Here is a 72089-nt window from a genome sequence, read left to right as displayed (position 1 = left end):
CAGTGTTTTTAGATATTTTTCTCAGATGTTACTATGGTATACTGAAGTATAATTACAAGCATTCCATAAGTGTCAAAGGCTTTTATTGACAATTACATTAAGTTTATGCAATTAGTTAATATTTGCAGTGTTGACCCTTCTATTTCAAGACCTCTGCAATGGCATGCTGTCAATTAACTTCTGGGCCACATCCTGACTGATGGAAGCCCATTTTTGCCTAATCAATGCTTGGAATTTGTCAGAATTGGTGGGTTTTTGTTTGTCCACCCGCCTCTTGAGGATTGACCACAAGTTCTCAATGGGATTAAGGTCTGGGGAGTTTCCTGGCCCATGGACCCAACATTTCGATGTTTTGTTCCCCGAGCCACATAGTTATCACTTTTGCCTTATGGCAAGGTGCTCCATCATGCTGGAAAATGCATTGTTCGTCACCAAACTGTTCTTGGATGGTTGGGAGAAGTTGCTCTCTGAGGATGTGTTGGTACCATTCTTAATTCATGGCTGTGTTCTTAGGCAAAATTGTGAGTGAGCCCACTCCCTTGGCTGAGAAGCAACCCCACACATGAATGGTCTCAGGATGCTTTACTGTTGGCATGACACAGGACTGATGGTAGCGCTCACCTTGTCTTCTCCGGACAAGCTTTTTTCCAAACAATCGGAAAGGGGATTCATCAGAGAAAATGACTTTACCCCAGTCCTCAGCAGTTCAATCCCTGTACCTTTTGCAGAATATCAGTCTGTCCCTGATGTTTGTTTTTTGCACAATTGGTGGCTGACTAAATACTTTTTTTCCCCACTGTGCAAATTGCCATCATAAAAACTGAGGCAGCAGACTTTGTGAAAATGTATATTTGTGTAATTCTCAACTTTTGACCACGACTGTATATTAACAGCAGGGTTTTAAACACAGTCTGTGTGCTTACTAGTTATTACATGTCATATACAGTTGAAGTCGGAAGTTTACATACACTTAGGTTGGAGTCATTAAAAGTCGTTTTTTCAACCACTTTACAAATTTCTTGTTAACAAACTTTAGTTTTGGCAAGTCGGTTAGGACATCTACTTTGTGCATGACAACAATTCTTTAAAAACAGATTATTTCACTTATAATTCACTAAATCACAATTCCAGTGGGTCAGAAGTTTACATACACTTAGTTGACTGTGCCTTTAAACAGCTTGGAAAATTCCAGAAAATGATGTCATGGCTTTAGAAGCTTCTGATAGGCTAATGTACATAATTTGAGTCAATTGGAGGTGTACCTGTGGATGTATTTCCAGGCCTACCTTCAAACTCAGTGCCTCTTTGCTTGACATCATGAGAAAATGAAAATAAATCAGCCAAGACCTCAGAAAAAGAATTGTAGACCTCCACAAGTCTGGTTCATCCTTAGGAGCAATTTCCAAACACCTGAAAGTAGCACATTCATCTGTACAAACAATAGTACGCATGTATAAACACCATGGGACCACGCAGCTGTCATACCGCTCAGGAAGGAAACACGTTCTGTCTCCTAGAAATGAACGTACTTTGGTGCGAAAAGTGCAAATCAATCCCAGAAAAACAGCAAAGGACCTTGTGAAAATGCTGGACAGATACAAAAGTATCTATATCCACAGTAAAACGAGTCCTATATCAACATAACCTGAAAGGCCGCTCAGCAAGGAAGAAGCCACTGCTCCAAAACCGCCATGAAAAAGCCAGACTACGGTTTGTAACTGCACATGGGGACAAAGATCGTACTTTTTGGAGAAATGTCCTCTGCTCTGATGAAACAAAAATAGAACTGTTTGGCCTTAATGACCATCGTTATGTTTGGAGGAAAAGGGGGTAGGGGGGGGGTTGCTTGCAAGCCGAAGAACACCATCCCAACCGTGAAGCACGGCGATGGAAGCATCATGCTGTGGGGGTGATTTGCTGCAGGAGGGACTGGTGCACTTCACAAAATGGATGGCATCATGAGGAAGGAAAATTATGTGGATATATTGAAGCAACATCTCAAGACATCAGTCAGGAAGTTAAAGCTTGGTCGCAAATAGGTCTTCCAAATGGACAATGACCCCAAGCATACTACCAAAGTTGTGGTAAAATGGCTTAAGGACAACAAAGTCAAGGTATTGGAGTGGCCATCACAAAGCCCTGACCTCAATCCTATAGAACATTTGTGGGCAGAACTGAAAAAGCATTTTCGAGCAAGGAGGCCTACAAACCTAACTCAGTTACACCAGCTCTGTCAGGAGGATTGGGCCAAAATTCACCCAACTTATTGTGGGAAGCTTGTGGAAGGCTACACGTAAAGTTTGACCCAAGTTAAACAATTTAAAGGCAATGCTAGCAAATACTAATTGAGTGTATGTAAACTTCTGACCCACTGGGAATGTGATGAAAGAAATATAAGCTGAAATAAATCATTCTCTCTACTATTATTCTGACATTTCACATTCTTAAAATAAAGTGGTGATCCTAACTGATCTAAGACAGGGAATTTTTACTAGGATTAAATGTCAGGAATTGTGAAAAACTGAGTTTAAATACATTGGGCTAAGGTGTATTTAAACATCCGACTTAAACTGTATATTTTGTTAGTCAGCTAGCTTGTTACGATAGCATTAGCGTAGTGCTAAGCTAGTTTTAAACACAACAAACATACAAACCAAAACATTGGCGCTATTTTGACCATTTTGTGTATATTAACAGCAGAGTTATAAACACACAGTCTGTGTTCTTACTAGTCATATATATATGTTGTTATTCAGCTAGCTTGTTAAGATAGCCTAGCACTGCGCTAATGCTAATTAACTAGCTAGCCAACTAACGTCCACAACCATGAGCTCAATAAGCTACTCGCCCCGTACAAAAGAAGAGGTCTGCTGGTCGTAGAAAGAAGCTCTGGGGCTGAACATTGTCGGGAAAGAGGAAGAGGAGGATATCACAGTGAAAGGAGAGGAGGGGGAGATGACTGTCACAGTGAAAGGAGGAGGAGATGACTGTTACAGTGAAAGGGGAGGAGGGGGAGATGACTGTCACAGTGAAAGGAGAGAAGGAGGGTGAAGAGGGTGGATATCTGATTAACAGCAGTGAGTTTTAACTATCCCAAAGCCTAGGACCAAGAGGCATGGAGAGGCAGCCTTTAGTTACTATGCCTCCCAGCCTCTGGAATAGCCAGAGAACCTGAGGGGGAAGGAAACTGGCATTTTTAAAAATAGATCTTAAAACACACCTTTTTAGTGGTGCTTTTCCTCAGGATGCTTTTTAGTCGTGCATTTTTTATTGTAATTCTTTAGTTTTGTATCCTCTTATATTTGTGTAGTAAATATTTAGTTTTATTTTAATTGTTTTTATTAGTATTTTTTCCTGTGAAGCACATTGTGTTCCATTCCATGTCTGAAATGTGCTGTATAAACAAAGCTTGATTTGATTCTCTATGGTGTTATTAGAGCCCTAATATTTTAGTTAGGCCTGTAAGGTAAGATAGACTGATATGATTGAAATCTCTATGGTGTTATTGAATTTAAACAACAAGGCACTCAACCCCGTGGATTATTGTGATCAACTAAGAGCTGTTCTCTAACATGACGTGAAGAGCAAATAACACAACTAAGAGCTGTTTGTATTGGAGATTTTTAGTTAACTACTTAGACAACGTAATAAACCAATTATATGATTTATACAGTTTTGTAGAATGAAACGCTTTTATGCCCTATATGCCTATGGATTAAGAACCAATTAAAGGGTTTAAAAAGAGCCATGATGAAATGGCTCTATAGGTATTTTTCCATTACAGATATTATAATATGCTTAGCAATAGTAGAGACATTTCTTTAGTGCAAATGCTGTGCTTCTGATAAATGATGGTTCCCTCCTGCTCCCTGCATCTGGTCTGGGCCTGTAGTCAAGGACATGGGATGTAGATAAACTTCAGGAACAGATACACCTGTATTGTAGTAACGGAACTAACGTTATCACTTGTTTGTGCGCTATGACCCGATACACATAGACACAAGAAGAAACCATAGTGGCTCAAGGTCAAGGGAGGGTGGCTGTTTGGATAAAGAGGGGGTTCCGATATGATATGAAAAGGAGACCAAGCAGACATGGGGATAGACAGGAAAGAAGCTAGACAAAGAAACCATAGTTGCTCCGATATGATATGAAATGATGAAGCTGTATAAAAAGAGAGCTCCAAGTCTGGGACGGCAGTTGCTCTGCAGACCAGCTCGGCTCTATTGCTTGTGAAATAAAGTCTATCTTGATTCTACAAAAACTCTGAAAGTACTTTGTTTGTTTTAATAAGTATAGGGATAATTTAATACAACAATAGCAGCTAAATAGCCGCTAAATACTGTATATACAGTGCCTTCAGAAGTATTTATACCCCTTCCACTTTTTCAATTTTTGTTGTTACAACCCTGAATTTAAAATGGATTAAATTGAGATTCATTTAGTCACTTGTATGAACACAATACCCCAAAATATCAAAGTGGAATCATGTTTTTCGAAACAAATTAATTAAAAAAGAAAGGCTGAAATGTCTTGAGTTAATAAGAATTCAACCTATTTGTTATTACAAGCCTCAGAAAGTTCAGGAGTAACATTTTTCTCAACAAGTCACATAATAAGTTGCATGGACTCACTCTGTGTGCAATAATAGTGTTTAACATGATTTTTAAATGACTACCTCATCTCCGTAACCCAATTATCTGTAATGTCTCTCAGTCGAGCAGTGAATTTCAAACACAGATTCAACCACAAAGACCAGGGAAGTTTTCCAATGCCTCGCAAAGAAGGACACCTATGGGTAGACGACATTGAATATCCCTTCATTCATTACACTTTGGATGGTGTATCAATATACCCAGCCTCTACAAAGATAGAGACATCCTTCCTAACTCAGTTGCCGGAGAGGAAGGAAACCATTCAGGGATTTCACCATGAGGCTAATTTTGACTTTTAAACAGTTACAGAGTTTAATGGCTGTGATAGGAGAAAACTGAGAATGGATCAACAACATTGTAGTTAATCCACAATACTAACCTAAATGACAGAGTGAAAAGAAGGAAGCCTGTACAGAATAAAGTTATTCCAAAACATGCATCCTGTTTGCAACAAGGAACTAAAGTAATAATGCAAAAAAATTTGGCAAAGCAATTAAGTTTTTGTCCTGAATACAAAGTGTTATGTTAGGGACAAATCCAATCCAACACAGTACTGAGTACCACTCTTCAAATGTTCAAGCTTAGTGGTGGCTGCATCATGTTATGGGTATGCTTGTAATCGTTAAGGATATATTCACCTGTCACCAAATAATTGATTAAAACACACTGTTTTGCAATGAAGGTCTACAGTAGCCTCAACAGCACTGTACGATAGCACAACTCTCTTCCATAGACTACACAGTAATTATGACAACTTCCGGAGGAAGTCCTCCAAGCTATCAGAGCTCTTGCAGCATGAACTGACATGTTTTCCACCCAATCAAAGGATCAGATAATTCATCTAGTACTGAAAAAACAAGCTAAAGCTAGCTAGCTAGCACTGCAGTGCGTAAAATGTGGTGAGTAGTTGACTCAAAGAGAGAGAAAGACAATAGTTTAGCAGTTTTCAACAAACTAATTTATTCAAAAATGAAGGAGAAGGAAGAGAGAGAGAATTCATCATTTCTTTTCACTTTCAGTTTCACTTACTTAGCTAGCAAATGCAGCTGGCTAGTTTAGTTACTCAAACACCCTGCTCCAACAGAGGGATGCTATGTTAGCTAGCTGGCTAGTTTAGTTACTCAAACACCCGGCTCCAACAGAGGGATGCTATGTTAGCTAGCTGGCTAGTTTAATTACTCAAACACCCTGCTCCAACAGAGGGATGCTATGTTAGCTAGCTGGCTAGTTTAGTTACTCAAACACCCGGCTCCAACAGAGGGATGCTATGTTAGCTAGCTGGCTAGTTTAATTACTCAAACACCCTGCTCCAACAGAGGGATGCTATGTTAGCTAGCTGGCTAGTTTATTTACCCAAACACCCGGCTCAAACAGAGGGATGCTATGTTAGCTAGCTGGCTAGTTTAGTTACTCAAACACCCGGCTCAAACAGAGGGATGCTATGTTAGCTAGCTGGCTAGTTTAGTTACTCAAACACCCGGCTCCAACAGAGGGATGCTATGTTAGCTAGCTGGCTAGTTTAGTTACTCAAACACCCGGCTCAAACAGAGGGATGCAATGTTAGCTAGCTGGCTATGACTATCCAACACAACACTGGAACTCTTCCAAGTCAAGGTAAGCTTTTGGTTTTATTAATTTATTGCCACCAGGCCCACCGGTGTAAGTGCTAAACTGCTTACTGACTGTACACTGTAACGTTATTGCATGATTATAGCAGATATACTTTTTTATTGTAATTTTTTATTTAATCTTTATTTAACTAGGCAAGTCAGTTAAGAACAAATTCTTATTTACAATGACGGCCTACACCGGCCAAACCCGGACGACGCTGGGCCAATTGTGCGCCGCCCTATGGGACTTCCAATCACGGCCGGTTGTGATACAGCCTGGAATCGAACCAGGGGGTCTGTAGTGACTTTTCAAGCACTGAGATGCAGTGCCTTAGACCGCTGCGGCACTCTTGAGCCCATTATTATCTATGTTGACTATGACTTTACTTTAGCTAATATGGTGACAACGATGTAGGCTGTGTGTAGCAGTTATGATATGGTTTGGTTTGGAAAGGTTTTTTCGCATTGTCACATACAGCTGATGTGGTTTGCATTGAAGTCCAGAAGCGAAGGGAAAATGTGAGAGGAGGAGAGCGTATGGATGCGAGAAGGAATACAACGTGGCTGCTATGAAAGTGAACTGTGTGATCAGAGGTGTATTCATTCTGCCGATTCTGTTGAAAAACTTTTCTTAAACGGAACAAAACCGCGATAAACGTACCTGAATTTGTCCAATAGAAACTCTCTTGTCACTGTATGTCACCTCAAATGTTTATCTCGACCTGTGTTAAAAGGCACTGACAGCCGCTGTTTGGGTGGTGGACCATTCTTGGTACACATGGGAAACGGTTGAGCTGGAAAAACATAGCAGCGTTGCAGTTCTTGACACAAACCGGTGCGCCTGGCACCTACTACCATACCCCGTTCAAAGGCACTTAAATATTTTGTCTCCCCCATTCACCCTCTGAATGGCACACATACACAATCCATGTCTCATTTGTCTCAAGGCTTAAACATCCTTCTTTAACCGGTCTCCTCCCCTTCATTTACACTGATTGAAGTGGATTTAACAAGTGACATCAATAGTTGGATCATAGCTTTCACTTGGATTCACCTAGTCAGTCTATGTAATGGAAGGAGAAGGTATTCTTAATGTTTTGTATACTCAGTGTATATCACTACAGATAATCAAGTGCTATTTGCATGTGATGCATTTGCTCTATTGTTTACAGGATGATTTGTATCTTATAGAGTGTGGCTTTAAGGGAATATTATGGTCACTTCTAGATAAAAACGAATGTGAAAAATGAACAGAGAATGTGTATTAACACACTACCTATTCATAGAAGTATTTATTAATCAAATTCAATCAATCACATTTTATTTATAAAGCACTATTTACATCAGCAGATGTCACAAAGTGCTATACAGAAACCCAGCCTAAAACCCCAAACAGCAGCAATGCAGATGTAGAAGCACGTGGCTAGGAAACACTCCCTAGAAAGGCAGAAACCTACAGAGGAACCAGGCTCTGAGGGGTGGCCAGTCCCCTTCTGGCTGTGCCTGGTAGAGAGGAACCAGGCTCTGAGGGGTGGCCAGTCCCCTTCTGGCTCTGCCTGGTGGAGATTATAACAGTACATGGCCATTAAGGCCAGATTTTTCTCCAAGATGTTCAAACGTTCATAGATGACCAGCAGGGTCAAATAATAATCACAGTAGCTGTAGATGTTGCAACAGGTCAGTACATCAGGAGTAAACATCACTTGGCTTTTCATAGCCGGGCATTTAGAGGTTGAAATAGCAGGTGCGGTAGAGAGAGAGAGAGTTGAAAACAGCAGGTCTGGGACAAGGTAGCACGTCCGGTGAACAGGTCAGGGTTCCATAGCCGCAGGCAGAAGAGTGGAAACTGGAGCAGCAGCACGACCAGGTGGACTGGGGACAGCAAGGAGTCATCAGGCCAGGTAGTCCTGAGGCATGGTCCTAGGGCTCAGGTCCTCCGGGATGGGAGGGAGAGAGGGAGAGAGAGATAATTAGAGGGAGCATACTTCAATTCACACAGGACACTGGATAAGACAGGAGAATAACACCAGATATAAGAGACTGAACCTAGCCCCCCGGCACATAGACTATTGGAGCATAGATACTGGAGGCTGAGACAGGGAGGTTCGGGAGACACTGTGGCCCCATCCGATGATACCCCCAGACAGGGCCAACCAGGCAGGATATAACCCCACCCACTTTGCCAAAGCACAGCCCCCACACCACCAGAGGGATATCAACAGACCACCAACCTACTACCCTGAGACAAGGCTGAGTATAGCCCACAAAGATCTCCTCCACTGGACGAGCCCGAGGGAGCAACAAACCAGACAGGAAGATAATGTCAGTTACTCAACCCAATCAAGTGATGCACCCCTCTTAGGGACGGTGAGAGATAGGAACCTAAATCTAAATATTCATATTAAGCTTCTACGTCTGTGTACAGGAAAGTCTTATTTGTAAGACGTAAGAGAAAATATATCAGCTTATTGTTAAATTATTACGACATTCTTTGCCAATACGAACGATGTAGTCAATATTGTTTCCAAACTGCGTTACCCACTCCAGTCAGCAGATGGCGATGTGAGTCTTTCAGGTGATGATTCTTGCGTGACGTATAATGGACTGGACGGGACTCTTCTTCAGCAACAACCACACGGCTACTCTTTCAACCATCTCAGTAGCTTGCTAGCCAACATAAAACCGAAAGATTGAGGCTTTAGACCATGTTTATGTACATTAGCTAATCTCAGTGTTTTAAACACATTTCTTTTGACGTAACATTATCTACTGGTTAACTTTAACCTAATTTGCAAACTTGTTAAATATTGATACTGAGCCTAGCACTAGGCTAGTCGCTAATGCTAACTAGCTAGCTAACTAGCTAACATCCCTGACCATGAGCTCACTAAACTACTCCTCCCCTGCTAAAGAAGAGGAGGTCTGGTGTATGGAGAAAGGAGCTCTGGGGCTGAACATTGCCGTGAAACAAGAAGAGGAGGATGTTACAGTGAAAGGAGAGAAAGATCCGTTTGGAGTGAAAGAGGAAGAGGGGATAGAGGCTGTCACAGTGGAAGAGGAGGAGGTAGAAGCTTTCAGAATGATAAAGGAGGAAGAGGACGCTGGTGTATTGAAAGAAGAAGAGGAGGATGTTATAGTGAAAAAAGAGGAAGAACCTTTTAGAGAGGAAGAGGATGGTATCTCAATAAAGGTGAAGAAGGAAGACATTTTTGGAGTGAAAGAGCAGGAGGAGGAGACAGAAGATCAGATTAACACCAGTGAGTACTGTCTTAAAAACAGGGGCACAAACTATGCAGTTCTTGAACTAATGTGTGGTTTTTAAGGGGCATTCTACTGAAGTTATATACTTCAATATGTTGTTCAGTACTGTTTAAATTGTTAAAGGTTCAATGTGCAATTGGTACATATATTTTTTGGACTTTTAAATTAGCTTTAATTAATTCTCCATGTGGTCTACATTAAAGTGCACCTCATCTAATATAACAGGCTTTTAAAATTCAAAATTGGTGCTTAATTTCTACTTAAAATATCAAATGGACGCAAAAGGCACCCAATTTGTGGAACTACCTTTTCACATTTGCATCATAAACAATATTTTATGAAATCGTGATGAAAGTGGCCATTTTAGGCCCTGTTTAGATATATTAATGCCTATTGTAAGACCCTATGATTGCAATAGAAGATAATACGTTTACCATCTGTTTGATGTTCTCATTCACACAGGAGAGAGACATGACTATCATGGATCCACTGGGGAGCCTCAACAACATCCTGATGCTGACGAGGCAGAGAAGAGTCTCTCCAGATCAGAACACCAGATGGTACAGCTTGGTCTGGTCTAGCATACAGCTTGCTCTATCGGGGGCTGGGCTGGGTTTCTGTAAAGCACCTCATGACAACAGTGACATCAGCATCCATAATGATATGTGTCTGTGTCCCCTCTATATGGTTACCAGGACAACGCTAGCCCTTCCTCCCTCCCAGAGTCCCCGTGTCGTACCTCTCCCAGTAGCACCTTACTGCTGGGTCTGAAGAGGTTGTCTGTGCGGCTGGTGGACTGCAGGAAAACAACGGGGCTGAGTGGAACTGTGAGAGGAGGAGAAGAGAAGAAAGGAGCAGATTTTACTCATCAAAGTAAGTGCTGTAGTTTAGTTTGAACAAATAAAATAGATCTGCCCACTGGTATCTGTTACCAGGACAACCAGCAGAGTTCTGTTAGTTGACATGAAGATAGACTGGTATCTGTTACCAGGACAACCAGCAGAGTTCTGTTAGTTGACACGAAGATAGACTGGTGGATATGGTTGTTATGAATATCATAACACTGAAAAAGGATTCTGCCAATGAAAAGAGAGAAACCAATAGACTATATAAAACCTTGATGAAAGTTAGATTTAGAGAGAACGTTTCAAGATGATCCAATATAAGGTGCATGTTTTACAAAAACATTTCCTAAAAACATTAGCTAATTTTCCCCCAACATCGGACACCCCCTAACTTCGGACACTCTAGTGGTTGGAGGACTAAATCACCTCGAGTTCGACGTTTAAATGGACTGGAAAATAACTGTACGTTTTGCGACTAACGACACCCTTCTAGCTAGCTGACCACCGATTTTCATTGCTATTTTTGTAAGTTAAGTTCGGTTTGCATATTGTAAAATTTGACGGCGCGACAGACCACACATCATTTAATATCCAACTTTTTACCTCTGAAATATAGCTAACGCATTTTCTAATGTTACTAGCTTAGTTGCTAAATGTTGATAGAACTGCTAAGACAGCAAAAAGGAAAGAAATTGTAAGCGTTAGATAATACATATCACGAAAACAGCTGAATGTTGTCAAGCTTTACCTTTTCAGAATTGGAGTCCTCTGACGGAGGCGTTTTGCACAATCTGCAAAAATGTATTTGGAATTTTGAACCATTAACTTTTTGACACCTATCACTGTTGGCTATGTTTCATCTTACAACAGCTACATAGAGGCAGTATTTAGTCAAATTTTACAATGTATGCATCAATATGAAACTAATTGGGACACTCATTTTCATTACAGATAACATCAAACAAAAAACGTGGGTACATTTTCAGTTAATGTGAAAACTTTCATCACCTTTCAATGCCTTAGCTCTGAAATGTAAATGTTTATACATATTCAGATTGAGTTATCTGTCTAAAATGTGTATAGTATGCCAAGTTATTTAGCTACATGTATTTACCACCACAGCATGGAGAAAGTCAAGAGGAAGCAGTGGAGTGAGGTGGATATGTTCCATGCCATGGAGGACTGCGGGGCAGGGATGGCTATCCGCCATGCTGCCAAGGTTAGGCATCTTTTGTTTTTAGGAGATTACCATGTGTATGTGAATTTTATCTGCTAGTAACAGTTTTATTTTCTTATCTACCAAGGTACATGGTGTACCTCGGCAGACCCTGGCGTACAGGCTGAGCGGCCGGGGGACCCATGTTTGTCGCCGTGGACCACCCACATTGCTTGCACCAGAGGATGAAAATTCTCTGGTGCAGTACTGTATCTACTGCGCCAGCCATGGGTTCCCCTTCACCAGACAGAGGCTGATGAAATACGCCGACAAAATACGCAGGTATTTGGTGTTCTATGTATGTAGATTGGTGGACTGACTGTTCTCAATGTGTGTGATGTAAATGTGGATGTGTATGGTGATGCCAAAACAAACATTTTCATCCTGGATGGACAATTATACATTATATTCTATTGTAGGTTTCGGCACCCAGGGGAAACAATCCCACCACTGGGGAAGAGGTGGTGGGAATTGTTCAGGAAGAGGCACAAGAACCTGAGCATAAGGAGGCTGGACACCCTGGACAGGGGGAGAGCTGAGTGTGCATCACCACTGCCAGTGCCTCCCAGTGTGCAACACCTGTAGGAGCCGCCGGAGTCCCCAGCTGCAGAAGAAGGCCACGTGCCTACTCTCCCGGCCACACCATCGTTGGCCCCTCAACCCCACCATTACAAACACCAGCTCCTCCAAGCCATTGTCGGCGGTTTTGTCCACCACCACCACGATGCACCCCCGTCCCCCGTCTGTCACCACCAACACGGCCTCCTCTGGACCAACTGCCTCCTACGTCTCCCCTGGTCACACCACCATAGCAGCCTCGTATGGGAAGTGGAGTGGTCTGCTATTGGCCGGTTATAAAATGGCCCATAACTGTAACACTAGCAGAGATCCTGGACCTGATATATCCTTACAGTATATTATGTTCAACAATATATAGAAAAATAATCTAAAATGTTATATTTTCAATATTCATTTTTATGTTTTTCAATATTAATAAATTAATGTAATTCATTTTTTTACTAAATTAAAATACTGCTCATATTACAGGTCAAGTGGTAAAGATTAATATGACCCATTGTTGCTTTGTAGCCTGTAGCATCTAATGATGAAACATTATGGAGTCTTAAAGGAGGACTGTAGCATCTAATGATGAAACATTATGGAGTCTTAAAGGAGGACTGTAGCATCTAATGATGAAACATTATGGAGTATTAAAGGAGGACTGTAGCATCTAATGATGAAACATTATGGAGTCTTAAAGGAGGACTGGAGCATCTAATGATGAAACATTATGGAGTCTTAAAGGAGGACTGTAGCATCTAATGATGAAACATTATGGAGTCTTAAAGGAGGACTGTAGCATCTAATGATGAAACATTATGGAGTCTTAAAGGAGGACTGTAGCATCTAATGATGAAACATTATGGAGTCTTAAAGGAGGACTGTAGCATCTAATGATGAAACATTATGGAGTCTTAAAGGAGGACTGTAGCATCTAATGATGAAACATTATGGAGTCTTAAAGGAGGACTGTAGCATCTAATGATGCAACATTATGGAGTCTTAAAGGAGGCCTGTAGCATCTAATGATAAAACATTATGGAGTCTTAAAGGAGGACTGTAGCATCTAATGATGAAACATTATGGAGTCTTAAAGGAGGACTGTAGCATCTAATGATGAAACATTATGGAGTCTTAAAGGAGGACTGTAGCATCTAATGATGAAACATTATGGAGTCTTAAAGGAGGACTGTAGCATCTAATGATGAAACATTATGGAGTCTTAAAGGAGGACTGTAGCATCTAATGATGAAACATTATGGAGTCTTAAAGGAGGACTGTAGCATCTAATGATGAAACATTATGGAGTCTTAAAGGAGGACTGTAGCATCTAATGATGAAACATTATGGAGTCTTAAAGGAGGACTGTAGCATCTAATGATGAAACATTATGGAGTCTTAAAGGAGGCCTGTAGCATCTAATGATAAAACATTATGGAGTCTTAAAGGAGGACTGTAGCATCTAATGATGAAACATTATGGAGTCTTAAAGGAGGACTGTAGCATCTAATGATGAAACATTATGGAGTCTTAAAGGAGGACTGTAGCATCTACTGATGAAACATTATGGAGTCTTAAAGGAGGACTGTAGCATCTAATGATGAAACATTATGGAGTCTTAAAGGAGGCCTGTAGCATCTAATGATGAAACATTATGGAGTCTTAAAGGAGGACTGTAGCATCTAATGATGAAACATTATGGAGTCTTAAAGGAGGACTGTAGCATCTAATGATGAAACATTATGGAGTCTTAAAGGAGGCCTGGAGCATCTAATGATGAAACATTATGGAGTCTTAAAGGAGGACTGTAGCATCTAATGATGAAACATTATGGAGTCTTAAAGGAGGACTGTAGCATCTAATGATGAAACATTATGGAGTCTTAAAGGAGGCCTGTAGCATCTAATGATGAAACATTATGGAGTCTTAAAGGAGGACTGTAGCATCTAATGATGAAACATTATGGAGTCTTAAAGGAGGACTGTAGCATCTAATGATGAAACATTATGGAGTCTTAAAGGAGGACTGTAGCATCTAATGATGAAACATTATGGAGTCTTAAAGGAGGACTGTAGCATCTAATGATGAAACATTATGGAGTCTTAATGGAGGACTGTAGCATCTAATGATGAAACATTATGGAGTCTTAAAGGAGGCCTGTAGCATCTAATGATGAAACATTATGGAGTCTTAAAGGAGGACTGTAGCATCTAATGATGAAACATTATGGAGTCTTAAAGGAGGACTGTAGCATCTAATGATGAAACATTATGGAGTCTTAAAGGAGGACTGTAGCATCTAATGATGAAACATTATGGAGTCTTAAAGGAGGACTGTAGCATCTAATGATGAAACATTATGGAGTCTTAAAGGAGGACTGTAGCATCTAATGATGAAACATTATGGAGTATTAAAGGAGGCTTCACCTACAGATGAAACATTATGGAGTCTTAAAGGAGGCCTGTAGCATCTAATGATAAAACATTATGGAGTCTTAAAGGAGGACTGTAGCATCTAATGATGAAACATTATGGAGTCTTAAAGGAGGACTGTAGCATCTAATGATGAAACATTATGGAGTCTTAAAGGAGGACTGTAGCATCTAATGATGAAACATTATGGAGTCTTAAAGGAGGACTGTAGCATCTAATGATGAAACATTATGGAGTCTTAAAGGAGGACTGTAGCATCTAATGATGAAACATTATGGAGTCTTAAAGGAGGACTGTAGCATCTAATGATTAAACATTATGGAGTCTTAAAGGAGGACTGTAGCATCTAATGATTAAACATTATGGAGTCTTAAAGGAGGACTGTAGCATCTAATGATGAAACATTATGGAGTCTTAAAGGAGGACTGTAGCATCTAATGATGAAACATTATGGAGTCTTAAAGGAGGCCTGTAGCATCTAATGATAAAACATTATGGAGTCTTAAAGGAGGACTGTAGCATCTAATGATGAAACATTATGGAGTCTTAAAGGAGGACTGTAGCATGTAATGATAAAACATTATGGAGTCTTAAAGGAGGCCTGTAGCATCTGATGATGAAACATTATGGAGTCTTAAAGGAGGACTGTAGCATCTAATGATGAAACATTATGGAGTCTTAAAGGAGGACTAGGATGAAAAGGGAAAGGAAAGGGCATATCTAGTCAGTCACAGCTGAATGCATTCACTCTAAATGTGTCTTTCTCATTTAACCCAACCCATCTGAATCAGAGAGGTGCGGGGGCTGCCTTAATCGAAGTTCCACGTCATCCGCGTCCGAGGAGCATTTGTTGTTGGGGGATAACTGCTTTGCTCAAGTGCAGAACGGCAGACCTTTCCACCTTGCGGGCGTGGGGATTCGAACCAGTGACCTTTCGGTTACTGGCCCAACACTCTTAACCGTTAGTCTACAAATGTTCCAACTTCAATTAATTATTTCTCAATGATGCTTTAAAGGAGAAGTTTACCCAAAATCCAGAAACTCTGAAGTGATTCCATACTATGAAACCAGTTCAGTGGAGTTTGCCCTCTCTCCCTGTAGTGCTGTACTGAAACAGCTTCAAACACGTATCACGTGACGTTGCTGAATGCAGGCCAAGCTCTGCTACTTTGCCAGTTAATTTGGTATTTTATTAAAGCTATGGCCTTTGGCTTTCACCTGGAATTGTTTATTTATGTCTGAGGAAAAAAAGTTTTTCAATCAATAAAACATATACAAAAATATGATTATCATAGTGAATTCATGACATCTGAATGAACAAGCCTTTTCATACTTTATAATATAGTGCTTTCGGAAAGTATTCAGACCCCTCGACCTTTTCCGTATTCTTTTACGGTGCAGCCTGATTCTAAAATGGATTAAAAATAATTTTTCACTCATCAATCTACACACAATACTCCTTAATGACAGAAACAAAACAGGTTTTTATACATTTTTGCAAATATATATTTAAAAAAAGATACCTTATTTAAATAAGTATTCAGACGTTTTGATATGACACTCGAAATTGAGCTGAGGTGCATCATGTTTCCATTGATCATCCTTGAGATGTTTCTACAACTTACCTGTGGTAAATTCAATGGATTGGACATGATTTGGAAAGGCACACACCTGTTTATAAAAGGTCCCACAGTTGACAAACGCATGTCAGAGCAAATACCAAGCCATGAGGTCAAAGGAATTGTCCTTAGAGCTCCGAGACAGGATTGTGTCACGGCACAGATCTGGGGAAGTGTACCAAAACATTTCTGCAGCATTGAAGGTCCCCAAGAACACAGTGGCCAACATCATTCTTAAAAGGAAGACCTTTGGAACCACCAAGACTCTTCCTAGAGCTGGGCGCCTGGCAACACTGAGAACACTCTAGGCTGTAATCGCTGCTAAAGGTGCTTCAACAAAGTACTGAGTAAAGGGTCTCAATATTTACGTAAATGTGACATTTCAGGTTTTCTTTTTGAAAAAAGGTGAAAAAATTCATACAAACCTGTTTTTTGCTTTGACATTTATGGGGTGTTGTGTATAGATTGATGAGGGGGAAATGAAACAATTTAAAATATCTACAGTGAGGGGAAAAAAGTATTTGATCCCCTGCTGATTTGGTACGTTTGCCCACTGACAAAGAAATGATCAGTCTATCATTTTAATGGTAGGTTTATTTGAACAGTGAGAGACAGAATAACAACAAAAAAATCCAGAAAAACACATGTCAAAAATGTTATAAATTGATTTGCATTTTAATGAGGGAAATAAGTATTTGACCCCTCTGCAAAACATGACTTAGTACATTGGCAAAACCCTTGTTGGCAATCACAGAGGTCAGATGTTTCTTGTAGTTGGCCACCAGGTTTGCACACATCTCAGGAGGGATTTTGTCCCACTCCTCTTTGCAGATCTTCTCCAAGTCATTAAGGATTCGAGGCTGACGTTTGGCAACTCGAACCTTCAGCTCCCTCCACAGATTTACTATGGGATTAAGGTCTGGAGACTGACTAGGCCACTCCAGGACCTTAATGTGCTTCTTCTTGAGCCACTCCTTTGTTGCCTTGGCCGTGTGTTTTGGGTCATTGTCATGCTGGAATACCCATCCACGACCCATTTTCAATGCCCTGGCTGAGGGAAGGAGGTTCTCACCCAAGATTTGACGGTACATGGCCCCATCCATCGTCCCTTTGATGCGGTGAAGTTGGCCTGTCCCCTTAGCAGAAAAACACCCCCAAAGCATAATGTTTCCACCTCCATGTTTGATGGTGGGGATGGTGTTCTTGGGGTCATAGGCAGCATTCCTCCTCCTCCAAACACAGCAAGTTGAGTTGATTCCAAAGAGCTCGATTTTGGTCTCATCTGACCACAACACTTTCACCCAGTTCTCCTCTGAATCATTCAGATGTTCATTGGCAAACTTCAGACGGGCCTGTATATGTGCTTTCTTGAGCGGGGGGACCTCGCGGGCGCTGCAGGATTTCAGTCCTTCACGGCGTAGTATGTTACCAATTGTTTTCTTGGTGACTATGGTCCCAGCTGCCTTGAGATCATTGACAAGATCCTCCCGTGTAGTTCTGGGCTGATTCCTCACCGTTCTCATGATCATTGCAACTCCACGAGGTGAGATCTTGCATGGAGCCCCAGGCAGAGGGAGATTGACCACGCTTTTGTGTTTCTTCCATTTGCGAATAATCGCACCAACTGTTGTCTCCTTCTCACCAAGCTGCTTGGCGATGGTCTTGTAGCCTTGTGTAGGTCTACAATCTTGTCCCTGACATCCTTGGAGAGCTCTTTGGTCTTGGCCATGGTGGAGAGTTTGGAATCTGATTGATTGATTGCTTCTGTGGACAGGTGTCTTTTATACAGGTAACAAACTGAGATTAGGAGCACTCCCTTTAAGAGTGTGCTCCTAATCTCAGATCATTACCTGTATAAAAGACACCTGGGAGACATAAATCTTTCTGATTGAGAGGGGGTCAAATACTTATTTAGCTAATTAAAATGCAAATCAATTTATAACATTTCTGACATGCGTTTTTCTGGATGTTTTTGTTATTCTGTCTCTCACTGTTCAAATAAACCTACCATTAAAATTATAGACTGATCATTTCTTTGTCAGTGGGCAAACGTACAAAATCAGCAGGGGATCAAATACTTTTTTCCCCTCACTGTATTTTAGAATAAGGCTGTAACAAAAATGTGTAAAAAGTCAAGGGGTCTGAATACTTTCCGAGAGCATTGTATGTACAGTACTACTCAAACGTTAGGACACAGCACATGCTTTTCCAACAGTCTTGAAGGAGTTCCCACATATGCTGAGCACTTGTTGGCTGCTTTTCCTTCACTCTGCGGTCCATCTCATCCCAAACCATCTCAATTGGGTTGAGGTCGGGGGATTGTGCAGGCCAGGTCATCTGATGCAGCGCTCCATCACTCTCCTTCTTGGTAACATAGCCCTTACACAGCCTGGAGATGTGTTGGGTCATTGTCTTGTTGAAAAACAAATGATAGTCCCACTGAGCCCAAACCAGATGTGATGGCGTATCGCTGCAGAATTCTGTGGTAGCCATGCTGGTTAAGTGTGCCTTGAATTCTAAATATATCACAGACAGTTTCACCAGCAAAGCACCCCCACACCATCACACCACCTCCGTGCTTTACGGTGGGAAATACACATGCAGAGATCATCCGTTCACCCACACCGTGTCTCACGAAGACATGGCGGTTTGAACCAAAAATCTCCAATTTGGACTCCAGACCAAAGGATACATTTCCACCGGTCTAATGTCCATTGCTCGTGTTTCTTGGCCCAAGCAAGTCTCTTCTTCTTATTGGTGTCCTTTAGTAGTGGTTTCTTTGCAGCAATTCGACCATGACGGCCTGATTCAAACAGTCTCCTCTGAACAGTTGATGTTGAGATGTGTCTGTTACTTGAACTCTGTGAAGCATTTATTTGGGCTGCTATTTCTGAGGCTGGTAACTCTAATGAACTTATCCTCTGCAGCAGAGGTAACTCTGGGTCTTCCATTCCTGTGGCGGTCCTCATGAGAGCCAGTTTCATCATAGCGCTTGATGGTTTTTGTGACTGCACTTGAAGAAACTTTAAAAGTTCTTGAAATGTTCCGAATTGACTGACCTTCATGTCGTAAAGTAATGATGGACTGTTGTTTCTCATTGCTTATTTGAGCTGTTCTTGCCGTAATAGGGTTGTCTTCTGTATACCCCCCCTACCTTGTCACAACACAACTGATTGGCTCAAACGCATTAAGAAGGAAATAAATTGCACAAATAAACTTTTAAGAAGGTACACCTGTTAATTGAAATGCATTCCAGGTGACTACTTCATGAAGCTGGATGAGAGAATGCCAAGAGTGTGCAAAGCTGTCATCAAGGCAAAGGGAGGCTATTTGAAGAATCTCAAATATAAAAAATATACTTTGATTTCTTAAAAACTTTTTGGGTTACTACATGATTCCATATGTGTTATTTCATAGTTTTGATATCTTCACTATTATTCTATAATGAAGTTAATATTAAAAATAAATAATTAACCCAGGAAAGAGTAGGTGTTCTAAATCTTTTGACCGGTAGTGTATATTTATTGAACAAAAATATAAATGCAACAATTTCAACGATTTACAGTTCATATAAGCCAACCCTCTTCCTGGAGATCTACTGTCCTGTAGGTTTTCAGTCCAACTCTAATTTAGCATATCTGATTCAGTGTGTTAAGGTCTTGTTGAGCAGCTAATAAGTGGAATCAGGTGTGTTAAATTAGAGCTGGCCTGATAACCCACAGGACGGTACATCTCCAGGAAGAGGGGGGTTGGGCAGCCTTGATATAAGCAAATCAGTCAGTGTAAATAAATTCATTAGGCACTAATCTATGGACTTAACATGACTGGGCAGGGGCACAGCCATTGGTGGGCCTTTTAATATGACTGGGCAGGGGCACAGCCATTGGTGGGCCTTTTAATATGACTGGGAAGGGGCACAGCCATTGGTGGGCCTTTTAATATGACTGGGCAGGGGCACAGCCATTGGTGGGCCTTTTAATATGACTGGGCAGGGGCACAAATTAGTGCACAACATTTGAGAAATAAGCTTTCGTGCGCTTGTAAAAATTCAGGGATCTTTTTTTTCAGCTCATGAAAGATTGGACCAACACTTGCGTTTTATATTTTTAGGAACAAAATATTTCACATTCTTTTTGACTTTACCCAAAATATAATGACATTAGTGATCGTCAAAATGTCAAAAATGTGTGAATGTCTAAATCAGAAAAATTGCCATTTAAAACAGCACGTGTCGGACCCTTTCGACAACAGGGAGATGTTACTGATGTGTCTGTCTCCAATGTAAAAAAAACACAATTACTTTTTAACTTATTTTAGGTTTAAGGAAATGTGTAGGTCGCATTCTGTATCATACCGCTATTAAGGTTATAAATGTAAAACCACCTGGTATCATACCGCTATTAAGGTTATAAATGTAAAACCACCTGGTATCATACAACTATTAAGGTTATAAATGTAAAACCACCTGGTATCATACAACTATTAAGGTTATAAATGTAAAACCACCTGGTATCATACAACTATTAAGGTTATAAATGTAAAACCACCTGGTATCATACCAGGTACAACCGAAAAAGAAAAGCCGCACACTCTAGGAGCTCAGATGCAATAATTGAATATCCTAATAACCAACTGCGAGCAGTGTGGAAAGAGTTTTAGCTGTTTAGGAAGCCTGAAAGGTCATGAACGAATACACACAGGGGAAAAGCCTTACCACTGCTCCCATTGTGGAAAGAGTTTTAGCCATTTAGAAAGCCTGGAAAGACATGAGAGGAAACACAGGGGAGAAGTCTTACCACTGCTCCCGTTGTGGAAAGAGTTTTAATCGGTTAGACAACCTGAAAAGACGAGCAAATACACATAGAAGCGAAGCCACACCACTGCTCCCAGTGTGGAAAGACTTTTAACCAGTTAAGAAAGCTGAAAGAACACAAGAGAATTCACACAGGGGAGAAGCCTTACAAATGTTCAGACTGTGGGAAGAGATATTACTCATCACAGTCACATAAAAAGTATGTGAGAATCCACACAGGAGAGAAGAAGCCTTACTTCTCCTAGTGTGTAAATTGATATTTCACATCACATTGACTTAATTACTTCTCCTAGTGTGTAACATTGACTTAATTACTTCTCCTAGTGTGTAAATTGATATTTAACATCGACTTAAAGTTAATCAGAGAACATACACAGTGCTCCCATTGTCTTATATTGTTGACATGAGAATGTGTTTACTTGTTTATACCATATTAAATGTAATTGTACAAAGTATACTCAAAAATATATTTGTATGTGTTTATTAGAAAACATGAATTGAATATGGAGTGTGTCAGTTTGAATATAGAGTAGATCAGATGTGTTTAAATTGTCATTTTTTAAACTCTGACTGTGTGTGTTTATCTGGGTGTGTCATTCCTCCAGCTCTACAGGTAATCAAGTGATATTTGGATGTGATGCATTTGGCTCCATTGTTTACATTTGCATTGTTGGCCCACTGATGATTTAATGAAATGGAAATGTTCACGGACTCTGTAATGGAATTGTTTTATTGTATGTGTCCACATAACTGAGTCCACATAACTGAGTATGTGACTAACCTTGTGAAACTGTCCTATTATAATCTTCTGTTCTTGTGAGTATCATCCTGTGTTAAAAACCAGCTTGCACCTGCGTCCTTGTATAAATAAAGTCCGGCCCAGGAACAGGAAACTATAAAGATATGTGCTCATCACCCAATGCTTTGGAATTCATACTGTCTACACTGCACTGTGTAACGCTGTTATTCTCTCTGAGATCAGAAATAAAGAATCTTGGTTTGACAGGGGGGTTCGGGAGACACTGTGGCCCCATCCGATGATACCCCCAGACAGGGCCAACCAGGCAGGATATAACCCCACCCACTTTGCCAAAGCACAGCCCCCACACCACCAGAGGGATATCAACAGACCACCAACCTACTACCCTGAGACAAGGCTGAGTATAGCCCACGAAGATCTCCTCCACTGCACGAGCCCGAGGGAGCGACAAACCGGACAGGAAGATAATGTCAGTTACTCAACCCAATCAAGTGATGCACCCCTCCTAGGGACGGCATGGAAAGCACCAGTAAGCCAGGGAAACAGCCCCGTAATAGGGTCAGAGGCAGAGAATCCCAATGGAGAGACAGGAACCTAAATCTAAATATTAATATTAAGCTTCTACGTCTGTGTACAGGAAAGTATTATTTGTAAGACGTAGGAGAAAATATATCAGCTTATTGTTAAATTATTACGACATTCTTTGCCAATACGAACGATGTAGTAAATATTGTTTCCAAACTGCGTTACCCACTCCAGTCAGCAGATGGCGATGTGAGTCTTTCAGGTGATGATTCTAGCGTGACGTATAATGGACTGGACGGGACACTTCTTCAGCGACAACCACACGGCTACTCTTTCAACCACCTCGGTAGCTTGCTAGCCAACATAAAACCGAAAGATTGAGGCTTTAGACCATGTTTATATACATTAGCTAATCTCAGTGTTTTAAACACATTTCTTTTGACGTAACATTATCTGCTGGTTAACTTTCACATAATTTGCAAACGTGTTAAAGATTGATACTGAGCCTAGCACTAGGATAGTCGCTAATGCTAACTAGCTAGCTAACATCCCTGACCATGAGCTCACTAAACTACTCCTCCCCTGCTAAAGAAGAGGAGGTCTGGTGTATGGAGAAAGAAGCTCTGGGGCTGAACATTGCCGTGAAACAAGAAGAGGAGGATGTTACAGTGACAGGAGAGAAAGATCCGTTTGGAGAGGAAGAGGGGATAGAGGCTGTTACAGTGAAAGGAGAGGAAGAAGCTTTCAGAATGATAAAGGAGGAAGAGGAGGCTGTTACACTGAAAGAAGAAGAGGATGTTACAGTGAAAGGAGAGAAAGATCCGTATGGAGTGAAAGTGGAAGAGGGGATAGAGCCTGCCACAGTGGAAGAGGAGGAGGTAGAAGCTTTCAGAATGATAAAGGAGGAAGAGGACGCTGGTATATTGAAAGAAGAAGAGGAGGATGTTATAGTGAAAGAAGAGGAAGAACCTTTTAGAGAGGAAGAGGATGGTATCTCAATAAAGTTGAAGAAGGAAGACGTTTTTGGAGTGAAAGAGCAGGAAGAGGAGACTGGAGATCTGATTAACACCAGTGAGTACTGTCTTAAAAACAGGGGCACACACTCTGCTGTTGTTGAACTAATGTGTGTTTTTAAGGGGCATTCTACTGAAGTTATATACTTCAATATGTTGTTCAGTACTGTATAAATTGTTAAAGGTTCAATCTGCAATTAGTACATATATTTTTTGGACTTTTAAATTAGCTTTAATTAATTCTCCATGTGGTCTACATTAAAGTGCACCTCATCTAATATAACAGGCTTTTCAAATTTAATATTGGTGCTTAATTTCTACTTAAAATATCAAATGGACGCAAAAGGCACCCAATTTGTGGAACTACCTTTTAACATTTGCATCAAACAATATTTTATAAAATAATGACTAAAGTGACCGTTTTAGGGCCTGTTTAGATATATGAATGCCTCTTGTAAGACCCTATGATTGCAATAGAAGATAATACGTTTACCATCTGTTTGATGTTCTCGTTCACACAGGAGGGAGACATTACTATCATGGATCCTCTGGGGAGCCTCAACAACATCCTGATGCTGACGAGGCAGAGAAGAGTCTCTCCAGATCAGAACACCAGATGGTACAGCTTGGTCTGGTCTAGCATACAGCTTGCTCTATCGGGGTCTGGGTTTCTGTAAAGCACTTTATGACAACAGTGACATCAGCATCCATAATGATATGTGTCTGTGTCTCCTCTATATGGTTACCAGGACAACGCTAGCCCTTCCTCCCTCCCAGAGTCCCCGTGTCGTACCTCTCCCAGTAGCACCTTACTGCTGGGTCTGAAGAGGTTGTCTGTGCGGCTGGTGGACTGCAGGAAAACAACGGGGCTGAGTGGAACTGTGAGAGGAGGAGAAGAGAAGAAAGGAGCAGATTTGACTCATCAAAGTAAGTGCTGTAGTTTAGTTTGAACAAATAAAATAGATCTGCCCACTGGTATCTGTTACCAGGACAACCAGCAGAGTTCTGTTAGTTGACATGAAGATACACTGGTATCTGTTACCAGGACAACCAGCAGAGTTCTGTTAGTTGACATGAAGATAGACTGGTATCTGTTACCAGGACAACCAGAGAGTTATGTTAGTTGACATGAAGATAGACTGGTATCTGTTACCAGGACAACCAGTAGAGTTATGTTAGTTGACATGAAGATACACTGGTATCTGTTACCAGGACAACCACCAGATTTCTGTTAGTTGACATGAAGATAGACTGGTATCTGTTACCAGGACAACCACCAGATTTCTGTTAGTTGACATGAAGATAGACTGGTAGATATGGATGTTATGAATATCATAACACTGAAAAAGGATTCTGCCAATGAAAAGAGAGAAACCAATAGACTATATAAAACCTTGATGAAAGTTAGATTTAGAGAGAAAGTTTCAAGATGATCTGATGTATGGTGCATGTTTTACATATACTTTTCCTAAAAACATAATGTACATGTAGGTACAGTTAAAGTGACTATGCATGGATAACGTTACGTATGTATTATTATACATTGTGGTCTAAAGGCAAACAAAACTCAAGATAGTTCCATTTTGAGTCTTAAAGGAGTCTTAAAGGAGGACTGTAGCATCTAATGATGAAACATTATGGAGTCTTAAAGGAGGACTGTAGCATCTAATGATGAAACATTATGGAGTCTTACAGGAGGACTGTAGCATCTAATGATGAAACATTATGGAGTCTTAAAGGAGGACTGTAGCATCTAATGATGAAACATTATGGAGTCTTAAAGGAGGACTGGAGCATCTAATGATGAAACATTATGGAGTCTTAAAGGAGGACTGTAGCATCTAATGATGAAACATTATGGAGTCTTAAAGGAGGCCTGTAGCATCTAATGATGAAACATTATGGAGTCTTACAGGAGGACTGTAGCATCTAATGATGAAACATTATGGAGTCTTAAAGGAGGACTGTAGCATCTAATGATGAAACATTATGGAGTCTTAAAGGAGGACTGGAGCATCTAATGATGAAACATTATGGAGTCTTAAAGGAGGACTGTAGCATCTAATGATGAAACATTATGGAGTCTTAAAGGAGGACTGGGATGAAAATGGAAAGGAAAGGGGATATCTAGTCAGTCACAGCTGAATGCATTCACCCTAAATGTGCCTTCCTCAATGAACCCAACCCTTCTGAATCAGAGAGGTGCGGGGGCTGCCTTAATCGACGTTCCACGTCATCAGCGTCCGGGGAGCAGTTGTTGTTAGGGGATAACTGCTTCGCTCAAGTGTAGAACGGCAGACCTTTCCACCTTGCGGGCGTGGGGATTTGAACCAGCGACCTTTCGGTTACTGGCCCAACAGTCTTAACCTCTAGTCTACAAATGTTCCAACTTCAATTAATTATTTCTCAATGATGCTTTAAAGGAGACGTTTACCCAAAATCCAGAAACTCTGAAGTGATTCCAATTCCATACTATGAAACCAGTCCAGTGGAGTTTTCCCTCTCTCCCTGTAGTGCTGTACTGAAACAGCTGCAAAAACGTGACTCGTGACGTTGCTGAATGCAGGCCAAGCTCTGCTGCTTTGCCATTTAAACACGTATCACAAAACGATTTTCAATCAATAAAACATATACAAATATGATGATATCATAGTTAATTCATGACATCTGAGCTGAGATGCGTCATGTTTCCATTGATCCTTGAGATGTTTCTAGAACTTACCTGTGGTAAATTCAATTGATTTGACATGATTTGAAAAGGCACACACCTGTCTATAAAAGGTCCCACAGTTGACAGACGCATGTCAGAGCAAAAACCAAACCATGAGTTTGAAGGAATGATCCTTACAGATTGTTTCACGGCAAAACATTTATGCAGCAGTGAAGGTCCCCAAGAACACAGTGGCCAACATCCTTCTTAAAAGGAAGACCTTTGGAACCACCAAGACTCTTCCTAGTGCTGGCCGCCCGGCCAAACTGAGCAATCGGGGGAGAAGGGCCTTGGTCAGGGAGGTGAACAAGAACCTGATGGTCACTCTGACAGAACTCCAGAGTTCCTCTGTGGAGATGAGAGAACCTTCCAGAAGGACAACCATCTCTGTAGCACTCCGTCAATCAGGCCTTTATGGTAGAGTGGCCAGACGGAATCCACTCCTCAGTAAAGAACATGACAGCCCGCTTGGAGTTTGCCAAAAGGCACCTAAAGGATTCTCAGACCATGAGAAACAAGATTCTCTGGTCTGATGAAACCAAGATTGAACTCTTTGCCTGAATGCCAAGCGTCACGTCTGGAGGAAACCTGTCATCATCTCTACGGTGAAGCATGGGGGTGGCAGCATCAAGCTGTGGGGATGTATTTCAGCGGCAGGGACTTGGAGACTAGTCAGGATCGAGGGAAAGATGAACAGAGAAAAGTACAGAGAGATCCTTGATCCAGAGAACTCAACACCTCACTGGGGCAAAGGTTCCCCTTCCAACAGGACAACGAACAAAAGCACATAGCCAAGATAATGCAGGAGTGGCTTCGGGACATTACTTCCTTGAGTGGCCCATTCAGTGCCCGGACTTGAACCCGATCGATCATCTCTGGAGAGACCTGAAAATAGCTGTGAAACAATGCTCCCCATCCAACCTGACAGAGCTTGAGAGGACAAGTGTGCCAAGCTTGTAGCGTCATACCCAAGAAAACTCTAGGGTGTAATCGCTGCTAAAGGTGCTTCAACAAAGTACTGAGTAAAGGTCTCAATATTTACATGAATGTGACATTTAAGGTTTTCTTTTTGAAAACATTTGCTAAAATTCATACAAACCTGTTTTTGCTTTGACATTATGGGGTATTGTGTATAGATTGATGAGGGGGAAATTAAAAATATATCAATTTTAGAATAAGGCCATAACGTAACAAAATGTGTAAAAAGTCAAGGGGTCTGAATACTTTCCGAGCTTTATGTACAGTACTACACAAACGTTTGGACACACCTACTCATTCAAGGCTTTTTCTTTATTTTTTACTGTTTTCTACATTGTAGAATAATAGTGAAGACATCAAAACTATGAAATAACACATGGAATCATATAGTATCCTACAAAGTGTTAAACAAGTCAAATATATTTTATATGGGTTTCTTCAAAGTAGTCACCCTTTGCCTTGATGACAACTTTGCACACTCTTGGCATTCTCTCAACCAGCTTCATGAGGTAGTCACTTGGAATGCTTTTCCAACAGTCTTGAAGGAGTTCCCACAAATGCTGAGGACTGGTTGACTGCTTTTCCTTCACTCTGCGGTCCAACTCATCCCAAACCATCTCAATTGGGGTTGAGGTCGGGTGATTGTGGAGGCCAGGTCATCTGATGCACCACTTCATCCCTCTCCTTCTTCGTTAAATAGCCCTTACACAGCCTGGAGTTGTGTTGGGTCATTGTCCTGTTGAAAAACAAATGATAGTCCCATTAAACCCAAACCAGATGGGATGGCGTATTGATGCAGAATGCTATGGTAGCCATGCTGGTTAAGTGTGCCTTGAATTCTAAATAAATCACAGACAGTGTCACCAGCAAAGCACCCCCGCACCATAACACCTCCTCCATGCTTTACGGTGGGAAATACACATGCGGAGATCATCCGTTCACCCACACCGCGTCTCCCAAAGACACGGCGGTTGGAACCAGAAATCTCCAATTTGGACTCCAGACCAAAGGACACATTTCCACAGGTCTAATGTCCATTGCTCGTGTTTCTTGGCCCAAGCAAGTCTCTTCTTCTTATTGGTGTCCTTTAGTAGTGGTTTCTTTGCAGCAATTCGACCATGACGGTGTGATTCAAACAGTCTCCTCTGAACAGTTGCTGTTGAGATGTGTCTGTTACTTGAACTCTGTGAAGCATTTTATTTGGGCTGCAATTTCTGAGGCTGGTAATTCTAATGAACTTTTCCTCTGCAGCAGAGGTAACACTGGGTCTTCCATTCCTGTGGTGGTCCTCATGAGAGCCAGTTTCATCATAGCACTTGATGGTTTTTGTGACTGCACTTGAAGAAACGTTCAAAGTTATTGAAATGTCCATATTGACTGACCTTCATGTCTTAAAGTAATGATGGACTGTTGTTTCTCTTTGCTTATTTGAGGTGTTCTTGCCGTAATATGGACTTGTTTTTTTACAAAATAGGGCTGTCTTCTGTATACCCCCCCCTACCTTGTCACAACACAACTGATTTGCTCAAACGTATTAAGAAGGAAATAAATTGCACAAATTAACTTTTAAGAAGGCACACCTGTTAATTGAAATGCATTTCAGGTGACTACCTCATGAAGCTGGTTGAGAGAATGCCAATAGTGTGCAAAGCTGTCATCAAGGCAAAGGGTGGCTATTTGAAGAATCTCAAATATAGTGGGGAGAACAAGTATTTCATACACTGCCGATTTTGCAGGTTTTCTTACTTACAAAGCATGTAGAGGTCTGTAATTGTTATCATAGGTACACTTCAACTGTGAGAGACAGAATCTAAAACAAAAATCCAGAAAACCACTTTGTATGATTTTTAAGTAATTAATTTGCATTTTATTGCATGACATAAGTATTTGATCACCTACCAACCAGTAATAATTCCGGCTCTCACAGACCTGTTAGTTTTTCTTTAAGAAGCCCTCCTGTTCTCCACTCATTACCTGTATTAACTGCACCTGTTTGAACTCATTACCTGTATAAATGGGGCGGCAGGTAGCTTAGTGGGTAAGAGCGTTGTGCCAGTAACCGAAAGGTCGCTGGTTCTAATCCCCGAGCCGACTAGGTGAAAAATCTGTCGATGTGCCCTTGAGCAAGGCACTTAACCCTAATTGCTCCTGTAAGTCGCTCTGGATAAGAGCGTCTGCTAAATGACAAAAAATAAAATAAATAAATAAAATAAAAGACACCTGTCCACACACTCAATCAAACAGACTCCAACCTCTCCACAATGGCCAAGACCAGAGAGCTGTGTAAGGACATCAGGGATAAAATTGTAGACCTGCACAAGGCTGTGATGGGCTACAGGACAATAGGCAAGCAGCTTGGTGAGAAGGCAACAACTGTTGGCGCAATTATTAGAAAATGGAAGTTCAAGATGACGGTCAATCACCCTCGGTCTGGGGCTCCATGCAATATCTCACCTCGTGGGGCATCAATGATCATGAGGAAGGTGAGGGATCAGCCTAGAACTACACGGCAGGACCTGGTCAATGACCTGAAGAGAGCTGGGGCCACAGTCTCAAAGAAAACCATTAGTAACACACTACGCCGTCATGGATTAAAATCCTGCAGCGCACGCAAGGTCCCCCTGCTCAAGCCAGCGCATGTCCAGGCCGTCCAGCGCATGTCCAAATGTCTGCCAATGACCATCTGGATGATCCAGAGGAGGAATGGGAGAAGGTCATGTGGTCTGATGAGACAAAAATATAGCTTTTTGGTCTAAACTCCTCTCGCCATGTTTGGAGGAAGAAGAAGGATGAGTACAACCCCAAGAACACCATCCCAACCGTGAAGCATGGAGGTGGAAACATCATTCTTTGGGGATGCTTTTCTGCAAAGGGGACAGGACGACTGCACCGTATTGAGGGGAGGAAGGATGGGGCCATGTATCGCAAGATCTTGGCCAACAACCTCCTTCCCTCAGTAAGAGCATTGAAGATGGGTCGTGGCTGGGTCTTCCAGCATGACAACAACCCGAAACACACAGCCAGGGCAACTAAGGAGTGGCTCCGTAAGAAGCATCTCAAGTTCCTGGAGTGGCCTAGCCAGTCTCCAGACCTGAACCCAATAGAACATCTTTTGGAGGGAGCTGAAAGTCTTTATTGCCCAGCGACAGCCCCGAAACCTGAAGGATCTGGAGAAGGTCTGTATGGAGGAGTGGTCCAAAATCCCTGCTGCAGTGTGTGCAAACCTGGTCAAGACCTACAGGAAACGTATGATCTCTGTAATTGCAAACAAAGGTTTCTTTACCAAATATTAAGCTCTGCTTTTCTGATGTATTAAATACTTATGTCATGCAATAAAATGCAAATTAATTACTTAAAAATCATACAAAGTGATTTTCCGGATTTTTGTTTTAGATTCCGTCTCTCACAGTTGAAGTGTACCTATGATAGAAATTACAGACCTCTACATGCTTTGTAAGTAGGAAAACCTGCAAAATCGGCAGTGTATCAAATACTTGTTCTCCCCACTGTATATAATATATTTGTTTAACACTTTTTTGGTTACTACATGATTCCATATGTATTATTTCATAGTTTTGATGTCTTCACTATTATTCTACAATGTAGGAAATAGTCCAAATAAAGAAAGACCCTTGAATAAGTAGGTGTTCTAAAACCTAAACAAAAATATAAACGCAACAACTTCAACGATTTACAGTTCATATAAGCCAGGGCTGCCCAACCCTCTTCCTGTAGGTTTTCAGTCCAACTCTAATTTAGCATATCTGATTCAGCTTGTTAAGGTCTTGTTGAGCAGCTAATAAGTAGAATCAGGTGTGTTAAATTAGAGCTGGACTGATAACCCACAGGACGGTACATCTCCAGGAAGAGGGGGGTTGGGCAGCCTTGATATAAGCAAATCAGTCAATGTAAATAAATTCATTAGGCACTAATCTATGGACTTAACATGACTGGGCAGGGGGCGCAGCCATTGGTGGGCCTGGGAGGGCATAAGCCCACCCACTTGGGAGGCAGGCCCAGCCAATCAGAATACATTTTTTTCCCCACAAAAAGGGCTGTATTACAGAGAGAAATACTCCTCAGTTTCATCAGCTGTCGGGATGGCTGGTCTCAGACGATATGGAGGTCCTGGGCTGGCGTTGTTATACGTGGTCTGCGGTTGTGAGGCCGGTTGGATGCACTGCCAAATTCTCTAAAAAGACGGAGTTACATCTCCTGTGGATATTCCTGCAGTCAGCATGCCAATTGCACACTCCCTCAAAAGTTGAGACATCTGTGGCATTGTGTGACACAACTGCATATTTTAATGGCCTTTTATTGTCCCCAGCACAAGATGCACCCTTGTAATGATCATGTTGTTTAATCAGCTTCTTGATATGCCACACTGTCAGGTGGATGGATTATCTTGGCAAAGGAGAAATGTTCACTAACAAGGATGTAAACAAATTTGTGCACAAGATTTGAGAGAAATAAGCTTTAGTGCTCTTGGATTTCTGGGATCTTTTATTTCATGAAACATGGGACCAACACTTTACATGTTGCGTTTATGTTTTTAGGAACAAAATATTTCACATTCTTTTTGACTTTATCCAAAATATCATGACATTAGTGATAGTCTAAATCAGAAGAATTGCCATTTAAACAGCAGTGTCGGACTCTTTCGACAATGGGGAGATGTTACTGATGTGCTTTGTGTCTGTCTCCAATGTAAAAAAAAAAAAAAAGTTTGGGACTTCCATACAAAATTACTTATTTTAGGTTGAAGGAAATGTGTAGGTCGCATTCTGTATCATACAGCTATTAAGGTTATACATTTACAACCACCTGCACGATAGGAATCCAGAGATGTCTGTGTCTTGAGTGTCCTAGAACTGTCTCGTTTTTTGTGTTCTGACTTATAAAACAGAATGAATAAAAATGTATCAGTAATTACCAGGAAGCTCTACAACATCATTTGTTTTGAAATCACACCAAGATTGTTTTAATTGATGAAATGTTTCATAACTGTCCTCAGGTTATTGAGGGATCTGATTTGGATTAAATGTCATAGAAATTTGGTTTTATCAAGTGGGGGTTTCATTCAGGTCTCTCTTTAAATAAACACTGTCTTTGGCAGGAGAAAAACCAAAGTCGGAGGAACCAGAGACGTCCAAACCAGCAAGACGACACCTCTGCTCCCAGTGTGGAACTAGGTTTGTCAATTTAGGAAGCCTGAAAATACATGAGAAGACACACAAAGGGAAGAAGCCTTTCCATTGCTCCCAGTGTGGAAAGAGTTTTAAACGGTTAGACTACCTGAAATCTCATCAGAAAATACACAAAGGGGAGAAGCCTTTCCATTGCTCCCATTGTGGAAAGAGTTTTAACCGGTTAGGAAACATGAAAGCTCATGAGCAAATACACACAGTGGAGAAGCCTTACCACTGCTCCCATTGTGGAAAAAGTTTTAACCGTTTACACACCCTGAAAAGGCATGAGAGGGCGCACACAGGAGTGAAGCCACACCATTGCGCCCAGTGTGGAAAGAGTTTTAATCGTTTACACACCCTGAAAATACATGAGAAGGCACACAGAGGAGCGAAGCCACACCATTGCGCCCAGTGTGGAAAGAGTTTTAAACACTTAGGAAACATGAAAGCTCATGAGAAAATACACAAAGAGGAGAAGCCTTTCCTTTGCTCCCAGTGTGGAAAGAGTTTTAAACGATTAGACTACCTGAAATCTCATCAGCAAATACACACAGTGGAGAAGCCTTTCCATTGCTCCCATTGTGGAAAGAGTTTTAACCGGTTAGGAAACATGAAAGCTCATGAGCAAATACACACCGTGGAGAAGCCTTACCACTGCTCCCATTGTGGAAAGAGTTTTAACCGTTTACACACCCTGAATATACATGAGAAGGCACACACAGGAGCGAAGCCACACCATTGCGCCCAGTGTGGAAAGAGTTTTAACCACTTACGAAACATGAAAGCTCATGAGAAAATACACAAAGAGGAGAAGCCTTTCCATTGTTCCCAATGTGGAAAGAGTTTTAACCACTTAGGAAACATGAAAGCTCATGAGAAAATACACAAAGAGGAGAAGCCTTTCCATTGCTCCCATTGTGGAAAGAGTTTTAACAGTTTAGGCAACCTGAAAAGACATGAGAGGACACACACAATGGAGAAGCCTTACCACTGCTCCCATTGTGGAAAGAGTTTTAAACTGTTAGACTACCTGAAATCTCACCAGAAAGTACACACAGTGGAGAAGCCTTACCACTGCTCCCATTGTGGAAAGAGTTTTAACTGGTTGGACACCCTGAAAAGACATGAGGACACACACAATGGAGGAGCCTTACCACTGCTCCCATTGTGGAAAGAGTTTTTACCGGTTAGGAAAATGAAAGCTCATGAGCGGACACACACAGGAGAGAAGAATTAATTATCCTAGTGTGTAAGTTGATATTTCACATCACATTGACTTAAAGTTCATCAAAGGACATACACAGTGCTCCCATTGTCTTATATTGTTGACTGACTGAGATTGTGTTTACTTGTTTATACCATATGAAATGTGTTTATACAAAGTATACTTAAACATTTATTTGTATGTTTCTATTAGAAAACATGAATTGAACATGGAGTTTGTCAGTTTCAATATAGAGTAGATCAGATTCCATGTGTTTAAATGGTCCTTTTTTTAAACTCTGACTGTGTGTGTTTATCTGGGTGTGTCATTCCTCCAGCTCCACAGATAATAAAATTATATTTGGATGTGATGCATTTGCTCCATTGTTTATATTGTTGGCCCACTGATGATTTTTCTTTAAGAGGCTCCTCTGTCCTCCACTCGTTACCTGTATTAATGGCACCTGTTTGAACTTATCAGTATAAAAGACACCTGTCCACAACCTCAGTCACACTCCAAACTCCACTATGGCCAAGAGCTGTCAAAGGACACCAGAAACAAAATTGTAGACCTGCACCAGGCTGGGAAGACTGAATCTGCAATAGGTAAGCAGCTTGGTTTGAAGAAATCAACTGTGGGAGCAATTATTAGGAAATGGAAGACATACAAGACTTGAAGAAATCAACTGTGGGAGCAATTATTAGGAAATGGAAGACATACAAGACCACTGATAATCTCCCTCGATCTGGGGCTCCACGCAAGATCTCACCCCGTGGGGTCAAAATGATCACAAGAACGGTGAGCAAAAATCCCAGAACCACACGGGGGGACCTAGTGAATTACCTGCAGAGAGCTGGGACCAAAGTAACAAAGCCTACCATCAGTAACACACTACACCGCCAGGGACTCAAATCCTGCAGTGCAAGACGTGTCCCCCTGCTTAAGCCAGTACATGTCCAGGCCCGTCTGAAGTTTGCTAGAGTGCATTTGTATGATCCAGAAGAGGATTGGGAGAATGTCATATGGTCAGATGAAACCAAAATATAACTTTTTGGTAAAAACTCAACTCGTCGTGTTTGGAGGACAAAGAATGCTGAGTTGCATCCAAAGAACACCATACCTACTGTGAAGCATGGGGGTGGAAACATCATGCTTTGGGGCTGTTTTTCTGCAAAGGGACCAGGACGACTGATCCGTGTAAAGGAAAGAATGAATGGGGCCATGTATCGTGAGATTTTGAGTGAAAACCTCCTTCCACCAGCAAGGGCATTGAAGATGAAACGTGGCTGGGTCTTTCAGCATGACAATGATCCCAAACACACCGCCCGGGCAACGAAGGAGTTGCTTCGTAAGAAGCATTTCAAGGTCCTGGAGTGGCCTAGCCAGTCTCCAGATCTCAACGCCATAGAAAATCTTTGGAGGGAGTTGAAAGTCTGTGTTGCCCAGCGACAGCTCCAAAACATCACTGCTCTAGAGGAGATCTGCATGGAGGAATGGGCCAAAATACCAGCAACAGTGTGTGAAAACCTTGTGAAGACTTACAGAAAACGTTTGACCTGTGTCATTGCCAACAAAGGGTATATAACAAAGTATTGAGAAATGTTTGTTATTGACCAAATACTTATTTTCCACCATAATTTGCAAATAAATTCATAAAAAATCCTACAATGTGATTTTCTGGATTTTTTTTCTCATTTTGTCTGTCATAGTTGACGTGTACCTATGATGAAAATTACAGGCCTCTCTCATCTTTTTAAGTGGGAGAACTTGCACAATTGGTGGCTGACTAAATACTTTTTCCCCCACTGTAATTGGTTAAAGAAAATTGTGATAAATAAAAAAGTAGCTTTGCAGCTCCTTCAGGGTTATTTTTGCCTCTGATTAATGCCCTCCTTGCCTGGTCCATGAGTTTTGGTGGGTGGCCCTCTCTTGGCAGGTTTGTTGTGGTGCCATATTCTTTCAATTTTTTAAAAATGGATTTAATGGTGCTCCGTGGGATGTTCAATGTTTCAGATATTTTTTTATAACCCAACCCTGATCTGTACTTCTCCACAACTTTGTCCCTGACCTGTTGGAGAGCTCCTTGGTCTTCATGGTGCCACTCTGGGGCCTTTCAGAACAGGTGTATATATAGAGAGATCATGTGACAGATCGTGTGACACTTAGATTGCACACAGGTGGACTTTATTTAACTAATTATGTGACTTCTGAAGGTAATTGGTTGCACCAGATCTTATTTATGGGCTTCATAGCAAAGGGGGTGAATACATATGTACGCACCACTTTTCTGTTATTTCTTTCTTAGAAATTTTTGAAACAAGTTATTTTTTTCATTTAACTTCACCAATTTGGACATTAAATCCAAATAAAAATCCATTTAAATTACAGGTTGTAATGCAACAAAATAGGAAAAACGCCAAGGGGGGGTGAATACTTTTGCAAGGCACTGTATATACACTGATTATACCAAACATTTGGAACAACGTCCTAATATTGAGTTGCAACCTCCCCTTGTTCCCTCAGAACAGCAGACATGGACTCTACAAGGTGTGGAAAGCGTTCCACAGGGATGCTGGCCCATGTTGACTCCGATGCTTCCCACAATTGTTTCAAGTTGGCTTGATGTCGTTTGGGTGCAGTGGAGGCTTCTCATGAGGAGGAAGGGTAGGACCATCCTTCTGAGTGATTTTCAGAAAAATAAAAATGGTAAAACATTTAAAAAGTTCTCCTTTTTAGACAAAACTATACTAAATATAATAATGTCACCAAAAAATTGATTCAAACATACTATTTTGCAATGAAGGTCTACAGTAGCCACAGCAGCACTCTGTAGGGTAGCCCCATGGTGTAGCACGGAGGACAGCTAGCTTCCGTCCTCCTCTGGGTACATTGACTTCAACACAAAACCTAGGAAGCTCATGGTTCTCAAGCCCTTCCATAGACTTACACAGTAATCATGACAACTTCCGGAAGACTTCCTCCAACCTATCAGAGCTCTTGCAGCATGAACTGACATGTTGTCCACCCAATCAAAGGATCAGAGAATTAATCTAGTACTGAAAGCATAAGCTGCAGCTAGCTAGCACTGCAGTGAATATAATGTGGTGAGTAATTGACACAAAGAGAGAAAAATACAATAGTTGAACAGTTTTGAACAAATTCATTTCTTCCAAAATGAAGGAGAAGCAAGAGAGAGAGAGATTTCGTCATTTCCTTTCCACTTTCAGTTTCACTTACTTAGCAAATGCAGCTGGCTAGTTTAATTACTCAAACACCCGGCTCAAACAGAGGGATGCTATGTTAGCTAGCTGGCTATGACTATCCAACACAACACTGGAACTCTTCCAAGTCAAGGTAAGCTTTTGGTTTTATTAATTTATTGCCTCCAGGCCCACCGGTGTAAGTGCTAAACTGCTTACTGACTGTATGTACACTGTAACGTTATTGCATGATTATAGCAGATATACTCATGCGTTAGTTCTATTTTTTTATTGTAATTTTTTATTTAATCTTTATTTAACTAGGCAAGTCAGTTAAGAACAATTTCTTATTTACAATGACGGCCTACACCGGCCAAACCCGGACGACGCTGGGCCAATTGTGCGCCGCCCTATGGGACTTCCAATCACGGCCGGTTGTGATACAGCCTGGAATCGAACCAGGGGGTCTGGAGTGACTTCTCAAGCTTAGACCGCTGCGGCACTCTTGAGCCCATTATTATCTATGTTGACTATGACTTTACTTTAGCTAATATGGTGACAACGATGTAGGCTGTGTGTAGCAGTTATGATATGGTTTGGCTTGGAAAGGTTTTTTCGCATTGTCACATACAGCTGATGTGGTTTGCATTGAAGTCCAGAAGCGAAGGGAAAATGTGAGAGGAGGAGAGCGTATGGATGCGAGAAGGAATACAACGTGGCTGTTATGAACGTGAACTGTGTTTAAGCGTGATCAGGGATTCTGTTGACAAACGTTTCTTAAACGGAACAAAACCGGGATAAACGTACCTGAATTTGTCCAATAGAAACGCTCTGGTCACTGTATGTCACCTCAAATGTTTATCTCGACCTGTGTTAAAAGGCACTGACAGCCGCTGTTTGGGTGGTGGACCATTCTTGGTACACATGGGAAACTGTTGAGCTGGAAAAACATAGCAGCGTTGCAGTTCTTGACACAAACCGGTACGCCTGGCACCTACTACCATACCCCGTTCAAAGGCACTTTAATATTTTGTCTCCCCCATTCACCCTCTGAATGGCACACATACACAATCCATGTCTCATTTGTCTCAAGGCTTAAACATCCTTCTTTAACCGGTCTCCTCCCCTTCATTTACACTGATTGAAGTGGATTTAACAAGTGACATCAATAGTTGGATCATAGCTTTCACTTGGATTCACCTAGTCAGTCTATGTAATGGAAGGAGAAGGTATTCTTAATGTTTTGTATACTCAGTGTATATCACTACAGATAATCAAGTGCTATTTGCATGTGATGCATTTGCTCTATTGTTTACAGGATGATTTGTATCTTATAGAGCGTGGCTTTAAGGGAATATTATGGTCACTTCTAGATAAAAACGAATGTGAAAAATGAACAGAGAATGTGTATTAACACACTACCTATTCATAGAAGTATTTATTAATACAATTCAATCAATCACATTTTATTTATAAAGCACTATTTACATCAGCAGATGTCACAAAGTGCTATACAGAAACCCAGCCTAAAACCCCAAACAGCAAGCAATGCAGATGTAGAAGCACGTGGCTAGGAAACACTCCCTAGAAAGGCAGGAACCAAGATTTTTCTCCAAGATGTTAAAACGTTCATAGATGACCAGCAGGGTCAAATAATAATCACAGTAGCTGTAGATGTTGCAACAGGTCAGTACATCAGGAGTAAACATCACTTGGCTTTTCATAGCCGGGCATTTAGAGGTTGAAATAGCAGGTGCGGTAGAGAGAGAGAGAGTTGAAAACAGCAGGTCTGGGACAAGGTAGCACGTCCGGTGAACAGGTCAGGGTTCCAAAGCCGCAGGCAGAACAGTTGAAACCGGAGCAGCAGCACGACCAGGTGGACTGGGGACAGCAAGGAGTCATCAGGCCAGGTAGTCCTGAGGCATGGTCCTAGGGCTCAGGTCCTCCGGGATGGGAGGGAGAGAGGGAGAGAGAGAGAATTAGAGGGAGCATACTTCAATTCACACAGGACACTGGATAAGACAGGAGAATAACACCAGATATAAGAGACTGAACCCAGCCCCCCGGCACATAGACTATTGGAGCATAGATACTGGAGGCTGAGACAGGGGGGTTCGGGAGACACTGTGGCCCCATCCGATGATACCCCCAGACAGGGTCAACCAGGCAGGATATAACCCCACCCACTTTGCCAAAGCACAGCCCCCACACCACCAGAGGGATATCAACAGACCACCAACCTACTACCCTGAGACAAGGCTGAGTATAGCCCACAAAGATCTCCTCCACTGCACGAGCCCGAGGGAGCAACAAACCGGACAGGAAGATAATGTCAGTTACTCAACCCAATCAAGTGATGCACCCCTCTTTGGGACGGTGAGAGATAGGAACCTAAATCTAAATATTCATATTAAGCTTTACGTCTGTGTACAGGAAAGTGTTATTTGTAAGACGTAAGAGAAAATATATCAGCTTATTGCAGGGGCGGTGCGTTCATTAGGGCGATATGGGCGACGCACTGCCAAACGGGAAAAGCAAGGGATTTTTTTTCTAATCAATTATATCACGGCAACAGTAGTTATCAGTGTTGTAATCTAGACGTCTGATCTGCCACTAAATGTCCAATCAGGCTAAAGTCGTGCTTCAAATGGCCCCGCCCGTTTTGGGGCGATTTCAGTCAGGTTGAAAATCGCCCAGAAGTCTCTCATAGCCTCTCATGTAAAATCTATTTTTTTCCAATTTCAGAGCTTTCAATACAATCTCTATGGGTTTCTGAGGGCTTGCACTTACGCGCTTTCGTCATACGTAATGTAACCATGAACGTAACTAAGAAAAGAGCGGGTAGCAGCATCAATCAATTCACGTACTACTATCAAGATGGCTATAGCGTTCAGTGCAACTCGATTGTCTCTTTGAAAGAAGTTCACATCAAAGAGACAACCACAAAGTGCAGGAGCGCTTTTTTGAGTTCCTTCCCATCTCGGAATCAACCTCAGTCTCAATCGCCAGTGTGCTTTTGGAGAGACTGAACGGTCTTTTTGCCGACGACGTGAAAGTCAAACTCATTGCGCAAGCTTACGATGGAGCCAGTGTGATGAGGCGAGAGAAGGCAAAAGGTGCGTGAGCATTTCAAGAAAGGCCATTACGTGCATTGCTATGCGCATCAGCTGAATTTGATCATGCAGCAAGCTAAAAAGTAACTAGTAAACTAGTCCTCAGCATGCCTGATTTCAATGAGAAAGTCATTGACCGCTTTGCTGCATTGAAAGAGAGAAGAGAACAGTTTCAGTACAAGTAATGTAGCCTCTCTCTCTCTTTGTCCCTCCCTGTCTGTCTCTTTAACACACACACGCCCAAATCAGTTCACAGTTGATGTTGTTTAAAATAGTTATTTTTCATTTTAAAAAAAGTAAACAATTTTTTTTACAAATCTATACAATTGGCCAGAATATGGTTGTTCATATTTACAAAGCCATACAGATAGCTGTGTTTACCTTTTCTAGAAATTATTTTCAAATTCTGTTTTCAGGCAAAATGTCTATCACTGTTCATTTTCACAAATCTATACAAGAGGGCAGAATATGGAAGTCTATAAAAATGTCTTATTACCAATAACTTGCATCAATGTTTTCAGTAGCCTCTATCAAAAGCTCCTGCTTGCTCAGGTGCACATATTTCCAATTCAACCATGAGGCCTTTTTGAAGCAAGTAATGTGTATATCAGTATTGACTTATATGCTGCCCCTGTCTTCATGTTGTTGCTGGACATATCTTTTTTAAAATGTGTGTAGGTCACCTAAATCATCAGAAAAATTGCCCCCCCTGAGAATTTTTTCAGGAGCCGCCACTGGCTTATTGTTAAATTATTTCGACATTATTTGCCAATACGAACGATGTAGTAAATATTGTTTCCAAACTGCGTTACCCACTCCAGTCAGCAGTTGGCGATGTGAGTCTTTCAGGTGATGATTATTGCGTGACGTATAATGGACTGGACGGGACTCTTCTTCAGCAACAACCACACGGCTACTCTTTCAACCATCTCGGTAGCTTGCTAGCCAACATAAAACCGAAAGATTGAGGATTTAGACCATGTTTATGTACATTAGCTAACCTCAGTGTTTTAAACACATTTCTGTTGACGTTACATTATCTACTGGGTAACTTTAACCTAATTTGCAAACTTGTTAAATATTGATACTGAGCCTAGCACTAGGCTAGTGGCTAATGCTAACTAGCTAGCTAACTAGCTTACATCCCCGACCATGAGCTCACTAAACTACTCCTCCCCTGCTAAAGAAGAGGAGGTCTGGTGTATGGAGAAAGAAGCTCTGGGGCTGAACATTGCCGTGAAACAAGAAGAGGAGGATGTTACAGTGAAAGGAGAGGAAGAAGCTTTCAGAATGATAAAGGAGGAAGAGGAGGCTGTTACACTGAAAGAAGAAGAGGATGTTACAGTGAAAGGAGAGAAAGATCCGTTCGGAGTGAAAGAGGAAGAGGGGTTAGAGGCTGTCACAGTGGAAGAGGAGGAGGTAGAAGCTTTCAGAATGAGAAAGGAGGAAGAGGAGGCTGTTACACTGAAAGAAGAAGAGGATGTTACAGTGAAAGGAGAGAAAGATCCGTTCGGAGTGAAAGAGGAAGAGGGGATAGAGGCTGTCACAGTGGAAGAGGAGGAGGTAGAAGCTTTCAGAATGATAAAGGAGGAAGAGGAGGCTGTTACACTGAAAGAAGAAGAGGATGTTACAGTGAAAGGAGAGAAAGATCCGTTTGGAGTGAAAGAGGAAGATGGGATAGAGGCTGTCACAGTGGAAGAGGAGGAGGTTGAAGCTTTCAGAATGAAAAAGGAGGAAGAGGACGCTGGTGTATTGAAAGAAGAAGAGGAGGATGTTATAGTGAAAAAAGAGGAAGAACCTTTTAGAGAGGAAGAGGATGGTATCTCAATAAAGGTGAAGAAGGAAGACGTTTTTGGAGTGAAAGAGCAGGAGGAGGAGACAGAAGATCAGATAAACACCAGTGAGTACTGTCTTAAAAACAGGGGCACAAACTATGCAGTTCTTGAACTAATGTGTGGTTTTTAAGGGGCATTCTACTGAAGTTATATACTTCAATATGTTGTTCAGTACTGTATAAATTGTTAAAGGTTCAATCTGCAATTAGTATATTTTTGGGACTTTTAAATGAGCTTTAATGAATTCTCCATGTGGTCTACATTAAAGTGCACCTCATCTAATATAACAGGCTTTTCAAATTCAATATTGGTGCTTAATTTCTACTTAAAATATCAAATGGACGCAAAAGGCACCCAATTTGTGAAACTACCTTTTCACATTTGCATCATAAACAATATTTTATAAAATCATGATGAAAGTGACCGTTTTAGACCCTGTTTAGATATATTAATGCCTCTTGTAAGACCCTATGATTGTAATAGACGGTCATAAGTTTACCATCTGTTTGATGTTCTCGTTCACACAGGAGGGAGACATTACTATCATGGATCCTCTGGGGAGCCTCAACAACATCCTGATGCTGACGAGGCAGAGAAGAGTCTCTCCAGATCAGAACCCCTGATGGTACAGCTTGGTCTGGTCTAGCATACAGCTTGCTCTATCGGGGTCTGGGTTTCTGTAAAGCACTTTATGACAACAGTGACATCAGCATCCATAATGATATGTGTCTGTGTCCCCTCTATATGGTTACCAGGACAACGCTAGCCCTTCCTCCCTCCCAGAGTCCCTGTGTCGTACCTCTCCCAGTAGCACCTTACTGCTGGGTCTGAAGAGGTTGTCTGTGCGGCTGGTGGACTGCAGGAAAACAACGGGGCTGAGTGGAACTGTGAGAGGAGGAGAAGAGAAGAAAGGAGCAAATTTGACTCATCAAAGTAAGTGCTGTAGTTTAGTTTGAACAAATAAAATAGATCTACCCACTGGTATCTGTTACCAGGACAACCAGCAGAGTTCTGTTTGTTGAGATGACAATAAACTGGTACAGTTGAAGTCGGAAGTTTACATACACCTTAGCCAAATACATTTAAACTCAGTTTTTCACAATTCCTGACATTTAATCCTAGAAAAAAATCCCTGTCTTAGGTCAGTTAGGATCACCACTTTATTTTAAGAATGTGAAATGTCCAAATAATAGTAGAGAATGATTTATTTAAGCTTTTATTTCTTTCATCACATTCCCTGTGGGTCAGAAGTTTACATACACTCAATTAGTATTTGGTAGCATTGCCTTTCAATTGTTTAACTTGGGTCAAACGTTTCGGGTAGCCTTCCACAAGCTTCCCACAATAAGTTGGGGAAGTGTAGCTCAGTTGGTAGAGCATGGCGCTTGCAACGCCAGGGTTGTGGGTTCGAGTCCCACGGGGGGCCTGTATGAGAAGAAAAAAAAATTATGCACTCACTAACTGTAAGGTGCTCTGGATAAGAGCGTCTGCTAAATGACTAAAATGTAAAATGTGAATTTTGGCCCATTGCTCCTGACAGAGCTGGTGTAACTGAGTCAGGTTTGTAGGCCTCCTTGCTCGCACACGCCGTTTCAGTTCTGCCCACACATTTTCTATAGGATTGAGGTCAGGGCTTTGTGATGGCCACTCCAATACCTTGACTTTGTTGTCCTTAAGCCATTTTGCCACAACTTTGGAAGTATGCTTGGGGTCATTGTCCATTTGGAAGACCGATTTGCGACCAAGCTTTAACTTCCTGACTGATGTCTTGAGATGTTGCTTCAATATATCCACATCATTTTCCTTCCTCATGATGCCATCTATTTTCTGAAGTGCACGAGTCCCTCCTGCAGCAAAGCACCCCCACAGCATGATGCTGCCACCCCCGTTCTTCACGGTTTGGATGGTGTTCTTCGGCTTGCAAGTTACCCCCTTTTTCCTCTAAACATAATGATGGTCATTATGGCCAAACAGTTCTATTTTTGTTTCATCAGAACAAAGGACATTTCTCCAAAAACTACGATATTTGTCCCCATGTGCAATTGCAAACCGTATTCTGGCTTTTTTAGGGCGGTTTTGGAGCAGTGGCTTCTTCCTTGCCGAGCGGCCTTTCATTTTTTCATTTTTTTATTTTTTTATTTTTTTATTTAACCTTTATTTAACCAGGTAAGCCAGTTGAGAACAGGTTCTCATTTACAACTGCGACCTGGCCAAGATAAAGCAAAGCAGTGCAATAAAAACAACACAGAGTTACATATGGGGTAAAAAACATAAAGTCAAAAATACAACAGAAAATATATATACAGTGTGTGCAAATGTAGCAAGTTATGGAGGTAAGGCAATAAATAGGCTATAGTGCAAAATAATTACAATAGTATTAACACTGGAATGCTAGATGTGCAAGAGATTATGTGCAAATAGAGATACTGGGGTGCAAAAGATCAAAATAAATAACAATATAGGGATGAGGTAGTTGGGTGGGCTAATTTCAGATGGGCTGTGTACAGGTGCAGTGATCGGTAAGGTGCTCTGACAACTGATGCTTAAAGTTATTGAGGGAGATAAGAGTCTCCAGCTTCAGAGATTTTTGCAATTCATTCCAGTCATTGGCAGCAGAGAACTGGAAGGAATGGCGGCCAAAGGAGGTGTTGGCTTTGGGAATGACCAGTGAGATATACCTGCTGGAGCGCAGACTACGGGTGGGTGCTGCTATGGTGACCAATGAGCTAAGATAAGGCGGGGATTTGCCTAGCAGTGATTTATAGATGGCCTGGAGCCAGTGGGTTTGACGACGAACATGTAGTGAGGACCAGCCAACAAGAGCGTACAGGTCACAGTGGTGGGTAGTGTATGGGGCTTTGGAGACAAAACGGATGGCACTGTGATAGACTACATCCAATTTGCTGAGTAGAGTGTTGGAGGCTATTTTGTAAATGACATCGCCGAAGTCAAGGATCGGTAGGATAGTCAGTTTTACGAGGGCATGTTTGGCAGCATGAGTGAAGGAGGCTTTGTTGCGAAATAGGAAGCCGATTCTAGATTTCACTTTGGATTGGAGATTCTTTATGTGAGTCTGGAAGTTGAGTTTACAGTCTAACCAGACACCTAGGTATTTGTAGTTGTCCACATACTCTAGGTCAGACCCGTCGAGAGTGGTGATTCTAGTCGGGTGGGCGGGTGCCAGCAGCGTTCGATTGAAAAGCATGCATTTAGTTTTACTAGTGTTTAAGAGCAGTTGGAGGCTACTGAAGGAGTGTTGTATGGCATTGAAGCTCGTTTGGAGGTTTGTTAACACAGTGTCCAATGAAAGGCCAGATGTATACAAAATGGTGTCGTCTGCGTAGAGGTGGATCTGAGAGTCACCAGCAGCAAGAGCGACATTATTGATATACACGGAGAAAAGTGTCGGCCCAAGAATTGAACCCTGTGGCATCCCCATAGAGACTGCCATAGGTCCAGACAACAGGCCCTCCGATTTGACACACTGAACTCTATCTGAGAAGTAGTTGGTGAAACAGGTGAGGCAGTCATTTGAGAAACCAAGGCTATTTAGTCTGCCAATAAGAATGCGGTGGTTGACAGAGTCGAAAGCCTTGGCCAGGTCGATGAAGACGGCTGCACAGTACTGTCTATTATCAATCGCGGTTATAATATCGTTTAGGACCTTGAGCGTGGCTGAAGTGCACCCATGACCAGCTCGGAAACCGGATTGCATAGCGGAGAAGGTATGGTGGTATTCGAAATGGTCGGTGATCTGTTTGTTAACTTGGCTTTCAAATACTTTCGAAAGGCAGGGCAGGATGGATATAGGTCTGTAGCAGTTTGGATCTAGAGTGTCACCCCCTTTGAAGAGGGGGATGACCGCGGCAGCTTTCCAATCTCTGGGGATCTCAGACGTTATGAAAGAGAGGTTGAACAGACTAGTAATAGGGGTTGCGACAATTTCGGCGGCTAGTTTTAGAAAGAAAGGGTCCAGATTGTCTAGCCCAGCTGATTTGTAGGGGTCCAGATTTTGCAGCGCTTTCAAAACATCAGCTGTCTGAATTTGTGTGAAGGAGAAGCGGGGGGGGGCATGGGCAAGTTGCAGCAGAGGGTGCAGAGTTGGTGGCCGGGGTAGTGGTAGCCAGATGGAAAGCATGGCCAGCTGTAGCAAAATGCTTGTTGAAATTCTCGATTATTGTAGATTTATCGGTGGTGATAGTGTTTCCTAGCCTCAGTGCAGTGGGCAGCTGGGAGGAAGTGCTCTTATTCTCCATGGACTTTACAGTGTCCCAAAACTTTTTGGAGTTAGTGCTACAGGATGCAAATTTCTGTTTGAAAAAGTTAGCCTTTGCTTTCCTGACTGCTTGTGTATATTGGTTCCTAACTTCCCTGAAAAGTTGCATATCGCGGGGGCTATTTGATGCTAATACTGTACGCCACAGGATGTTTTTGTGCTGGTCAAGGGCAGTCAAGTCTGAGGAGAACCAGGGGCTATATTGGTTCTTAGTTCTGTATTTTTTGAATGGGGCATGTTTATTTAAGATTGAGAGGAAATTACTTTTAAGGAACAACCAGGCATCCTCTACTGACGGAATGAGATCTATATCCATCCAGGATACCTGGGCCAGGTCAATTAGGAAGGCCTGCTCGCTAAAGTGTTTTAGGGAGCGTTTGACAGTGATGAGGGGTGGTCGTTTGACCGCGGACCCGTTACGGACGCAGGCAATAAGGCAGTGATCGCTGAGATCCTGGTTGAAGACAGCTGAGGTGTATTTAGAGGGTATGTTAGTCAGGATGCTATCTATGAGGGTACCCATGTTTACGGATTTAGGGTTGTACCTGGTAGGTTCGTTGATAATTTGCGTGAGGTTGAGGGCATCTAGTTTGGATTGTAGGATGGCTGGGGGATTAAGCATATCCCAATTTAGGTCACCAAGCAGTACGAACTCTGAGGATAAATGGGGGGCAATCAATTCACATATGGTGTCCAGGGCACAGCTGGGGGCTGAGGGGGGTCTGTAGCAAGCGGCAACAGTGAGAGACTTATTTCTGGAAAGGTGGATTTTTAGAAGTAGAAGCTCAAACTGTTTGGGCACAGACCTGGATAGTATGATAGAGCTCTGCAGGCTATCTCTACAGTAGATTGCAACTCCACCCCCTTTGGCAGTTCTATCTAGACGGAAAATGTTATAGTTGGGGATGGAAATTTCAGAATTTTTGGTGGCCTTCCTGAGCCAGGATTCAGACACTGCTAGAACATCAGGGTTGGCGGAGTGTGCTAACGCAGTGAATAACTCAAACTTAGGAAGTAGACTTCTGATATTTATGTGCAAGAAACCAAGACTTTTGCGATTACAGAAGTCAGCAAATGATAGCGCCTGGGGAGTAGGAGTGATACTGAGGGCTGCAGGGCCTGGGTTAGCCTCTACATCACCGGAGGAACAGAGGAGGACTAGAATAAGGATACGGCTAAAGGCTTTAAGAACTGGTCTTCTAGTGCGTTGGGTACATAGAATATAGGGGGCAGATTTCCGGGTGTTATAGAAAAGATTCAGGGCATTATGTACAGACAAGGATATGGAAGGATATGAGTAAAGTGGGGGTAAACCTAAGCGTTGGGTAACAATGAAAGAGATAGCATCGCTGGAGGCATCAATTGAGTCGGTCTCCGCGTGTATAGGGGGTGGGACAAAGGAGCTATCTAATGCAGGTTTAGCTGGGCTGGGGAGTCTACAGTGAAATAGTACAATTAGAAATAACCGAAACAACAATAAGCTAACCATGTTTGGGCTGAGGCTAAACATAAACAGGATGTAGTACCGTAAAAAGGAACAGTCCAGCAGCCATCAACTGTATAGCTGAGTTATCATAAGGTCCGGTGAACAGCAATAGGATAGTTCGAGTAAGAGGCCACGGCTAGCGTGTGCTAGCAGGCCGGGGCTAGCAGATGGAATCTTCGTGGTTAACGTCGTAACCACATCAGACGATTTCGTCGGCAGACCAGTCGTGTAGGATCGGCGGGTCTCCGTGTCAACACTAGGTGGTCCCGTCCGGTTGACAGACAGGTAGATAGCCGGGAGATGGGCCTAGCTCAGGATGATTAGCCAGACCACAGCGTCCATTCCGTTGCAGCTAGCTGGTAGCGATGAATCCGGAGTTAAAGGTCCAGTGATTCAGTGATTCCGGCGGAAAAACCGATATGTTCTGGGTCGACAACGCGCTGTGCAGACTGGCCGAATATCCGGTGATTAATGTCCAGTGACCAAATCAATCCCGCAGAAAAAAATCCAATGCTCTGGGTGAAATACCGCCAGCTGTGGCTAATAGCAAGTAGCCAGTCAGCTGGCTAGCTAGTTTCAACTGGAGACTCCAGATAAAGGTAAGTCAATAATAGAATCCGTTCCACATTGAGTGAGGCGGGTTGCAGGAAAGTATATTTTGTAGAAGGATGAAAAGTCTGATAGGGAAATATGTATGAAAAATACCAAAAAAAACAGTGTATTTACAGGCTATTTACAGACACGACAAAAACAGAACTGCACTACTACGCCATCTTGGATCAGTAAGGTTATGTCGATATAGGACTCGTTTTACTATGGATATAGATACTTTTGTACCTGTTTCCTCCAGCATCTTCACAAGGTCCTTTGCTGTTGTTCTGGGATTGATTTGCACTTTTTGCAACTACGTACGTTCATCTCTAGGAGACAGAATGTGTCCTTCCTGAGCGGTATGACGGCTGCGTGGTCCCATGGTGTTTATACTTGTGTACTATTGATTGTGGTACCTTCAGGCGTTTGGAAATTGCTCCCAATGAAGAACCAGACTTGTGGAGGTCTACAATTTTTCTTTGAGGTCTTGGCTGATTTCCTTTGATTTTCCCATGATGTCAAACAAAGAGGCATTGAGTTTGAAGGTAGGCCTTGAAATACATCCACAGGTACACCTCCAATTGACGCAAATGATGTCAATTAGCCTATCAGAAGCTTCTAAAGCCATGACATCATTTTCTGGAATTTCCAAGCTGTTTAAAGCACAGTCAACTTAGTGTATGTAAACGTCTGTCCCACTGGAATTGTGATACACTGAATTCTAAGTGAAATAATCTGTCTGTAAACAATTGTTGGAAAAATTACTTGTGTTATGCACAAAGTAGATGTCCTAACCGACTTGCCAAAACTATAGTTTGTTAATAAGAAGTTTGTGGAGTGGTTGAAAAACAATTTTTAATGACTCCAACCTAAGTGTATGTAAACTTCCGACCTCAACTGCATATTTCCACCACAGTAGACAGTTCTGTTAGTTGACATGAAGATAGACTGGTATATTTCCACCACAGTAGACAGTTCTGTTAGTTGATATGAAGATAGACTGGTATCTGTTACCAGGACAACCAGCAGAGTTCTGTTAGTTGACATGAAGATAGACTGGTGGATATGGATGTTATGAATATCATAACACTGAAAAAGGATTCTGCCAATGAAAAGAGAGAAACCAATAGACTATATAAAACCTTGATGAAAGTTAGATTTAGAAATAAAGTTTCAAGATGATCTGATGTATGGTGCATGTTTTACAAAAACCTTTCCTAAAAACATTATGGATGTTACATGCCTGGTCCGGGGGCACCGGTTAGTCGAGGTAATTGAGGTAATATGTACATGTAGGTAGAGGTAAAGTGACTCTGCATGGATAATAAACAGAGAGTAGCAGCAGTGTAAAAATGGGGGTGGGATCAATGCAAATAGTCCAGGTAGCAATTTGATTAACTGTTCAAGAGTCTTATGGCTTGGGGGTAGAAGCTGTTAAGACGCCTTTCTTACCTAGACTTGGCGCTCCGGTACCGCTTGCCGTGCGGTAGGAGAGAGAACAGTGTATGACTAGGGTGGCTGGAGTCCTTTGCAATGTTTTGGGCCTTCCTCTGACACCGCCTGGTATAGAGGTCCTGGATGGCAGGAAGCTTGGCCCCAGTGATGTACTGGGCCGTACGCACTACCCTCTGTAGCCCTCTTCACGACTGTCTTGGTGTGTTTGGACCACGATAGTTTGTTGCTGCCCCACTACAGCCCCGTCAACGAGAAGGGGGGCGTGGCTCGGTCCTCCTTTTTCTGTAGTCCACAATCATCTCCTTTGTCTTGGTCACGTTGAGGGAGAGGTTGTTATCCTGGCACCACACTGCCAGGTCTCTGACCTCCTCCCTATAGGCTGTCTGATCGTTGTCGGTGATCAGGCCTACCACTGTTGTGTCGTCAGCAAACTCAATGATGGTGTTGAAGTCGTGCTTGGCCATGCAGTCATGGATGAAAAGGGAGTACAGGAGGGGAATGAGCACGCACCCCTGAGTGGCCCCTGTGTTGAGCATCAGCGTGGCAGATGTGTTGTTACCTACCCTTACCACCTGGGGGCGGCCCATCAGGAAGTCCAGGATCTAGTTGCAGAGGGAGGTGTTTAGTCCCAGGTTACTTAGCTTAGTGATCAGCTTTGAGGGCACTATAAATAATAAAATAATTGGTCATTTAGCAGACGCTCTTATCCAGAGCGACTTACACTATGGTGTTGAACGCTGAGCTGTAGTCAATGAATAGCATTCTCACGTAGGTGTTCCTTTTGTCCAGGTGGGAAAGGACAGTGTGGAGTGCAATAGAGATTGCACCATCTGTGGATCTTTTGGGGCGGTATGCAAATTGGAGTGGGTCTAGGGTTTCTGGGATAATGGTGTTGATGTGAGCCATGACAAGCCTTTCAAAGCACTTTATTTCTACAGACGTGAGTGCTACGGGTCGGTAGTCATTTAGGCAGGTTACCTTGGTGTTCTTGGGCACAGGGACTATGGTGATCTGCTTGAAACATGTTGGTATTATGGACTCGGTCAGGGACAGGTTGAAAATGTCAGTGAAGACACTTGCCAGTTGGTCAGCGCATGCTCAGAGTATACGTCCTGGTAATCCATCTGGCCCTGCGGTCTTGTGAATGTTGACCTGTTTAAAGGTCTTACTCACATCGGCTGCGGGGAGCGTGATCACACAATCATCCGGAACAGCTGATGCTCTCATGCATGCTTCAGTGTTGCTTGCCTCGAAGCGAGCTTATAAGTTATTTAGCTCGTCTGGTAGGCTCGTGTCACTGGGCAGCTCGCGGCTGTGCTTCCCTTTGTAGTCCGTAATAGTTTGCAAGCCCTGCCACATCCGACGAGCATCGGAGCCGGTGTAGTATGAATCAATCTTAGTCCTGGATTGACACTTTGTCTGTTTGATGCTTCGTCAGAGGGCATTGCGGGATTTCTTATAAACGTCCGGGTTAGAGTCCTGCTCCTTGAAAACGGCAGCTCTACCCTTTAGCTCAGTGCGAATGTTGCCTGTAATCCATTGCTTCTGGTTGGGGTGCGTATGGTCTCTGTGGGGACGACGTCATCGATGCACTTATTGATGAAGCCAGTGACTGATGTGGTGTACTCCTCAATGCTATCGGAAGAATCCCCAACATATTCCAGTCTGTGCTAGCGAAACAGTCCTGTAGCTTAGCATCTGTGTCCTCTGACCACTTCCTTATTGAGCGAGTCACTGGTACTTTCTGCTTTAGTTTTTGCTTGTTAGCAGGAATCAGGAGGATGGAGTTATGGTGAGATTTGCCAAATGGAGGGCGAGCGAGAGCTTTGTACGCGTCTCTGTGTGTGGAGTAAAGGTGGTCTAAAGTTTTATTTCATCTGGTTGCACATGTGACATGCTTGTAGAAATGACATAAAACGTATGTAAGTTTCCCTGCATTAAAACTATACAGGTGGTTGAGTGCCGTCTTAGTGCCAGCATCGGTTTGTGGTGGTAAACAGACATCTACGAAAAATATAGATGAAAACACTCTTGATAAATAGTGTGGTCTACAGGCAAACACAACTCAAGATAGTTCAATTTTGAGTCTTAAATGAGGACTGTAGCGTCTAATGATGAAACATTATGGAGTCTTAAAGGAGGACTGTAGCATCTAATGATGAAACATTATGGAGTCTTAAAGGAGGCCTGTAGCATCTAATGATGAAACATTATGGAGTCTTAAAGGAGGACTGTAGCATCTATTGATGAAACATTATGGAGTCTTAAAGGAGGACTGGGATGAAAAGGGAAAGGAAAGGGGATATCTAGTCAGTCACAGCTGAATGCATTCACTCTAAATGTGTCTTCCTCATTTAACCCAACCCATCTGAATCAGAGAGGTGCGGGGGCTGCCTTAATCGACGTTCCACGTCATCCGCGTCCGAGGAGCAGTTGTTGTTGGGGGATAACTGCTTTGCTCAAGTGCAGAACGGCAGACCTTTCCACCTTGCGGGCGTGGGGATTCGAACCAGTGACCTTTCGGTTACTGGCCCAACACTCTTAACCGCTAGTCTACAAATGTTCCAACTTCAATTAATTATTTCTCAATGATGCTTTAAAGGAGACGTTTACCCAAAATCAAGAAACTCTGAAGTGTTTCCATACTGTGAAACTAGTCCAGTGGAGTTTGTCCTCTCTCCCTGTAGTGCTGTACTGAAACAGCTTCAAACACGTATCATGTGACGTTGCTGAATGCGGGCCTCGCTCTGCTACTTTGCCAGTTAATTTGTTATTTTATTAAAGCTATGGCCTTTGGCTTTCACCTAGAATTGTTTATTTATGTCTGAGAAATAAACTTTTTTCAATCAATAAAACATATACAAATATGATGATATCATAGTTAATTCATGACATCTGAATGAACAAACCTTTTCATACTTCAGACCCCTTGACCTTTTCCATATTTTGTTATGTTACAGCCTGATTCTAAAATGAATTAAAAAATGAATGTCCCTCATCAGTCTACACACAATACTCCTTAATGACAAAAACAAAACAGGTTTTTATAAATTTTTGCAAATGTATTAAAAATAAAAAACAGATACCTTATTTAAATAAGTATTCAGACGCTTTTCTATGAGACTCAAATTGAGCTGAGATGCATCATGTTTCCATTGATCCTTGAGATGTTTCTAGAACTTACCTGTGGTAAATTCAATTGATTTGACATGATTTGGAAAGGCACACACCTGTCTATAAAAGGTCCCACAGTTGACAGACGCATGTCAGAGCAAAAACCAAACCATGAGTTTGAAGGAATGATCCTTACAGATTGTTTCACGGCAAAACATTTCTGCAGCAGTGAAGGTCCCCAAGAACACAGTGGCCAACATCCTTCTTAAAAGGAAGACCTTTGGAACCACCAAGACTCTTCCTAGTGCTGGCCGCCCGGCCAAACTGAGCAATCGGGGGAGAAGGGCCTTGGTCAGGGAGGTGAACAAGAACCTGATGGTCACTCTGACAGAACTCAAGAGTTCCTCTGTGGAGATGAGAGAACCTTCCAGAAGGACAACCATCTCTGTAGCACTCCGTCAATCAGGCCTTTATGGTAGAGTGGCCAGACGGAATCCACTCCTCAGTAAAGCACATGACAGCCCGCTTGGAGTTTGCCAAAAGGCACCTAAAGGATTCTCAGACCATGAGAAACAAGATTCTCTGGTCTGATGAAACCAAGATTGAACTCTTTGCCTGAATGCCAAGCGTCACGTCTGGAGAAAACCTGTCATCATCTCTACGGTGAAGCATGGGGGTGGCAGCATCAAGCTGTGGGGATGTATTTCAGCGGCAGGGACTTGGAGACTAGTCAGGATCGAGGGAAAGATGAACAGAGAAAAGTACAGAGAGATCCTTGATCCAGAGAACTCAACACCTCACTGGGGCTAAGGTTCCCCTTCCAACAGGACAACGAACAAAAGCACATAGCCAAGATAATGCAGGAGTGGCTTCGGGACATTACTTCCTTGAGCGGCCCAGCCAGAGCCCGGACTTGAACCCGATCGATCATCTCTGGAGAGACCTGAAAATAGCTCCTCATCCAACCTGACAGAGCTTGAGAGGACAAGTGTGCCAAGCTTGTAGCGTCATACCCAAGAAAACTCTAGGGTGTAATCGCTGCTAAAGGTGCTTCAACAAAGTACTGAGTAAAGGTCTCAATATTTACATGAATGTGACATTTGTTTTCTTTTAGAAAACATTTGCAAAAATTCATACAAACCTGTTTTTGCTTTGACATTATGGGGTATTGTGTATAGATTGATGAGGGGGAAATTAAAAAAATATCAATTTTAGAATAAGGCCGTAACAAAATGTGTAAAAAGTCAAGGGGTCTGAATACTTTCCGAGTGCACTGTATGTACAGTACTACTCAAACGTTTGGACACCTACTCATTCAAGGTTTTTTCTTAATTTTTTACTGTTTTCTGCATTGTAGAATAAGTGAAGACATCAACATTATGAAATAACACATGGAATCATGTAGTATCCTACAAAGTGTTAAACAAGTCAAATATATTTTATATGGGTTTCTTCAAAGTAGTCACCCTTTGCCTTGACGACAGCTTTGCACACTCTTGGCATTCTTTCAACCAGCTTCATGAGGTAGTCACCTGGAATGCTTTTCCAACAGTCTTGAAGGAGTTCCCACAAATGCTGAGCACTTGTTGACTGCTTTTCTTTCACTCTGCGGTCCAACTCATCCCAAACCATCTCAATTTGGTTGAGGTCGGGGTATTGTGGAGGCCATGTCATCTGATGCAGCACTTCATCCCTCTCCTTCTTCGTTAAATAGCCCTTACACAGCCTGGAGGTGTGTTGGGTCATTGTCCTGTTGAAAAACAAATGATAGTCCCATTAAGCCCAAACCAGATGGGATGGCGTATTGCTGCAGAATGCTATGGTAGCCATGCTGGTTAAGTGTGCCTTGAATTCTAAATAAATCAGACGGTGTCACCAGCAAAGCACCATCACCCCTTCTACTCCATGCTTCACGGGGGGGAACCACACATGCGGAGATCATCCGTTCACCTACTCTGCGTCTCACGAAGACACGGCGGTTGGAGCCAAAAATCTCACATTTGGACTCATCAGACCAAAGGACACATTTCCACAGGTCTAATGTCCATTGCTCGTGTTTCTTGGCCCAAGCAAGTCTCTTCTTCTTATTGGTGTCCTTTAGTAGTGGTTTCTTTGCAGCAATTCGACCATGACGGTGTGATTCAAACAGTCTCCTCTGAACAGTTGCTGTTGAGATGTGTCTGTTACTTGAACTCTGTGAAGCATTTTATTTGGGCTGCAATTTCTGAGGCTGGTAACTCTAATGAACTTTTCCTCTGCAGCAGAGGTAACACTGGGTCTTCCATTCCTGTGGTGGTCCTCATGAGAGCCAGTTTCATCATAGCACTTTATGGTTTTTGTGACTGCACTTGAAGAAACGTTCAAAGTTATTGAAATGTCCGTATTGACTGACCTTCATGTCTTAAAGTAATGATGGACTGTTGTTTCTCTTTGCTTATTTGAGGTGTTCTTGCCGTAATATGGACTTGTTTTTTTACAAAATAGGGCTGTCTTCTGTATACCCCCCCCACCTTGTCACAACACAACTGATTTGCTCAAACGTATTAAGAAGGAAATAAATTGCACAAATTAACTTTTAAGAAGGCACACCTGTTAATTTAAATGCATTTCAGGTGACTACCTCATGAAGCTGGTTGAGAGAATGCCAATAGTGTGCAAAGCTGTCATCAAGGCAAAGGGTGGCTATTTGAAGAATCTCAAATATAGTGGGGAGAACAAGTATTTGATACACTGCCGATTTTGCAGGTTTTCTTACTTACAAAGCATGTAGAGGTCTGTAATTGTTATCATAGGTACACTTCAACTGTGAGAGACGGAATCTAAAACAAAAATCCAGAAAACCACATTGTATGATTTTTAAGTAATTAATTTGCATTTTATTGCATGACATAAATATTTGATCACCTACCAACCAGTAAGAATTCCGGCTCTCACAGACCTGTTAGTTTTTCTTTAAGAAGCCCTCCTGTTCTCCACTCATTACCTGTATTAACTGCACCTGTTTGAACTCATTACATGTATAAAAGACACCTGTCCTCACACTCAATCAAACAGACTCCAACCTCTCCACAATGGCCAAGACCAGAGAGCTGTGTAAGGACATCAGGGATAAAATTGTAGACCTGCACAAGGCTGTGATGGGCTACAGGACAATAGGCAAGCAGCTTGGTGAGAAGGCAACAACTGTTGGCGCAATTATTAGAAAATGGAAGTTCAAGATGACGGTCAATCACCCTCGGTCTGGGGCTCCATGCAAGATCTCACCTCGTGGGGCATCAATGATCATGAGGAAGGTGAGGGATCAGCCTAGAACTACACGGCAGGACCTGGTCAATGACCTGAAGAGAGCTGGGACCACAGTCTCAAAGAAAACCATTAGTAACACACTACGCCGTCATGGATTAAAATCCTGCAGCGCACGTAAGGTCCCCCTGCTCAAGCCAGCGCATGTCCAGGCCGTCTGCCAATGACCATCTGGATGATCCAGAGGAGGAATGGGAGAAGGTCATGTGGTCTGTTGAGACAAAAATATAGCTTTTTGGTCTAAACTCCACTCGCCATGTTTGGAGGAAGAAGAAGGATGAGTACAACCCCAAGAACACCATCCCAACCGTGAAGCATGGAGGTGGAAACATCATTCTTTGGGGATGCTTTTCTGCAAAGGGGACAGGACGACTGCACCGTATTGAGCGGAGGATGGATGGGGCCATGTATCGCGAGATCTTGGCCAACAACCTCCTTCCCTCAGTAAGAGCATTGAAGATGGGTCGTGGCTGGGTCTTCCAGCATGACAACAACCCGAAACACACAGCCAGGGCAACTAAGGAGTGGCTCTGTAAGAAGCATCTCAAGTTCCTGGAGTGGCCTAGCCAGTCTCCAGACCTGAACCCAATAGAACATCTTTTGGAGGGAGCTGAAAGTTTGTATTGCCCAGCGACAGCCCCGAAACCTGAAGGATCTGGAGAAGGTCTGTATGGAGGAGTGGTCCAAAATCCCTGCTGCTGTGTGTGCAAACCTGGTCAAGACCTACAGGAAACGTATGATCTCTGTAATTGCAAACAAAGGTTTCTGTACCAAATATTAAGTTCTGCTTTTCTGATGTATTAAATACTTATGTCATGCAATAAAATGCAAATTAATTACTTAAAAATCATACAATGTGATTTTCTGGATTTTTGTTTTAGATTCCGTCTCTCACAGTTGAAGTGTACCTATGATAGAAATTACAGACCTCTACATGCTTTGTAAGTAGGAAAACCTGCAAAATCGTCAGTGTATCAAATACTTGTTCTCCCCACTGTATATAATATATTTGTTTAACACTTTTTTGGTTACTACATGATTCCATATGTATTATTTCATAGTTTTGATGTCTTCACTATTATTCTACAATGTAGGAAATAGTCCAAATAAAGAAAGACCCTTGAATAAGTAGGTGTTCTAAAACCTAAACAAAAATATAAACGCAACAACTTCAACGATTTACAGTTCATATAAGCCAGGGCTGCCCAACCCTCTTCCTGTAGGTTTTCAGTCCAGCTCTAATTTAACACACCTGATTCTACTTATTAGCTGCTCAACAAGACCTTAACAAGCTGAATCAGATATGCTAAATTGGGGCGGCGCACAATTGGCCCAGCGTCGTCCAGGGTAGGGGAGGGAATGGCTGGCAGGGATGTAGCTCAGTTGGTAGAGCATGGCGTTTGCAACGCCAGGGTTGTGGGTTCGATTCACACGGGGGGCCAGTATGAAAAAATAATTTAAAAAAATAATGTATGCACTCACTAACTGTAAGTCGCTCTGGATAAGAGCGTCTGCTAAATGACTAAAATGTAAATGTAAATGTATATGAACTGTATTGAGCAGCTAATAAGTAGAATCAGGTGTGTTAAATTAGAGCTGGACTGATAACCCACAGGACGGTACATCTCCAGGAAGAGGGGGGTTGGGCAGCCTTGATATAAGCAAATCAGTCAATGTAAATAAATTCATTAGGCACTAATCTATGGACTTAACATGACTGGGCAGGAGCGCAGCCATTGGTGGGCCTGGGAGGGCATAAGCCCACCCACTTGGGAGGCAGGCCCAGCCAATCAGAATAAATTTTTCCCCACAAAAGGGCTGTATTACAGAGAGAAATAATCCTCAGTTTCATCAGCTGTCGGGATGGCTGGTCTCAGACGATATGGAGGTCCTGGGCTGGCGTTGTTATACGTGGTCTGCGGTTGTGAGGCCGGTTGGATGCACTGCCAAATTCTCTAAAAAGACGGAGTTACATCTCCTGTGGATAATCCTGCAGTCAGCATGCCAATTGCACACTCCCTCAAAACTTGAGACATCTGTGGCATTGTGTTGTTACAAAACTGCACATTTTAGAGTGGCCTTTTATTGTCCCCAGCACAAGGTGCACCTGTGTAATGATCATGCTGTTTAATCAGCTTCTTGATATGCCACACTGTCAGGTGGATGGATTATCTTGGCAAAGGAGAAATGTTCACTAACAAGGATGTAAACAAATTTGTGCACAAGATTTGAGAGAAATAAGCTTTAGTGCTCTTGGATTTCTGGGATCTTTTATTTCAGCTCATGAAACATGGGACCAACACTTTACATGTTGCGTTTATATTTTTAGGAACAAAATATTTCACATTCTTTTTGACTTTATCCAAAATATCATGACATTAGTGATAGTCTAAATCAGAAGAATTGCCATTTAAACAGCAGTGTCGGACTCTTTCGACAATGGGGAGATGTTACTGATGTGCTTTGTGTCTGTCTCCAATGTAAAAAAAAACAAACAATACAATACAAATGTATCAGTAATTACCAGGAAGCTCTACAACATCATTTGTTTTGAAATCACACGAAGATTGTTTTAATTGATGAAATGTTTCAAAACTGTCCTCAGGTTATTGAGGGATCTGATTTGGATTAAATGTCATAGCAAGGTGGTTTTATCAAGTGGAGGTTTCATTCAGGTCTCTCTTTAAATAAACACTGTCTTTGGCAGGAGAAAAACCAAAGTCGGAGGAACCAGAGACGTCCAAACCAGCAAGACGACACCTCTGCTCCCAGTGTGGAAAGAGTTTTACCCGGTTAGAGAACCTGAAAATACATGAGAAGGCACACAGAGGAGCAAAGCCACACCACTGCTCCCATTGTGGAAAGAGTTTTAAACGGTTAGACTACCTGAAATCTCATCAGAAAGTACACACAGTGGAGAAGCCTTACCACTGCTCCCATTGTGGAAAGCGTTTTAACCGGTTAGGAAACATGAAAGCTCATGAGCAAATACACACAGTGGAGAAGTCTTACCACTGCTCCCATTGTGGAAAGGGTTTTAACCGTTTACACACCCTAAAAATACATGAGAAGGCACACACAGGAGCGAAGCCACACCATTGCGCCCAGTGTGGAAAGAGTTTTAACCACTTAGGCAACCTGAAAGCTCACGAGATAATACACAAAGAGGAGAAGCCTTACCACTGCTCCCATTGTGGAAAGAGTTTTAAACGGTTAGACTACCTGAAATCTCATCAGAAAATACACACAGTGGAGAAGTCTTACCACTGCTCCCATTGTGGAAAGAGTTTTAAACTGTTAGACTACCTGAAATCTCATCAGAAAATACACACAGTGGAGAAGCCTTACCACTGCTCCCATTGTGGAAAGCGTTTTAACCTGTTAGGAAACATGAAAGCTCATGAGCAAATACACACAGTGGAGAAGTCTTACCACTGCTCCCATTGTGGAAAGGGTTTTAACCGTTTACACACCCTGAAAATACATGATAAGGCACACACAGGAGCGAAGCCACACCATTGCGCCCAGTGTGGAAAGAGTTTTAACCACTTAGGAAACATGAAAGCTCATGAGAAAATACACAAAGAGGAGAAGCCTTACCACTGTTCCCATTGTGGAAAGAGTTTTAACAGTTTAGGCAACCTGAAAAGACATGAGAGGACACACACAATGGATAAGCCTTACCACTGTTCCCATTGTGGAAAGAGTTTTAACCGGTTAGACTACCTGAAATCTCACCAGAAAGTACACACAGTGGAGAAGCCTTACCACTGCTCCCATTGTGGAAAGAATTTTAACCGGTTAGGAAACATGAAAGCTCATGAGCGGACACACAGGAGAGAATAATTACTTATCCTAGTGTGTAAGTTGATATTTCACATCACATTGACTTAAAGTTAATCAGAGGACATACACAGTGCTCCCATTGTCTTATATTGTTGACTGACTGAGATTGTGTTTACTTGTTTATACCATATGAAATGTGTTTATACAAAGTATACTCAAACATTTATTTGTATGTTTCTATTAGAAAACATGAATTGAACATGGAGTTTGTCAGTTTCAATATAGAGTAGATCAGATTCCATGTGTTTAAATGGTCCTTTTTTTAAACTATCTGGGTATGTCATTCCTCCAGCTCCACAGATAATCAAATGATATTTGGATGTGATGCATTTGCTCCATTGTTTATATTGTTGGCCCACTGATGATTTTTCTTTAAGAGGCACCTCTGTCCTCCACTCGTTACCTGTATTAATGGCACCTGTTTGAACTTATCAGTATTAAAGACACCTGTCCACAACCTCAGTCACACTCCAAACTTCACTATGGCCAAGACCAAAGAGCTGTCAAAGGACACCAGAAACAAAATTGTAGACCTGCACCAGGCTGGGAAGACTGAATCTGCAATAGGTAAGCAGCTTGGTTTGAAGAAATCAACTGTGGGAGCAATTATTAGGAAATGGAAGACATACAAGACTTGAAGAAATCAACTGTGGGAGCAATTATTAGGAAATGGAAGACATACAAGACCACTGATAATCTCCCTCGATCTGGGGCTCCACGCAAGATCTCACCCCGTGGGGTCAAAATGATCACAAGAACGGTGAGCAAAAATCCCAGAACCACACGGGGGGACCTAGTGAATGACCTGCAGAGAGCTGGGACCAAAGTAACAAAGCCTACCATCAGTAACACACTACACCGCCAGGGACTCAAATCCTGCAGTGCAAGACGTGTCCCCCTGCTTAAGCCAGTACATGTCCAGGCCCGTCTGAAGTTTGCTAGAGTGCATTTGTATGATCCAGAAGAGGATTGGGAGAATGTCATATGGTCAGATGAAACCAAAATATAACTTTTTGGTAAAAAATCAACTCGTCGTGTTTGGAGGACAAAGAATGCTGAGTTGCATCCAAAGAACACCATACCTACTGTGAAGCATGGGGGTGGAAACATCATGCTTTGGGGCTGTTTTTCTGCAAAGGGACCAGGACGACTGATCCGTGTAAAGGAAAGAATGAATGGGGCCATGTATCGTGAGATTTTGAGTGAAAACCTCCTTCCACCAGCAAGGGCATTGAAGATGAAACGTGGCTGGGTCTTTCAGCATGACAATGATCCCAAACACACCGCCCGGGCAACAAAGGAGTTGCTTCGTAAGAAGCATTTCAAGGTCCTGGAGTGGCATAGCCAGTCTCCAGATCTCAACGCCATAGAAACTCTTTGGAGGGAGTTGAAAGTCTGTGTTGCCCAGCGACAGCTCCAAAACATCACTGCTCTAGAGGAGATCTGCATGGAGGAATGGGCCAAAATAGCAGCAACAGTGTGTGAAAACCTTGTGAAGACTTACAGAAAACGTTTGACCTGTCTGTGTCATTGCCAACAAAGGGTATATAATAAAGTGGCTGACTAAATACTTTTTCCCCCCACTGTAATTGGTTAAAGAAAATTGTGATAAATAAAAAAGTAGCTTTGCAGCTCCTTCAGGGTTATTTTTGCCTCTGATTAATGCCCTCCTTGCCTGGTCCATGAGTTTTGGTGGGTGGCCCTCTCTTGGCAGGTTTGTTGTGGTGCCATATTCTTTCAATTTTTTTAAAATAGATTTAATGGTGCTCCGTGGGATGTTCAATGTTTCAGATATTTTTTTATAACCCAACCCTGATCTGTACTTCTCCACAACTTTGTCCCTGACCTGTTGGAGAGCTCCTTGGTCTTCATGGTGCCACTCTGGGGCCTTTCAGAACAGGTGTATATATATAGAGAGATCATGTGACAGATCGTGTGACACTTAGATTGCACACAGGTGGACTTTATTTAACTAATTATGTGACTTCTGAAGGTAATTGGTTGCACCAGATCTTATTTATGGGCTTCATAGCAAAGGGGGTGAATACATATGTACGCACCACTTTTCCGTTATTTCTTTCTTAGAAATTTTTGAAACAAGTTATTTTTTTCATTTAACTTCACCAATTTGGACATTAAATCCAAATAAAAATCCATTTAAATTACAGGTTGTAATGCAACAAAATAGGAAAAACGCCAAGGGGGGTGAATACTTTTGCAAGGCACTGTATATACACTGATTATACCAAACATTTGGAACAACGTCCTAATATTGAGTTGCAACCTCCCCTTTTTCCCTCAGAACAGCCTAAATTCGTCGGGACATGGTCTCTACAAGGTGTGGAAAGCGTTCCACAGGGATGCTGGCCCATGTTGACTCCAATGCTTCCCACAATTGTTTCAAGTTGGCTTGATGTCGTTTGGGTGCAGTGGAGGCTCCTCATGAGGAGGAAGGGTAGGACCATCCTTCTGAGTGATTTTCAGAAAAATAAAAATGGTAAAACATTTAAAAAGTTCTCCTTTTTAGATAAAACTATACTAAATATAATCATGTCACCAAAAAATTGATTCAAACATACTATTTTGCAATGAAGGTCTACAGTAGCCACAGCAGCACTCTGTAGGGTAGCCCCATGGTGTAGCATGGAGGACAGCTAGCGTCCGTCCTCCTCTGGGTACATTGACTTCAACACAAAACCTAGGAAGCTCATGGTTCTCAAGCCCTTCCATAGACTTACACAGTAATCATGACAACTTCCGGAAGACTTCCTCCAACCTATCAGAGCTCTTGCAGCATGAACTGACATGTTGTCCACCCAATCAAAGGATCAGAGAATGAATCTAGTACTGAAAGCATAAGCTGCAGCTAGCTAGCACTGCAGTGAATATAATGTGGTGAGTAATTGACACAAAGAAAGAAAAATACAATAGTTGAACAGTTTTGAACAAATTACATTTCTTCCAAAATGAAGGAGAAGCAAGAGAGAGAGAGATTTCGTCATTCTTTTCCACTTTCAGTTTCACTTACTTGGCAAATGCAGCTGGCTAGTTTATTTACTCAAACACCCGGCTCAAACAGAGGGATGCTATGTTAGCTAGCTGGCTATGACTATCCAACACAACACTGGAACTCTTCCAAGTCAAGGTAAGCTTTTGGTTTTATTAATTTATTGCCACCAGGCCCACCGGTGTAAGTGCTAAACTGCTTACTGACTGTATGTACACTGTAACGTTATTGCATGATTATAGCAGATATACTCATGCGTTAGTTCTATTTTTTATTGTAATTTTTTTTAAAAATCTTTATTTAACTACGCAAGTCAGTTAAGAACAATTTCTTATTTACAATGACGGCCTACACCGGCCAAACCCGGACGACGCTGGGCCAATTGTGCGCCGCCCTATGGGACTTCCAATCACGGCCGGTTGTGATACAGCCTGGAATCGAACCAGGGGGTCTGTAGTGACTTCTCAAGCACTGAGATGCAGTGCCTTAGACCGCTGCGGCACTCTTGAGCCCATTATTATCTATGTTGACTATGACTTTACTTTAGCTAATATGGTGACAACGATGTAGGCTGTGTGTAGCAGTTATGATATGGTTTGGTTTGGAAAGGTTTTTTCGCATTGTCACATACAGCTGATGTGGTTTGCATTGAAGTCCAGAAGCGAAGGGAAAATGTGAGAGGAGGAGAGCGTATGGATGCGAGAAGGAATACAACGTGGCTGCTATGAAAGTGAACTGTGTGATCAGGGGTGTATTCATTCTGCCGATTCTGTTGAAAAACTTTTCTTAAACGGAACAAAACCGGGATAAATGTACCTGAATTTGTCCAATAGAAACTCTCTTGTCACTGTATGTCACCTCAAATGTTTATCTCGACCTGTGTTAAAAGGCACTGACAGCCGCTGTTTGGGTGGTGGACCATTCTTGGTACACATGGGAAACTGTTGAGCTGGAAAAACATAGCAGCGTTGCAGTTCTTGACACAAACCGGTGCGCCTGGCACCTACTACCATACCCAGTTCAAAGGCACTTAAATATGTTGTCTCCCCGATTCACCCTCTGAATGGCACACAAACACAATCTGTCTCATTTGTCTAAAGGCTTAAACATCCTTCTTTAACCGGTCTCCTCCCCTTCATCTACACTGATTGAAGTGGATTTAACAAGTGACATCAATAGTTGGATCATAGCTTTCACCTGGATTCACCTAGTCAGTCTATGTAATGGAAGGAGAAGGTATTCTTAATGTTTTGTATACTCAGTGTATATCACTACAGATAATCAAGTGCTATTTGCATGTGATGCATTTGCTCTATTGTTTACAGGATGATTTGTATCTTATAGAGCGTGGCTTTAAGGGAATATTATGGTCACATCTAGATAAAAATGAATGTGAAAAATGAACAGAAAATGTGTATTAACACATTACCTATTCATAGAAAAATGTATTAATCAAATTCAATCAATCAAATTTTATTTATGAAGCCCTTTTTACATCAGCAGATGTCACAAAGTGCTATACAGAAACCCAGCCTAAAACCCCAAACAGCAAGCAATGCAGATGTAGAAGCACGGTGGCTAGGAAAAACTCCCTAGACAGGCAGAAACCTAGGAAGAAACCTACAGAGGAACCAGGCTCTGAGGGGTGGCCAGTCCCCTTCTGGCTGTGCCGGGTGGAGATTATAACAGTACATGGCCATTAAGGCCAGATTTTTCTCCAAGATGTTCAAACGTTCATATATGTTCAGCAGGGTAAAATAATAATCTCAGTGGTTGTAGAGGTTGGCAACAGGTCAGTACATCAGGAGTAAACATCACTTGGCTTTTCATAGCCAGGCATTTAGAGGTTGAAATAGCAGGTGTGGTAGAGAGAGAGAGTTGAAAACAGCAGGTCTGTGACAAGGCAGCACGTCCGGTGAACAGGTCAGGGTTCCATAGCTGCAGGCAGACCAGTGGAAACTGGAGCAGCAGGACGACCAGGTGGACTGGGGACAGCAAGGAGTCATCAGGCCAGGTAGTCATGAGGCATGGTCCTAGGGCTCAGGTCCTCAGGGATGGGAGGGAGAGAGGGAGAGGGAGAGAATTAGAGGGAGCATATGTAGCCGGCGCGCTCTGCTCGTTGCCGACTACTGCGCTGTGTTCCGGTGCACTGAAGACAACACACTGGCGTACTTGAAGGCACTTTATTGTGTACAACTCTCTCAATCTGTTCAACATCAAAGAGAGAAAATGTTCAAAACTCTACCCTCGACCAGAATCCGCCTCTCCCAGCCGAGTACAATGCAGACTGAATATAATCACATTCAAAAATACAAGGAATAAAATACAACATAATTGGAAAATAAACATTGCATCTGGTGTATATCTTATGTATGTGTCATATTGCATGTTATCTCTGCCAAAAACTCTGAGCTTTTAGCCTTTACATTAATACTGTGCAACATGACATAAACCATCTTTCAAATAGGTAATACATACAGTAATATGCACGAAGCAACATGTAATCCTTCACATTTGAGCTTTTCAGTGCCATTAAACACTAATCAATACATGAAAACATTTTAAATGAACACATATTTTAAACCTGATATAGGGAATACATACCTGTTCAACATCAAAGAGAGAAAATTTTCAAAACTCTACCCTTGACCAGAATCCGCCTAACATAAAAAGAACAACGTGGGCTTCATACAAGAGGATAGAATGATGATTGCTAACTTACAGCTAAACAAAACACGAGGTTAGCTAAGTTAGCAATTTCTCAAACTCTCAAAAACAGCTAAATTCACGACACAGCTTGATTAAATGTACGTACACTCATCATATAATATACATACAAGTTACTATGTGCACTGAAACGTTTTAGTTTTAACAGGTATATCAAGTTTATGTCACGCCGAAGTGAACACGTACCTCTCCCAGCCGAGTACAATGCAGACTGAGAAAAGCATGACATCCCTCCGCATATAACCAAACCAACACTAGAGGGCGCACTTACACAACTAACTCTCCCAATATCTGTAGACTACACGAAATGCTGAACAATACAATATTTTGGTGAAATCAACTCACAAAATACAATAAAAAATAGAAAATGAACGGTTGTAAAAATCTGTAATTCTTTGACCTGTTACATTCACCCCTCTTTAATTTCACCAAAATCCTTCACACTTCGAGGGTGGAAAATAACCAAAAACATATAGAATAAAACTCTTGTCCACTTGGTCCAAGATAGCCCTGGGACTCCATTTCCCATATACAGCGTATAAAGCTACTTACAAAGTAAGTTAAAAGAAAACAGCAGTTGATCAGGCTACTGCCCCTTCTAGTGAATATGATGCCTTATACATCATATGAAATCTTGGAACACTTTCCCTCCATTATGAACATCTCATGACCCAGGTCATACTACTGGTAATAAAGAAAAATATCTTAATCTCAAAAATGTATCTAAAATAAAGAACGGAAAGACAGTGACCTTCTGACTCCTGTAACAAAACCCTTGGTGAGTGGTTTTTGCACCATGTTCTCTATCAAGCGATCGACTGCCTTAACAACACTGCCAGTACGTGTTCTGACAACCTGACTTTCAAACCCTTGTACTTGGGAGGGTATCTGACTATCAATCAGTGTAACAGGTGAATTGACATCCGAAGACCCTGTCTCATCTAAGTCAGGAACATCAATTGGGGCAACAGAGTCAGTGTCAGTCATGTGCAAATCAGGGGGGTCACTGGAATCCGACAAGTCTCTCACAGGTGAGTGTTCATTTTCCCCTTGGCCTCTGACCTCTTTAGACTGGGCTCTCGTGGGTGTCAGTTGAACAGACTTCCTGGACAGAGAGTGGGGCATCTCATTCTCCATCTCAGACTCATCAGCTTCTCCAATAGACTCAGAGTCAGAGGATGCGTTTAACCACGAACATGTACGGTCCTCAGAAGCATCTACTGCTAGGCCACTCAAAGCATCAACAGAAGGAGGCTGAAACTCACTGGCCACATCCGAGGCAGCTCCATTCGTCTCTTCATCGCTTAGTTCTGGCATGGGCAAGAAGCTCACGTCCAACATAAAATTCCGATGAACAACTTTTGTTTTCCCACTTTCGTCTCTGACTTTGTAAACGTGAGTCTGAGGGTTCCGGTCTATGATGGTATACATAGTGGCTTCCCACTTATCCGCTAACTTCCTCTTCCCTCTCTCTGCTTTATTAGCTAACAAAACTCGGTCGCCAACGTTCAAGTGGGTTCCACGAACTCTCTTGTTGTAGCCATCAGCTTGATGTTGCTGTCCTTTCCTCGCATGCTGCTGAGCTATGTCGGCAGCCACATGGAGGTTCGCCATCAGTTTCTCTGCATAGGTCTTATAATTCACCACGACTGGATCCCTCAAGACTTGTTTGAAGACCATGTCTACTGGGAGTCTGGGGACTCGACCATACATCAAATAGAATGGAGGATATCCAGTTGTTTCATGAGTGGTGGCATTATACGCAAAAGTCAAAGTCTGTATCTGTTGGGCCCAGTGTTGCTTAGCTGTCAGGGGTAGGGCACGCAACATACTGCCAAGTGTCCTATTGAACCTTTCGGTTTGCCCATTTCCCATGGGATGGTATGCTGTTGTGTGTGTTTTCTTAATCCCTGTGAGGCTGAGGAGTTCAGCTATGAGTTTGCTTTCAAAATTGGCCCCTTGATCAGAATGTATTCGCTCTGGGAAACCGTAGATGCAGAATACGTTATCCCATAACTTCTTTGCTATTTGCTTTGCAGTTTGGTTTACGCAGGGAAAGGCATGAGCCAATTTTGTAAAGTGGTCTGTTATGACTAACACATCGACAGATCTTTGCTTACAGTCCTCAGCACTCCAAAAATCAATGCACACCAGCTCCATGGGTGCCGAAGTGCGAATGCTCTCCAAGGGAGCTCGGGCAGCTGGTTCAGGGGTCTTTGCAAGGATACAGCGTTGGCAGCATTTCACATATTCCTTGATGTCTCTTCCCATTTGCGGCCAGAAGAAACGCTGTCGGGCGAGGTGTGCTGTTCTAGCCTGCCCTTGATGCCCAGCGAAATCATGCACACCAGCGAGAGCTTTGGCCTTCAAGCTAGCAGGCAGCACAAACTGATACCTCTTCTCTCTGCTTAATGGGTCTTTGGTTACCCTATATAGGACTCCGTCCTGGACTTTTAGATGATGCCACTGCTTGCACAGTGTCTGGGTCGTAAGAGCTAACCTCCTCCTCCCTCGCCTAGGTGGTGGCTCACCCCTCTGAATGAGTGGCAGGACTTCCCTGATAACTGGATCTATTTCCTGGCTGTGCCTCAGCTCGCCGATGGAGAGGGCTGGAAGTGTGTCTTGTTCTGAGGGCACCGCCTGGGGAAGAACATTGAGAAACTGTGTTGCTCTTATCTCTGCTCCCCTTTCCCACTCTACATGAGCTTCACAAGCAGATTTCACATGAGAGGGTTCTTGACTGCTGGCCAGCCTGTCTTGAGTGGGGTCCATAGTTACACAGCACCCTGCATCAAGTGCCTGGAGACACTGGGTCTTACTCCGGAAGAGATCTTGGACTTTCTCCTCTTTGGTTCCCTCCGCCTCGGCCAAAAGACTTCCATAGGGCTCACTGATCAACCTTTGGCTCACTGATTTAGCAAACGGATCTCTACTCAGGGCATCTGCCACAATGTTCTTTACCCCAGGAATGTGTTTGATACTGAAGGTGTAGGGGGAAAGCTTTGCCACCCACCTCTGTTCGCAAGCGTCAAGTTTTGGTTTGGTCATTATATAGGTCAAAGGATTATTGTCGGTCCACACTGTAAAAGTGTGGCCTTTCAACCAGTGGCTGAATTTTTCACAAACACTCCATTTGAGCGCCAAGAACTCCAGTCGGTGAGCAGGATACCTCTTTTGTGAGCCAGTGAGGGTCTTGCTGGCAAAGGCGATCGGGCGTGCCTTCGTTTCTCCTTCTGGTATCTGGGACAGAACTGCCCCAAGGCCATCAAGAGACGCATCAATGGACAAAACCAAGGGCTTAGAAAAGTCTGGATGGCTAAGGACCACACAATTCAGGAGCTTCTCCTTAAGGCCGGCGAAAGCGGAATCGCAGTCAAGGGTCCAATCCGCAGGTTTGAGCTTTCTGTAGACTCCCGCATTCTGACTGTACTTCCCGGCCTTTCCTCTCCGTTTCTGGCCAGCTGTGAGAGCAAACAGGGGTTTTGCGATGGAGGAGCAATTTGGTATGTAGTGTTGGTAATAAAATACCATCCCCAGAAACGACTTCACTCTGCGAACTGAAGGAGTGCAGCCATCATCTTCCATCAAGTCCCTCTTTGACATTTTGGTGATGACCTCGACCTTCTCTGGGTCAACAGCAACACCGTCACTGTCAACGATGTGTCCGAGAAACTTCACAGATCTCCGCAACAAATGGCATTTTTTCGGACTCAACTTTAGATTGTGCTCCCGTAGCCTCTGGAAAACCACCTCTAATCTGCTGAGGGCCTGCTGTTCATTGGGGGCAAATATCAAGAGATCATCTAGGTAGCACAAGAGACTGCTGAAGTTAAGATCGCCAAAGATACTCATCATCATCCTCATGAAGGACGCTGGACTGTTGCAAAGCCCCTGTGGCATTCTGTTATACTCGTGCAGGCCTAATGGTGTTGTGAAGGCGGTATACTTTTTGTCCTCCTCATGCATGGGCAAGTTATAAAATCCAGACGTGAGGTCCATGATGCTGAAGACAGCATTACCGCCAAGGGCAGCCAAGCAGTCCGATTGATGGGGCAAAGGATGAGCATCCTTGATAGTTCTTGCATTCAGCCATCGAAAGTCTGTGCATATCCGGAGGTCGCCATTTTTCTTCCAAACCATCACTAGTGGAGAAGCATATTCACTCATTGATTTCCGTATGATTTCCTGTTCCTCCATCTCGGTGAGAACTTGGCGCAGCTTTTGATAATGGGCTGGCGGCACTCTGCGATATGGAAGACGGAAGGGACGGTCGTCAGTGAGGCGGATCCTATGGGCAAAGCCCTTGGCTTCTCCACAGTCAAGATTATGCTTTGAAAATATATCCTGATATTTCTCCAGCAATGTCACAAGTTGGAGCTTGGTGGAGGGGCTCGCTTCACAATGATCAATGTCGACATTTCCTAGACCAGACTTCTGCAGTCTGTCTTTCAGGTCACCGTTGTCGTCCTGTTTCACATGAGTCACTCCAACAGAGCCAGCATCACTCTGACAGGAACCCTGGAACAGTGTGAGATCTTCAGCTGCAACACAAGTAGAGACGTCCGCAAGCTTGCTGTTCCTTTTCAGTGTGAGTGGTTTGTCTGAGATATTAGTGATTTTCATGGGAGTCCAGCCATCTCCCCATAGCGGTGTTACCACTCTCCCCACCATAATGCCCCGAGGCACACACCTGGAGGTTGTAGGCTCCACCATAACTGTACTCCCAGGTGACTTGGGTATATTACTTGGCAGTCTTCCCCACAGCAGGTACTCTTGTTTGGGAAGGAGAGTCACCGCCTGAGTTAGCTTCACTGTCCCTACTTTTCCTGGAACATCTTCACCCCTCCATCTTGTGAGACTGGTCATCATTTCTAGAAACTGTTCGCCATCTGGAGACCCTTTTGTGTTGCTCGAGATAAGTGTCCAATAACTGTTCTCGTTTTTCAGCTGATGCAGTACACGTTTCAACATGTTGGTGCCTACTATTATGTCGTCTTTCTGACCAGTGATCACCAGAACTGGGACCATGCACTTCACCCCATACAGACTTAGTTCCATGTCATACATGCACTTGGGGCGCACTTGTACTCCTCCACAGCCAACAAGGATGATATGCTGTGAGAGTTCTTGATGTGGGGTCAAGACGCTATCCAATAGTAGTCTCTGCTCTGCCTCTTCACTTATCGTGCAGGCCATTGAGCCTGTATCGAGGACCCCTTGCAACTGAGCACAGCCATTAACTGTCACCGGTGCGTGAAATAACTCACTGAACGTCTCAACTCTGTGAATATTCTGAACAATTACCGTGCAATTATCAGACATTGCTTTACAGACATTGACATACATCTCCTTCAATTCTTCACTTTCTTCAAGGGTTGAATCTTCAACGCTCACACATCCCCTTTCCGTATGTGAGCTATCTAGTTTAAACTGGCTCCACCTTGCTCAGAGTTAGGTGATGTGTGCGTTAACTGTGGCTGAGCGTTCATTCTTGGCCGGCGCTGTTGGCATTCTCTCTTCCAGTGGCCGGGCTTGTAACAGCCCATACAGAGGTTCGCCTGTCTACAGTGTGCAGTAGTTGAATGTTCGGCAGACTGACAGTCTTTACATCTACTCTGAACAATGGCTGCTGGCCCCCTGCTTGGTGGCACGACTGCTGTTGTGTGTGCCGTCTGCTCTAGCACACGGTCCAGCAAGCCAATGAGAGACTGCATGCAGATGCTCTCTGTCTGAGGAGAGGATGGAAGCCCCATTGCCTTTGGGTAACCAGTAAGGTCTGTTGGGTTTTCAGCAGCGACTGTCTCTGTGGTTAATGCCTGAGCATGTGCACCAATGTTCTTTGGCCGATAAGATTTGGCTTGACACATTGTTCTAGCCTCTCTCTGATGCTCAACGAGGTGTTCCTGAATCTCATTTGCTGTCCACTTTTCAGCTGTTTTGCACTTTAGGACACTTGCAAGAGCGGGGTCGGGACAGTGTTTCACCAGCATCATTGTGACTTCGTGAGAGGGGTCCTCAATGTTTCGCCCCTGCCTTCTCAGACACTCATCTGCGACATCCACAGCCTTGTTCAAGCGTATCCAATAGTCCATGGGACTTTCTCCAGCCAGAGGAAGTGTGTTATAGAAATCTGCTAAAGGCATAGAGGAGTAGGTTAACTCACTGAAATGTTGTTTCAGAATATCAAAGACGAGCTTGGAGTTCTCAGCTGGCTGCAGCGATGGCATACTGCGCAGGGTAACTTTAACAATGTATCTAGCCTTTCCCATTAGTCTTGACATTATCTCCTGGGAGTGCTCTTGCGGGTGTACACCCCTCTTATTCAGGTAAACGCTCATAATCTCTTCCCACTCATGCACTGTGTGTTTGTCTGTTCCATCACCCCTGAATTACGGCAGCTCTTTGACATCTGTCTTCATGACTAACTTTACTCCTGTCATGTTCAAATCAGACTGTCCATATCCTAAGTTCAGGCTAGGCGTAGGAGTGGTTTGGTTATCTGCACTACCAACAGATCTCTGTAATTGGCTAGCAATGTTCTCTCCTATTTCATGAGCTAACTGTGTGATGAGACTCCCTAGGTCTGCAGAACTCACATGTGAACTAGACACTGGCTGACGTGGAGAATGTTCATCTGTTTGGGTGTGAGTGTATGAAAATGCAGGACAGCCCACTGAACTAACGCTGCTTGCAATGTCTGGAGCATCTCCTAAGCTACGCATGTGTGGTGCGGGGGAATATTCAT

General features: G+C 42.6%; 2 protein-coding genes across 2 annotated transcripts; both read left to right on the top strand.

Moving 5' to 3' along the window:
- The first annotated feature begins 9028 nt into the window (after positions 1 to 9028).
- LOC311115853 (uncharacterized protein) lies at positions 9029 to 12759 on the top strand. Its single transcript, XM_084190984.1, has 7 exons — positions 9029 to 9522; positions 9989 to 10086; positions 10222 to 10399; positions 11323 to 11341; positions 11494 to 11590; positions 11676 to 11869; positions 12007 to 12759. Exons 1-7 carry the CDS (start codon positions 9144 to 9146, stop codon positions 12170 to 12172), a joined length of 1131 nt encoding a protein of 376 aa, XP_084047110.1. The 5' UTR covers positions 9029 to 9143; the 3' UTR covers positions 12173 to 12759.
- Positions 12760 to 40857: 28098 nt separating this feature from the next.
- On the top strand, positions 40858 to 58567 carry LOC311115851 (uncharacterized protein). The gene is made up of 5 exons (XM_084190982.1): positions 40858 to 41604; positions 42067 to 42164; positions 42295 to 42472; positions 56646 to 56705; positions 58472 to 58567. The coding sequence occupies exons 1-4, from the start codon at positions 40908 to 40910 to the stop codon at positions 56663 to 56665; spliced, it is 993 nt and encodes a 330-aa protein (XP_084047108.1). The 5' UTR covers positions 40858 to 40907; the 3' UTR covers positions 56666 to 56705; positions 58472 to 58567.
- Positions 58568 to 72089: the final 13522 nt, after the last annotated feature.

The sequence above is a fragment of the Coregonus lavaretus genome (genome assembly GCF_964263955.1).
Source record: "Coregonus lavaretus genome assembly, contig: HAP1_SCAFFOLD_356, whole genome shotgun sequence".
Lineage (NCBI taxonomy): Eukaryota > Metazoa > Chordata > Actinopteri > Salmoniformes > Salmonidae > Coregonus > Coregonus lavaretus.
Note: the sequence above shows the minus strand (reverse complement) of the source record. Positions and strands in the feature narration are given on the sequence as shown.

Coding starts and splice junctions, on each gene's coding strand:
- LOC311115853 (XM_084190984.1), top strand. CDS start 9,144: ATGAGCTCACTAAACTACTCCTCCCCTGCTAAAGAAGAGGAGGTCTGG. Junction 10,087..10,221: donor CCAGATCAGAACACCAGATG/GTACAGCTTGGT, acceptor TATGGTTACCAG/GACAACGCTAGCCCTTCCTC. Junction 11,591..11,675: donor CTATCCGCCATGCTGCCAAG/GTTAGGCATCTT, acceptor TTATCTACCAAG/GTACATGGTGTACCTCGGCA.
- LOC311115851 (XM_084190982.1), top strand. CDS start 40,908: ATGGAGAAAGAAGCTCTGGGGCTGAACATTGCCGTGAAACAAGAAGAG. Junction 42,165..42,294: donor CCAGATCAGAACCCCTGATG/GTACAGCTTGGT, acceptor TATGGTTACCAG/GACAACGCTAGCCCTTCCTC. Junction 42,473..56,645: donor AGCAAATTTGACTCATCAAA/GTAAGTGCTGTA, acceptor TTTTTGTTTTAG/ATTCCGTCTCTCACAGTTGA.